Source organism: Primulina eburnea, chromosome 15 (assembly GCF_022965805.1).
Source record: "Primulina eburnea isolate SZY01 chromosome 15, ASM2296580v1, whole genome shotgun sequence".
NCBI classification, from domain to species: Eukaryota; Viridiplantae; Streptophyta; class Magnoliopsida; order Lamiales; family Gesneriaceae; genus Primulina; species Primulina eburnea.
In genome coordinates, this window is record NC_133115.1 from 27,208,547 (window position 1) to 27,280,635 (window position 72,089).

The following is a 72,089-nucleotide window of genomic DNA, read 5'->3' on the forward strand; positions in this document are numbered from 1 at the left end:
AGAATGGTATGTGTTGTACCACTATCCACTAAGCATTCATCCTGATATTTCATCGTTAATCTAAAATAAAAATATAATTCAATAAGCTAAATTCAATAAATAATGTGTAAAGCTTTCAAAGGAAATATTTTATTGAATAATGAAAACATTTTTTGAATAACAAAATAAACCTCCATCACAAATCCTAAACATGAACTGAACATCAAAATAAAAACGAGGCAACGATAACCTAATAAACAATAGAAATTCAAAGTAGGAACAAGACCAATGAAAGTGATTACTTATTATTATCTAACACACCACCACCAATCAAATTATCTATATTTCCATATGGATTAGCAAAGAAATCAGAGACGTCCAAGTGAGTTATATCAACAGGATCATCATTGTCCACAAAATTTATCTCCATATTTCCATTTTCCTTGATTGATTTTTGGTATAGATCCACAAGATGTTTTGCCGTACGACAGGTACGAGACCAATGCCCTTCCATTCCACATCTATAACATTTTTCTTCATATACTTTGGAACTCTTCTCCTTTGCTTCTTCATTATTGGAATTCTACTGCTGGTGGCTTGTTTTATGTTTCTTCCCATTTTGTTGCTGATAGTATCTTCTTTGGCCACGTCCACGCCCACGCCCACGCCCACGTCCACGTCCACGTCCACGTCCACTTTCATTGTTATGATTTTGAGTGGAATTAGCATTCGCTTCAGGAAATGCAATTTCATATTCTTCAGGAAATATAGTTCCATTTGCTTCAGGAAATGGTGTGGATCCAGTTGGGCGCATTTGGTGATTTTTCATGAGCAGCTCATTGTTTTGTTCAGCAACTAGTAAGCATGAGATGAGTTCAGAGTACCTTTGAAATCCACGTTCACGATATTGCTGCTGCAGGAGTAAGTTTGATGCGTGAAAAGTGGAGAATGTTTTTTCTAACATGTCTTGATCAGTGACTTTCTCTCCACAAAGTATCAGTGTGGAACTAGTCTTGAATAATGCAGAGTTATAGTCACTTACGGACTTAAAATCTTGTAACCGTAGGTGCATCCATTCATATCGGGCTCTTGAGAGAATTACAGTTCGTTGATGGTCAAATCTTTCTTTTAGATTTTTCCAAAGCTCTCGTGGCTCTTTCACAGTGAGATATTCGACTTTCAACCCATCATTGAGGTGATGACGGAGAAAAATAAGTGCCTTTTCACGGTCCTGCTGGGACATTTCATTTCCTTCTTTTATTGTATCTCCTAAATTCATAGAGATAAGGTGGACCTCGGCATCCAAAATCCATGATAAATAATTTTTTCCAGTCAAATCAAGTGCTTCAAACTCAAGTTTGGTGATGTTCGCCATTGCAACTTAAAAAAAAATTATATAATTAGAATCATGACATAAATAGAGTAAAATTGCATTACTATTATTGAAACTAAATATTATAACAAATTATGCATGTTACTACTTTTACTATGCAATTTTGAAATTTTGTTATTTTATTTGTTAAACTAACATCGATGCAGGTGTACATTGAGATGTGCTCAATTAATAATTTATGTATCTATTACAAATTGCACTAATTACAAATTGTACCATTATAAACTAAAGAAGAAAAAAAAAAAAAAACCCTTTTATGCACAAATATAAAAATGTTTATTATTTAAGATGACATTTTTATATTTGTAATAAAAATTAATTAGGAAAAGGTAGAGAGATACACTTATTGTTTTAAATAGTTTGAAATCAAAATATTATATATTTTATAATTATTTGGAAGTCAAATAATTTCAAATTACAAATAGATTTGATTTTCTAATTCAAATCTAAAACTCATTTTCCTTGATTTTATGAATCGTGATTCGCGAGAATTCCGAAAGTAAGTGGTTTAAATTTAAAATGTCAAAAACTAGATTTTTGATCAACAATTTTTGAAAGTCGAATATATCCAATTTTGGTGAGATTTGGTTTTATTAATTTGAGAAGATGAAAGTCTCAAGAATCTAAAATATTATGGTTCTGTTGATATCAAACATAGTGTTGTGATTGACTCAAAATTATCATGAAAGTAGTAAATACTAGTATTCACACAATATTTTAGCGACTAGTTAAAACATCAAAATCCAAATAATATAAATCTTAAACAAGCAATCCAAGATATGATAAAAAAAAAAACTTGAATCAAAACAACAATACATTTATAATCAATATTCTTCAAGAATATTGTCGAAACATATGATAGTTATCTAAATTCTTCAAGAATATGATAACATTATATTTTATATCAATATTATTTATAGATATTGATAGATCTTTATGATTTTAGATCAAGATTCTTCGGAAATATTGATAAATCTTATTCATCTATATTTTATTCATAGATCTATCAATATCTTTAACATAAAGTCGTGTTGTGCTACTTCAGGAGCATCAACATAAAATTAAAAGTTGTGCTTCTTCAGGAGCATCAATATAAATCTATAATTTGTGCTACTTCGGGAGCATCAATATTAAATCTAAATATTGTGTTTCTTCAAGGGCATTCATACAAGAATAAGAATAAATTATTTATAAATTTTACCTTGAAGAGCACTCGTGCTGATAACGTGTTGTGAATAGTAGAGAATATAGAGAAGAAAAAATGATTTTTGTGTACTTTATTCATCATTGGAGACCCCTATTTATAGAGTAGATTTACAGAACTTGAATATGTAACAATATCATAATCATCTATAATATCTTTTCTATAATAATGTAAAAATTATTAAGGAAAAAATTTTGTTTTCTTGGGTTCATTGTGGGCTGTTAGGCATTAGTATAGCTGAAAAAAATTTAAAAATTTGGGTCTAAAATTATAAATATATATAAAAAAATTATAAAATATAAATATAAATATATATATATATTATTTATAATTAGATGGCATGACCATTTAAAGTCCAATCAACTCCCTTAACTTATATTTTCATATTAATTGAAAATATTAACATTATCTTCTTTATTAAATTAATTCATAATAGTAGCTTGAACTATGTTGCGTGTTTTTCACGATTGCCAAGTTATAATATATGATGATTAAAGTATCGTTCTCACGAATATTGAAAATTAATATTCACACCAAGTACTTCAAATAAAATAATCTCAACTTTATTTAAAAAATCAAGACGAATAACTCAACAAACTAAATAAATTAAATAATACAAAATTTAAAGGACGACTTTGGATACACGATCTGAGACGGGTTTTACATAAAAATTTCACTTAATGTTTTTAATATAATCATATTAATTGATAATATTACCTATTCCAATTTATAAGCAAAAACTCTTAAGTGTTATTTACTATTTCTCTCGAGTGTCGAGTAAATTTTATTATTCTAATGTCAAACGCCAAAATAATTTAATCAAGTTCTATAATTATCTTTCAATTACGACCTCAAATTTACTTGTAAGCCTCCTGAACTCAACAAAAACCATAGGTTGTATCTTCCTATGGGTCCTATTGAAAATCCATGCTCCCTAGATTTCAAATAAATATAACAATTCAATTAGTGATCAGTTAATTAAACACAAACAATTCAAGAAACGACAAATAAATTGTAAGAACAAATAATAATAGTCAAACTAATATTCAAAATGTAGAATTCAAATCAAGTTACGTCAATCTCTTGAAACAACCAATAATTTTATGATGAAATGATTAAACACATATACATATTAAAAAAATATCATAATAAATCAAGGAAAATAAATAAAAACAAAAAGTAAATTTGATTCTCGGTACCAGATGAATTTCCCTTGTCTTATGATTCAACTATCCCCATTTTGTTCGCTACCACATCTCAAGTTCGTTCTCAAGCCTCGTTGAATTCATAGTTGTATGGTGTTTGTTTGGGAGTTGTGTCGTTGGGTGTTCTAGATGCAATAATAGTGAAAAATTCCCCTTTCAATCTGGGCAAGAACTTGTGTGAAACTGTCTCACGGATTGTATTTGTGAGACGGATCTCTTATTTTGGTCATCAATGAAAAAGTATTATTTTTTTTATGCTAAGAGTATTACTTTTTATTGTGAATATGGGTAGGGTTGACCCGTCTCACGGATTAAGATCCGTGAGGCGGTCGCACACGAGACTCACTATTCAATCTGATGATATCTCCTTTTTAAATCTCTCGATATTGTTTTTTGATGTGTTGAAATTGTAGAGTTGTATCCGTGCAAGATTTCTCGACACCAAGTGAGTGGCGCTCGGGCACCTATTATGCATTATCTGGGTTATTGCAACACGCTTCAGATGCTAAGACTCCGAGCACTTGGCGCCAAGGTGCCTGTTGCTCGTCATTCGGGTTCCACAATTGCACGCCATGAGCGCCGAAGCGCCAATGCAGGCGCCGAGAATCCTACTCGAATACAACTCTAGAGATTCAATACATCAAAAGAAAATTCTGAGAGTTTCAAAAATGAGATATCATCTGATCAAAACGGGACTTTTTCATTTTTCTTGCACTCTAGAACACCCAACAACACAACACCCAAACAAACACCACACAACTACGCATTCAAGGAGGCTTGAGACACGAATTTGAGACCTGAGATCGGAATCGAGGGATAGTCGAATCACAAGACGAAATAAATTCATATAGGGGCAGAGAATCAACTATACTCTTTGATTTTATTTATTTGCCTTAATTATGATGATATTTTTGAATATATCTATGTGTTTAATTATTTTACCATAAAATTATTTGTTGCTTCTAGATATTGACGTAACTTGATTTGAATTTTACATTTTGAGTAGTATTTTTCCTATCATTATTCGTTCTAATAATTTATTTTTTGTTTCTTGAATTGTTTGTGTTTAATTAACTGATAACTAATTGAATCGTTTTATTTATTTGAAATCTGATATTCGGGAGAGGATATTTTTATTTTGAATAGGACCATATGTAGACATAACCTAGGATTTTTGTGCAGTTCGGGAAGCCTGCAAATTCCTTTGAGGTTGTTGAAAGAGAATCATAGAGCTTGATTAAATTATTTTGAATTTTGACGTGTGATAGGATATCGGTATGGGCATTAGAATAATAAAATTTACTCAGTAATCGAGAGAGATAATAAATAAAACTTAAGGGTTCTTGGCATATAAATCGGAATAGATAATATTATCAAAAGTGACTACATAATCATGAAAACCATTAATTTTTTTAAATTCACATAATCATTCTGTATAAGTTGATTTGTTGATTAAAAGTAGTCTAGAACTTGGTTTAGCACTCTTCGAAGCTAAATACGAATAATAAGTGACTTAAGAATGATTTAGGAAAACTTTTGGATCGTTTAAGCCTTTCGAGACTACCTAATGAAACCTCTACTACTTAAAATACTATCTTTATTTTTAGTGAACATATTAAATCTAGTGATAATACTTTAATTCAATATATTTATGTCATGACAGCAAAATGGGAAAAATATTTTTTCAAATCCTGAAATATTTTAATGTGCTTAGATCATAGACTTGAATTAGACGAATTACAAGAAATGTTAACATTATATTATGATTCTTTAGACACTATTACGGAAATGATTCCATATATCTCTTTGATTTTATTTAATATTAAAATTCATATATATTGTATTTATAATGAATATAAACCTAAATATTATGGACAAATTATTCCATATGAACCACAATCTACTACCACTTGTAATATCGCTTCAAAACTCACTAAAACATGACTTTTATTAAGGGAACAAATGTCCACGAAAATTCTCAAGTTCTAGTCAAAAATTTGAGAATTATTTTACCACTATTTTTTATTTTAGTGATGCAGATGAGGAAACTTTTGACATATTACGATGGTGGTCGCAAAAAACACAAGTATATCCAAATTTTTCTAAGATGTCAAAAGAAATTCTAGATTGTCCCAGTTCAATGTTGCAGTGGAGCAAGCTTTTAGTATATGGGAAAATACATTGGATGAGAGAGATATTAACTTAAGGACGAAAAATTTGGAAGCCCAATATTTGCTCAATGATTGGTCAAAAGCCGAAAATCGAAGACACATATTAAAATTAATAAAGAACACCAAGTTGAAACTGAGGGAACATCTGGAACAACGATGGGAGGAAATATGAGCGGTTGAGCAACGTCACTCCTAAAGGTACGTGTGTAAAAATAATAGAACTATGTGACTTTTGATTCATATACATCAAAAGAGGTTACATAGATATCTTATATAGTTATACTATATAGTTACAACTACATAAGTGCAAGCCTTATTTTTTGTATTTTAAATATTTATTTAAATAATAATTTTTTTTTTAGAAAAAAGTTCGAATCAACCTGGAACCGATGGTTAATCAGACCCAGACTGAACCACCGATTCCACGACCTAGGCTGTAACCAGCTCGCCCGACCTGGATGGGCCCGGCCTAGGGTCTGTAGAGACACGAATCTTGATATCAATAAAAAATATTTTTTAAAACATACATCAATCTTAATATCAATAAAAGCAAAGTTGATTCTCCGTCCCATATGAATTTCCTTTGTCTTATGATTCAACTATCTCTTTTTTGTTAGCTCCCATGTCTCAAATTCGTGTCTCAAGCCTCCTTGAATTCATAGTTGTGTGGTGTTTGTTTGGGAGTTGTGTTGTTGGGTGTTCTAGGTTCAATAATAGTGAAAAATTCCCCTTTAAATATGATGATATCTATTTTTTAAATCTATCGATACTGTTTTTGATGTGTTGAAATTGTAGAGTTGTATTCACTCAGGACTCTCGACACTGAGTGACTGGATCCGGGCCCCTCTTATGCACTATCTGGGTTATTGTTAAACGCTTTAGATGCTAAGGCTCCGTGCACTTGGTGCTAAAGCGTCTGTTTCTCGTCATTCGGGTTCCACATCTAAACGTAATGAGTGCCGAAGCGCCAATGCAAGCACTTAGGCGCCACCGCTTTGTTAGGTAAGTAGGCAATTGTATTCAATTGTATGCAATGCATTTTGCCAAAATGCATTTCATCAAAACCGTGTCCAATTGGTTGATGGCTGCAAGAAAAAAGGAATATCGCTTCCTTTGTTCACACGAAAGAATTCACCTATAAATACATGCATAATTTGCATTGTAAGAATTATCCAAAAACAGAAGCAATTACAAAGCTTCGAAAAATATAGAGAGCATTTGAGTATTGAGTGTTCTCTTGTTTGAGTTAGAGAAATTATTTTTCTCGGTTATACTCGGGTTGGGAGTGTGAGATATTTGGTGTATTATTGTATACACTTGTTGTAAAATTTCTCTTGTTATAAAATATTTGCAGTAGCTCTGTGGACGTAGTCTATCTTGGGTGAATCACGTAAATTCTTGTGTTATTGCCGATTATTTTATTCCGCATTTTTCGGTACTATATTATCATCATGATCTCCATCGTTTCGGTGTAGTTTTCCCAACAACTGGTATCAGAGCCTTGTAAAATTTCTTAAGAATTCTGAGTATGTTCTGTGGTTGCAGCTTTGTCCGATCTTTCACATCAAAAAAGTTTTTTTTATAGATTTTTTGACAAGGCTAGAGAAGCGATGGCCGGAGATGATGGATCGGGACCGAGAATCAACAAGTTAGACGGAACAGATTTTTTGTTCTGGCGGTTACAGATTAGAGATTATCTGTATAACAATAAGTTGCATCAACCTCTATTTGGAAAGAAGCCAGAAAAGATGGAGGATGATGATTGGGAGCTCCTTGACCGACATGTGTTAGGTGTTATACGATTGACCCTAACGAAGAATGTGGCACATAACATGGCGGAGGCACAAACCACAGAAGAGATGATGTCTAATTTATCGTACATGTACGAGAAGCCATCAACAAACAACAAAATACATCTCATGAAAAAGTTATTCAACTTGAAAATGAGAGAAGGTGCTTTGATGGCTAAACACATTAATGAGCTCAATACGAATGTTTCTCAATTAACATCGGTTGAAATTAATTTTTATGATGAAATTCGTGTACTTATTCTTTTGGCGTCTTTACCAAATGTTTGGGAACCAATGCGGGCAACGGTTAGCAACTCTGTTTGAAAAATAAAGATACAATTCAATGATGTCAGAGATCGAATTCTAGTTTAAGAAGTTCTCATGATGTATTCTGATGAAGGAACATCATCAAGATCTGCTCTAAATCTCGAGAACAGAGGAAGGGGCATGAGTGGCGAAAAAATTTCTAACTGATAGTGTGGTGGGTCCAAGTCAAGAAATGAAAAAAAGACAAAAACACTTTTGAAAAGAATTTGAAGTGCTGGAGCTGTGGTGAAACTGGTCACTTAAAAAAGAACTGCAAATCAACAAAGAATAATGCAAATGCTGTTACTGAGGAGGTACATGATGCTATATTACTTTCCATGGAAATCCAAGTTGATTTTTGGGTTATGGACTCAGGAGTTTCGTTTCATACCACTGGTAATCGTGATGTATTCGATAATTACATGGTTGGCGATTACGGAAAAGTTTTCTTGGCTGATGGAAAGCCTTTGGAAATAGTTGGTATGGGTGAAGTTCAGATGAAGATGTCAAATGGATCTGTCTGGAAAATCAACAAAGTCAGACATGTACCAAAATTGACATGCAAATTGATCTCAGTGGGACAGCTCGATGACGAAAGGCCATAATGTGACCTTTTGTGATGGTTCCTGGAAAGTAAACAAATGAGCCATGATTGTTGCTCGAGAAAAGAAAACCGGAACACTTTATATGACTTCCAGTTGCAGAGATACATTAGCAGCCGTGGATGCTGGACCAAATTCAAGTCTATGGCATTATAGGATTGGGCATATGAGTGAGAAGAGAATGAAGATGATTGTATCAAACGGGAAGCTACCATAATTAAAGACCGTTGAACACAAGCTATGTGAAATCTGTATCTTTGGAAAGCAGAAAAATGTGAGCTTTTCAAAAAGCGGTAAAGAACCGAAAGCATCAAAATTGGATCTGGTTCATACTGATATATGGGGACCATCTCCTGAGAAATCCCTTGGAGGCTCAAGATATTATGTCACATTTATCGACGATTCGAGCCAGAAAGTTGGGTTTATTTTCTGAAAAATAAATCTGATGTTTATGATACCTTTAAAAGGTGGAAACCGATGGTTGAGAATGAGACCAAGTTGAAGGTGAAGTGCTTACGGTCTGATAACAGAGGTGAATATGAAGATGGTGAGTTCAATAAATATTATGCACAGAACGGGATCAAGATGGAGAAAACCATTTCTGGTACATCTCAACAGAATAGTGTAGCCGAAAGGATGAACAAGACCCTGAATGAACGTGCTAGGAGCATGAGACTGCATTCTGGATTACCAAAATCATTCTGGGCTGATTCTGTTAACATTGCAGCATATCTGATCAACAGAGGACATTCGATACCGCTTGACTGCAGAATACCCGAAGAGGTATGAAGCGGCAAAGAAGTAAACCTTTCTTTCTTGAAAGTGCTTGGATGTTTATCCTATGTTCATATTGACTTAGCTAGCAGAACAAAGCTTGATCCGAAATCAAAGAAGTGTTTCTTTATTGGTTATGGAGATAATAAGTTTGGTTATCGTTTCTGGGATGACCAAAACCTGAAAATAATTCGGAGCATAGATGTAATCTTCAATGAGCAAGTTCTTTACAAGGACAAGTCAGACATTGGAACTGAAGATGAAATTTCTGAAGTCAATAATAAAGATGAAGTGCCATTGACAGATATTCCTGCGAATGAATCAAAAAGGAGTAACCAGGAAGATGAAGAATCAACTGCACAAGATGATGACCCACAAACTCCGGTGATTAAACTCAGGAGATCTTTGAGAACAATTAGACCACCTGAGAGATACTCCCATGCACTTCACTATATTTTACTGACAGAAAAAGGTGAACAAGAGACAGAGGCTATGAAAAATGGCGATTTAATCAAGTGGGAGTTGGTCATAGAATATGAGATGGATTCACTGTCATCCAGCCAGATGTGGGAGTTGACAGAACATCTGCAAGGTAAAAAGACATTGCATAACAAGTGGGTGTATCGGTTAAAAGAAGAACATGATGGTAGCAAGAGGTACAAGGCAAGACTTGTTGTAAAAGGTTTTCAACAAAAGGAATGAATTGATTACACTGAGATTTTCTCTCCAGTGGTTAAGTTAACCACAATTAGGACTGTACTCATATTAGTGGAAAAAGAAGATTTACATCTGGAGCAGTTAGATGTAAAGACAACGTTTCTTCATGGTGTTCTAGATGAAGAAATTTATATGAAGCAGCCACAGGACTTTGAAGTAAGGGGAAAAAAGAAAATGGTATGCAAACTTCTGAAGAGCTTATATGGTCTCAAACAAACTCCAAGATAGTGGTACAAAAAGTTTGATGGATTTATGAGTAATAATGGTTTCCTGAGGTGTCAGGCTGATCACTGTTATTACGTGAAGAAGTTTGATGGTTCTTATAACATTCTACTGCTATATGTAGATGATATGTTGATAGCAGGAGCTTGTCTGGAGGAGATTGATAAACTCAAGAAAGAGTTGTCAAAAAAATTTGTTATGAAGGATTTGGGTGCTGCAAAGCAAATCTTTGGAATGAGGATCTTTAGAGACCGGGTGAACGGAATCTTGAAGTTTTCTCAAGAAGAGTACGTGAAAGAGGTGGTTAGTAGATTTAACATGGATGAAACTAAACATGTGAGTACTCCTTTGACTAGTCATTTTTAAACTAAACAATGCACAATCACCTTCGACGGATCAGGAGCGGGTTTATATGAACAAGGTTCCTTATGCTTCTGCTGTCAGAAGCCTCATGTATACAATGGTGTGTATAAGACTAGACATAGCACATGTAGTGGGAGTTCTGAGCAGGTTTATGAGCAATCCAGGAAAACAACACTGGCAAGCAGTTAAATGGATTCTGAGCTATCTGAAAGGTACTACTAGTTTGTCTTTATGCTTCAGAAGGTGAAATTTGGACTTACAAGGTTTTGTCGATGCCGACATGGGTGGTGACCTAGATGATAGAAAAAGTATTACTGGGTATGTGTTCACATTAGGTGATACGCTCGTAAGCTTGGTGTCTAAACTGCAAAAGATAGTTGCGCTTTCAACTACTGAGGATGAGTACGTTGATGTAACAGAAGCTAGCAAGGAGATGATATGGTTGAAATCCTTCTGGAAGAATTGGGTCAGAAGCTTGAAGATAGCACATTACACAGTGACAGTCAAAGTGTTATTCATTTAGCAAAAAATATTGTTTATCATGCTAGGACAAAGCATATAAAAGTTAGGTACCATTTGATCATATCAGTGCTGGAAGATGGAGTCTTGATGCTTGAGAAGATTCCAGGAAGTAAAAATCCCGCCGATGTGCTCATGAAGACGGTAACCATTGAGAAACTGAAGTTGTGTTCAACTTCAGTTGGACTGCAAGAATAAATGAGGAGATATGAGCTGCTGCATTGATGTTGTGAAGACATGAATGAAATCAAATCTTCAAGTGGGAGAAGTGTTAGGTAAGTAGGCCATTGTATTTGATTGTATGCAATGTATTTTGCCAAATTGCATTTTGTCAAAACCGTGTCCAATTGGTTGATGGCTGCAAGAAAAAAGGAATATTGCTTCCTTTGTTCACACGAAAGAATTCACTCATAAATACATGCATAATTTGCATTGTAAAGATTATGCAAAAAAGAAGTAATTACAAAGCTTCGAAAAATATAGAGAGCATTTGAGTGTTGAATGTTCTCTTGTGTGAGTTAGAGAAATTATTTTTCTCGATTATACTCGGGCTGGGAGAGTGAGATATTTAGTATATTATTGTATACACTTGTTGTAATATTTCTCCTGTTATAAAAGATTTGCAGTAGCTCTGTGGACGTAGCCTATCTTGGGTGAACCACGTAAATTCTTGTGTTCTTGCTGATTATTTTATTCCATATTTTTCGGTATTATATTATCATCATGATCACCATCGTTTCAGTGTAATATTCCCAAACACTCTTTTCATCCTCGGAGCTTAGGCGACATGTTCTCAGCGCAAAAGTGCCACATGCTAGGCATTTCTCTGTTTGTTGTTTTTTTTCCTTTCTATGGACAGGCGCTTAGGCGCCAGGTCTTAGGTGCTTGGGTGCCTGCTACTCGATCCCTCCACAGTTTTGATGCTTGCAAACACCTTCAAGCTCTTCCGATCCTTATCTTTTCAGTCTTTTCCTTCTCCTAAACATCCCAACATCAATTTCTTTTGTCCTGTAGACACAAAACTAAACAATAAAAAAACATAACACTGCTCCAAACTGACATAATCCGAGAAACTTTCTAACACAAATTAAGTGCGGAAATCATACTTATCAAACCCCAAAAACTTCAACTTTGCTAGTCCGAGAAAAACAAATCAAAGACAAACAAAAAACAAAGACCAACCTAATAACAAAGAAGATAATATGAACATAACTTTGCTAGTCCGAGAAAAACAAATCAAAGACAAACAAAAATCAAGACCAACCTAGTAACAGAGAAGATAATATGAACAACAAATTATAAATCGTGAAATTGGTTAATTGAAATTGGCATAAGAGATAAACATTCAGTCTACTATATTTCATGACAACTACAGAGTTCACGTGAGTGTGTGACTTGGAAATCTCATTCAAATTTCTCAATACTCAGATAAATTCATATACTATGTTTACTTCAAAGACTCATGAACCCATCAACTCAGAGTTTCAAGACACTATCTGCCAAAATAAAAATAATTCACTCGTAAAGATCAAAATGATTTTTAGGGTAAACATTTGGTTCAATATATATTCATTAAAAAAGTGTCAAAGTGTAAACATGTGTCATGAGATTAGCATGTGTAAATATTCAACTTCTTGGACAATTTTTTCAAGTTTCCGTAGACTTTTTTGAAACTTCTCTCTACTAGTGTATTGGACAAATATGACTCGATCAACAGGTCTTGTAATCTTGTAAAGTTAGAGTTCGGCTCATGACTACAATAAAGACAGAGAATTCAAATATGTGAGAAAATAAGTGATATAGTCATTTAGCGCACTTTCTCCATCTTAACACATTATCTTTTATTGATTTTTCATCATTATTCTCAACATCCCTTTATTTCTTTATTCTCGTCACCACTTCTTTATCAAACTTCTTCCTCATCTTTTCTTTCAAACCCACCCCCTTATTCATGGGTTTGCTTAACTCCTTCATTTTTCTTATAATATTTTTTCTTTTTGAACACATAGGAGTTATTGAACATTTTTGAAGCGCTAAGAGAGATTATCTCTCTGAATAATTAGGTAGGAATTAATGTGTAAGCTCAAATATTTGGTAGTCAATGCGAGTTTTTTCGAATAAACATGAATGAGGGCTAATTGTGTACATTTGATACACTCCATTTGATTTTTCATTAAGCTCAAAATGGGACATTAGGAAAATTATGATGTATTAGGTAAGCTCGAAAAGCTCAAACGATCCAAAAATTTGCCTAAATAATACTTAAGTCACTTTTTATCCGTATTTCTTCTCGAAGAGTACTGAACCAAGTTCTATAATACTTTTAATCCACAAACCAAATTATATAGAATTATCATGTGAATTTAAAAAAATTAACGGTTTTCAAGAAAAACAAGAATTTACACATCTTGTCATTTGTTTTATATAATTAGGTTCAAGGGGCTTCAAGTGATAACATATAGCAATAAAAACAAGCCCAACTAATACGAATAAATGCCTAAATCACTTCTTTGCGTGCAAAAGTTCATTTCAAACTCAATTGACTATCAACTAAGTTTTAGAATTCAATTATCTATTCTATATCACAAAGAACACAAGTCTTCTCTAAGAATATGTGTCAGATCATGGCAACAATGCATATAAAGATGTGAAGTCAAAAGTCATTATAACATGCACATAGATTCAACAACTTAGTTTTAAAAATTTTTATCGCTACATCTTCATCATTGGCCACAATTTTACTTCTTTTCCATACTCTGACTACCAAAACACTATATATATATATATATATATATATATACACACACAAACACTAAAAATAAACAACCGCATATGGAAATAGATGATTTGAATCCTTGGGTATCCTCTTTTTTTCTCACTTTCAGTGCATGTGGAATAGATGATATATGATTTGAATACTATCAACTTTAAAAACATGAACAGAAACATATTTTCTAAGAAAACGAACGATACATTATCAAACACGAGTACTACAGATTTTTCAATACCTTTCAAAATATACAATGGAAATATTGATACTCTGGAAGGAAACATTATGCCAGAAGCCCCCAAATGCGATGGGATCAATCAAATATGAGTCTTATGACCCATATGTAACCTTAAAACGCTCCTCCAGGTAGTCGCCAGCGCGAATAGGAGGAAATCTGTAGATCGAGAAAATGTTACCTTAGTCTTCAAGTCCCATGGGAACATAAAATCTTGCCTGGACAATCCTACAACGTAAGTAATGAGACCACATAATTTGCTTTGAGGCGAGCTGTTGTTTTTTTCGCGCTCAAGTGTCGGTTTCAAGTCATATATGATGCATGCAACTGTGGAAACGTAGACGTAACAACATCTCAAGCAGATACACTATAGTTTTGGGTTCAATTGATGCCTAATGCACACATGTGTTTCAATAGAAAATAACCTCTCAGCCCCTTCAGAGCATATGCTCATTACATTATTTTCGACACTTCTTATAGTGAATGTTCTAGTGTTGGTCAGAGACAAGGATCCGTATTGCACTCATAAGCTATGCTCTTCAGCAAAGTTTAAAAGTTAGAAGTCAATTAATTATCATGAAAAAGACTCATCCCCAGGTTTCTTATTATAGCTCATTCATGGGAATTTTCAAAGCAAACTTTCAAATGGCCTAAAAGAACAAGGAATCAAAGCAGGTGTGGACATCCTTTTCAAGTAATTTCTAAAGCAAACAAATACCAAAAAATACTTGGATGACAAATTAAACATATGAAAGCAAATGATTTATACAAATATACTCGAAATTAGACTAGCCGTGGAAAAATTAAAAACTTAGATCTCGGTTCTGGGTCGAGTTATGGCCAGTGAGTCAGGTTAGTGAAAAAAATGATCCAGCCAAAGAGAGAGGCAAGGGGTGATAAAAACAAGCTAAAATATGAACACCTAGTTTTGGCTACTACGTTTTCATAATTGGGCAGCCAAGGATACTTCGTATGCTTGTCTATACCTTGGAGGAGCTGATTCATTGCAGCAACTCTTTATGCATTCCACCACACAATCGGGATTTGGATCAAAAAAGAAAGCCACCTAATCCAATATAAAAGTTAGCAGATAAATTTGTTTTGAGAGAAGGATAACATAAGAATATGAAAAACAAGAGCAGTTGGAATCCCCAAAAAAATTACTGACAAACGATGGGTGCAAAGTATGCTACTGACCGTTGATGGTTAGTCATTCTAGAAGGTAATGGTTATCTGATGGGATCTTTGAAGGGTAGATAAAACCACCTTCAACCGATTACCGACTCAAATCTAGAAATAAGATTTGCGATATGTAAAATCATATAAATCAAAGATGACGGTTGAAAACTAAATACCGAATATCGTTCTTGACCAGTTGGCATTACTCGATGCAAGGTCGACCTGCACAATATGGCAGCGCAGAGAAAGAACAATGGAAAGAGGTCTTTTTGATAGATAAGTATGAAAACTGGGAAAGTGATGAATTGTGACAGGTACTTATGATGGGGAATAAAAAGTATGAAAACTGCTAGACCAAATATCCAATGGAAATTAATGAATGTCATCTGGGGAAGAAGTTTAAAAGAATAACTACCGAAACAGACAATTTGTCCACCTCTCCATCATGTCACCGATGTTAACAATGAAAGTCCTGCAGTTCAAATTTCGAAACAATAACCAAGTACGATGAAGTTTTCACTCTACAGTTGCAAAATATAAAGAAACTAATACCATGTTTCCTCATAATAATCAAAGCAACAACAATTTCCATCTAGCATTAAAGTGTTTTGATGTCAATTTATTAGGGATTCAAGTGTCAAAATCATCATGTGCAATAGTTTCGTTTAGCTTACTTCGTTGGAGTAAAAATAAAAACGAACTCCTTTCTGACAAAATTTGGTTCGAACAATCTTTCTAGTCATTTCATGCCCTTTTTGACTATTTTTATTTGAGAGGATACGGAAAAGGGTTTTCTTTCTATTGAGCTAAGCTAAAACAATGATATTATGAAAAGTTAGATATCACTTATGATCCAATTTATTTTCTATCATGAAAAGTTAGATAAGTATGCCACAGAAGAATTGCATGCATGAAGGTGTTATTCATCAATAAAAAAAAGCTAGAACAGTGAACCAACCCGGGGACATGATGCACATTTTCCCACACTCGAGGCTCCTTGAATTTTTCTTTGCAAATCTGCCAGCATCAAATTAGCTAGTTAACACATTGAACATCCACTACTGCACAAAAAGTAACAGCAGCAAAATTAAATGAGCAAGTCAAACATTCCTGGAGTCCACGTATGCCATCTGCTGCCAAAAGAGTTATCATGCCATAATCTGAATGAGCAGAAGCACCATATATTTCTTCATCGGATGATCCTAACTCGCCTGTCAACCAGATAGTAAAGAATAAAGAAACTGCTTCATATTTAGTCGCCCTGGAATATTAATAACATTAGGGCAACTTACCTCATCTGCTATTCAAAGTAATAAGTTCGCAAAGTACTGCTACCTAAAAGTTTGGCCCAAAATCATATATGGAATTCTTATATCAAACCTGGATAACGTAACAAGCGAAGAAAACCATTTGGTGGATTAAATGCCCCCACATCATAGAAGAAGTTTTTGTCTAAGTTCAGTGCCATAGCAAATAATTTGAGAAGCCTTTTCCCAGCATTCCTAACTCAGAGAATCCAGAAAGAGCCATGTCAATGAAATCTAGTATGCCCCATAAAAAAAATTTACCAATGCTGCATCTAAAGTCAGATCAGAAAAGTTAATATATGCAATAGCCAGTAACTTTACATGCATATCCAGCTCATGAGACTTGACAACACCAGAATTAAACTCAAGAACCATGTCTTGGAATGCAGTTATACAAAAAAATTTAATTGGGCAGCAAGCTACAGAACGCAGAACATGTTCATGTCCATTTCAAAATTGCAGACATGGTGTTCTCAAGTATAAAGATCCATTATATAATAATAATGATGGGACAACACTTACATGACCTGTTCATAATAGTCTTCAATGATAGACCTCCAGCCTGGCAAAACCTCTGGAGATCCCAAAAAACAATTATGGTCATAACTGGTTCTATATCATCCCCCATTGTGGAAGAAAACAACAAAACTAATTGGATTTTGGTGAAACTGGAAAACACATACAAGGAAAAGACAGCAAACAATGGGTCTTTTAAAATAATACCATAAATTGATTATTTAGTTGAGGGGATAAAGGTTTAAATGATTGAATTTCAAGAAAGCCAGAGATGATGGGCAAAAAAAATGGCAAATACCATTTGATGGCCACTGGTTCAGGTTCCCATGAGATGGTGTATCTTCAAGAGGACCAATGTAGAAACTTTCTTTTGAGTCACCTGCACAATTATAGGAGTAGAGAGTAGTAGAGAGTCAGTCCAGAGCTTAATAAAACTGTCCACCGTCATATCATTCTACACAAAAGGTATCAAAGTCCCTAGCACCTTCTCTAACTTGCAGAAGCACCAAATTATCAAATGAAAACAGCACTTGTGATTACCATTTTAAAATACATCCCCAGACTAACAGTACCTAACACAACAACAAAAATCAATTGGATAAAATATATCTCTTTACTATCCAAACGAATTGTTTAAATTTTCATGGTTTTCTTCAATTGATCTCAGGTTCAATTTATTCGGAACACCATCCTGCTCAATCTTAGTTGGCTGTACTTGGAAGTAAATTGAAGGATTTTCTCAAAGAAAAGTATGAGTGGGTGTTATAGCATATATAACGGGTATCAAGAGAAGTTTTATGGATGAGGTATCGCGCATAAAAAGCACAAAAATAAATGTAATCCTGATAGCACAAGACTCCATGGCTTCACCTCTCTTTAGGGTCCATTAAAACAAACGTAAGATAGTAGATTCATAAGCATCAAAACCTCTTGAACTGGCAGAAGAGTCCAGCTTTTCAGCGTAGAGTGGCGTGTAACCTCTATGGTTCTTGCGAGCCAGTTTCATCTTCTCTTCAAGGCAAAGGGAAAAAAACATATTGTTTCCTTCGAGCACTTTCTGCAACAAGGATTCCTCGACACCATGATTTATAAGGTAAAAGAAACCGTATTCCGTGCATGCCTGTATCAGCATTCATGGCATGAGAAGGCATCAATAAAAATTCAAGTGGCAAACACGAAAATCTAGCATCTATAGTTTTGTCAATAGGTCATCTAACCACTTTCATATTCTTTTTTCAAGAAAAAAATACAGTAGCACATGCTTCTTTTATGGGGCAAAAAAAAAAACTGAATTTTTTTTCCCTAGTTTTCCGTTTCCTTCTAAATTGTTTTTTGCTGCACATAATTTGTGTAACCACAACGTGGAAAATGTGAAAAAAAATAAATAAATACATATACTAATTGATACGTGTAAACTTACAGGCTACACCCCCTAAACTAGAGGCTGTAACATTTACCAAAGCAGCAGAAGAAACAAAATCTATTAAGTAGCAATCAAAATTATAGCAGAGCATCAAAACCATGTCTAAATGTACAACGTAGGAAGTAAAAGCATTACATCATGAGAACATACGGTAAAAGAAATATTTCTATTAATTTGATACTCCCACATAATAAGATCTCCGTGGCTTTCATTCTTGACTTAGCAATTGAGATTTTCAACACAAATTGTGGCGCCTGCAACCATACCAAGGTTCTTAGCTCTTAGGTAATGGTCGAGATTTTCAATGCAAACCTACGGGTCTTCGGGTTCCATTCCATTTATTTGTTTCAGGTTTCATCACTTGTGAGCGGGTTCATATAAAAAAAACATAATATTTTGAAAAAAAATACTCATGCTCTTAGTTGATGGGGCTTTTCCCAAGTTTCAACTTTCCATGTTACAAGAATCTTATTCTGAATCACCAAAAGTCAAACTTTTCTTTTCTCAAAGAATTTCGCCATCCACTGTCCACACAGAAGCCAAAAAACACGAAGAAATTTTAAGGTTGCACAGCTAAGAACTTATTGTAATTCGAACCTATGTGAAATACAAGAACTATTGACCAGCATAACATACTGATATCAAGATCAATTGGAGAGCTCCGGAAAGTGCTATATCACAGTCAGTTGCATAGCTAAGAACTTAGTGTAATTTGAATCTCACCCAAACTCGCAGCAATCATAAAAAATTGTCAGAAAAAAAAAAAATAGTTGAAACACACTGGAATTAAAGACCTCTCGAATGGAACGAGCTGAGGCGTTGCAGTCGGAACAAGCGAGATCAATTATCGGGAGCTCGACAGCCTCCGCCATTTCTCCCGTCAGTTAGTACCAAACACAGCGTAAGATACCAAACGAACATATTTTATAGCTGAAATGGAAACTTGCTTAAAGTCAGCAATCCACAGCGTATCCAATATAATATTTGGTACCAACAAAAAGTATATACACTGAGCTGACCCGAATTTGAACCGACCTGTGATCCACAATCCAGATAACCAGGACACCGAGTTTGATTGGGAACTGTGATTGGAACCGTTCTAAGAAGGTCAGGTTATGGTTTACATGTTGAAAACTCGTCCACATGTAGGGTTGGACAGGTTCGATCTGACGAGTCAGTTATTTTCAATTTTTTTTCTATTTTGATTTGGTTAGAGATTAAATGTTAATATTGAAACTTAAACTTAACTCAACCCTAAATGCTAGATCAAGGGAATGATTGTCTAAGACTATATATACAATTCTCAGATATTTTATTCAACTGATGTGGGACAACTAACACACCTTCCTCACGCCCAGGAATGAACATCTGGAGCGTGAAGTTTACAAATGACCCAATTATGGGCAGAACATGTGACCCAACTGTGGGCAGTCCAACACATAACGGTGGAACCCGAGTTCTGATACCATGTTCAGATTGGAATTTGGACCTAACTCAACACCAAAAACTAGATCAAGGAGTGAGGATTGTCCAAGATCATATATACAACTCTCAGGTATTTCATCCAACCGATGTGAGACAACTAACGTAACGGTCTCGATTTAGTGACAATTCGTCAAATCGGCTGGTCGTGTCGACCTTTTGATAATTTTTTTTAATTTTTGAATTATTGACTTTGAAATCAACGGTCACGATGACATGGCCGTTGTGCAATGATCGATTCATCGATTCAACCCACACCGGCGAATCCACTGTTGATTTTTTTTTTCCCTGATTTTCTCCTTGTAAATTTTCTCATACCTTTCATTTTTTCACACAAATTTCTCTCAATTTTAATCTCTATTTATCAATTCTTTCCTGATTATCAAAATATCAAGTTATAATTATTGATTTAACGTCAATTGTTGATTTTTTTTAATAATTACTTCAATTTCATATTTATGCATATTGTTAGAGCCGGATCAATTCGTAAGGCGACGGTGATTTAAAGCCAAATACAAATATTGTTCAACAAGTTACAAATTTCAACAAGGAGATGGTTATGGTACCTTAATGAACGTCGAGAAAAATCATCTAGTGGAAATCGGTATTGATCGTTCTCATTTGGCATCCTCTTCTTTATCGAGTAACGATTCTCAACTTTTTAAACTTTTCGAAGCTAAAATTTAGATAAGAGACAAAGAAATTTTGTGCAGCTGAACAATTTTATTCTAGATTTAGTGATAAATAATCTTTTGAAAATTCACTTTTATAAGTGCAAATCCTTCTATTAGATGTATTTCACGAAATACATGTTTAAAAAATTATTCATTGAACAAAAAAAATTAATTAAAGAAATTTAAGATTTAAATAATAAAATTTCCTTGTGTTCGAATATTTAGAGCGATCATTGATGAAATTGTTCATAAATAAGTATTAAATATCATTGGATTGATAGTTTTTGTAAAATTTTAAAAATTTGCTTGCATATAGATGTTATAACGGAAAATATATGACAAAAAATATTTCTCAAATTATAATTTTTTTTAGAAGAATATGTTATCACTTTTCAAGGTTTTTCAATTTCTTTTCATAATGCTAGTACAAATACTTTTAGTATTAGTAACCTTATTCAAATATGTAACAAGTGGTAAATTTTTTATGTTAGGTGCACATATCATATTTTAAATTTGTGGGTTCAAGACGAACTAAAATATTTAGATCACATATTCAACCAATTATGACCGCAATTCATTATTTATAGACATATCCCCAAGTTATCCCCAAGTTATGAAATAATGAGGCAAAATTTGCATCATAAATGGTATAAGGCCTAAACAGTTTGCATGATACGTTCCAACTCGTTGGAATTCAACATATCAATTGTTATTATCGTCTTTTGAATATAATATTTACTATATATATTTTGCATCAAAATGTTCAAACTCGTGATATTTATTTATTTTCAAATCAATGTTCAAGAGAGGTATGGCCACGTTCTACTCTATCGCCGGAGTAGAACGTGAGAATCAACAGTCACTGCCGTGCGTAATAGGTAAGTCACAAACTAACACATAAATACTATCAACTTTAAAAACATGAACACAAACATATTTTCTAAGAAAACGAACGTTGAATTTGCATTCATAAACACATTATCAAACACGATTACTACAGATTTTTCAATACCTTCCAAAATATACAATGGAAATATTGATACTCTGGAAGGAAACATTATGCCAGAAGCCCCCAAATGCGACGGGATCAATCAAAGATGAGTCTTATGACCCATATGTAACCTTAAAACGCTCCTCCAGGTAGTCGCCAGCGCGAATAGGAGGAAATCTGTAGATCGAGAAAATGTTACCTTAGTCTTCAAGTCCCATGGGAACATAAAATCTTGCCTGGACAATCCTACAACGTAAGTAATGAGACCACATAATTTGCTTTGAGGCGAGCTGTTGTTTTTTTCGCGCTCAAGTGTCGGTTTCAAGTTATATATGATGCATGCAACTGTGGAAACGTAGACGTAACAACATACATGTCAAGCAGATACACTATAGTTTTGGGTTCAATTGATGCCTAATGCACACATGTGTTTCAATAGAAAATAACCTCTCAGCCCCTTCAGAGCATATGCTCATTACATTATTTTCGACACTTCTTATAGTGAATGTTCTAGTGTTGGTCAGAGACAAGGATCCGTATTGCACTCATAAGCTATGCTCTTCAGCAAAGTTTAAAAGTTAGAAGTCAGTTAATTAGCATGAAAAAGACTCATCCCCAGGTTTCTTATTATAGCTCATTCATGGGAATTTTCAAAGGCAAACTTTCAAATGGCCTAAAAGAACAAGGAATCAAAGCAGGTGTGGACATCCTTTTCAAGTAATTTCTAAAGCAAACAAATACAAAAAAATACTTGGATGAAAAATTAAACATATGAAAGCAAATGATTTATACAAATAAACTCGAAATTAGACTAGCTGTGGAAAATTAAAAACTTAGATCTCGGTTTTGGGTCGAGTTATGGCCAGTGAGTCAGGTTAGTGAAAAAAATGATCCAGCCAAAGAGAGAGGCGGGGGGTGATAAAAACAAGCTAAATATGAACACCTGGTTTTGGCTACTACTTTTTCATTATTGAGCAGCCAAGGATACTTCGTATGCTTGTCTATACCTTGGAGGAGCTGATTCATTGCAGCAACTCTTTAAGCATTCCACCACACAATCGGGATTTGGTTCAAAAAAGAAAGCCACCTAATCCAATATAAAAGTTAATAGATAAATTTGTTTTGAGAGAAAGATAACATAAGAATACGAAAAACAAGTGCAGTTGGAATCCCCAAAAAAATTACTGACAAATGATGGTGCAAAGTATGCTACTGACCGCTGATGGGCAGTCATTATAGAAGGTAATGGTTATCTGATGGGATCTTTGAAAGGTAAATAAAACCACCTTCAACCGATTACCGACTCAAGTCTAGAAATAAAATTTGCGATATGTAAATCATATAAATCAAAGATGACGGTTGAAAAACTAAATACCGAATATCGCTCTTGACCAGTTGGCATTACTCGATGCAAGGTCGACCTGCACGATATGGCAGCGCAGAGAAAGAACAATGGAAAGAGGTCTTTTTGATAGGTAAGTATGAAAACTGCTAGACCAAATATACAATGGAAATTAATGAATGTCATCTGATGAAGAAGTTTAAGAGAATAACTACCGAAATAGACAATTTGTCCACCTCTCCATCATGTCACCAATGTTAACAATGAAAGTCCTGCAGTTCAAATTTCGAAACAATAACCAAGTACTATGAAGTTTTTACTCTACAGTTGCAAAATATAAAGAAACTAATACCATGTTTTCTCATAATAATCAAAACAACAACAATTTCCATCTAGCATTAAAGTGTTTTGATGTCAATTTATTAGGGATTCAAGTGTCAAAATCATCATGTGCAATAGTTTCGTTTAGCTTACTTCGTTGGAGTAAAATAAAAACGAACTCCTTTCTGACAAAATTTGGTTCTAACAATCTTTCTAGTCATTTCATACCCTTTTTGACTATTTTTATTTGAGAGGATAAGGAAAAGGGTTTTCTTTCTATTGAGCTAAGCTAAAACAATGATATCATGAAAAGTTAGATATCACTTATGATCCAATATTTTCTATTATGAAAAGTTAGATAAGTATGCCACAGAAGAATTGCATGCATGAAGGTGTTATTAATCAATAAAAAAAAGCTAGAACAGTGAACCAACCCGGGGACATGATGCACATTTTCCCACACTCGAGGCTCCTTGAATTTTTCTTTGCAAATCTGCCAGCATCAAATTAGCTAGTTAACACATTGAACATCCACTACTGCACAAAAAGTAACAGCAGCAAAATTAAATGAGCAAGTCAAACATTCCTGGAGTCCACGTATGCCATCTGCTGCCAAAAGAGTTATCATGCCATAATCTGAATGAGCAGAAGCACCATATATTTCTTCATCGGATGATCCTAACTCGCCTGTCAACCAGATAGTAAAGAATAAAGAAACTGCTTCATATTTAGTCGCCCTGGAAAATTAATAACATTAGGGCAACTTACTTCATCTGCTATTCAAAGCAATAAGTTTTCAAAGCAATGCTACGTAAAAGTTCTGCCCAAAATCATATAAGGAATTCTTATATCAAACCTGGATAACGTATCAAGCGAAGAATACCATTTGGCGGATTAAATGCCCCCACATCATAGAAGAAGTTTTTATCTAAGTTCAGTGCCATAGCAAATAATTTGAGAAGCCTTTTCCCAGCATTCCTAACTCAAATCCAGAAAGAGCCATGTCAATGAAATCTAGTATGCCCCATAAAAAAATTACCAATGCTGCATCTAAAGTCAGATCAGAAAAGTTAATATATGAAATAGCCAGCACTTTACATGCATCTCCAGCTCATGAGAGTTGACAACACCGCAATTAAATTCAAGAACCATGTCTTGGAATACAGTTATACAAAGCAAATATACATAAAATCTTCTTTTCATGCAAAAATTATTACAGTTGCATCTAATGCTGCGTGATAAACTAATAATTGGGCAGCAAGCTACACAATGCAGAACATGTTCATGTCCATTTCAAAATTGAAGACATGTTGTTCTCAAGTATGAAGATCAATTATATAATAATAATGATGGGACAACACTTACAGGACCCGTACATAATAGTCTTCCATGATAGACCTCCAGCCTGGCAAAACCTCTGGAGATCCCAAAAAACAATTATGGTCATAACTGGTTCTATATCATCCCCCATTGCGGAAGTAAACAACAAAACTAATTGGAATTTGGTGAAACCGGAAAATGCATACAAGGAAAAGACAGTAAACAGTGGGTCTTTCAAATAAAGCCATAAATGGATTATTTAGTTAAGGGGATAAAGGTTTAAATGATTGAATTTCAAGAAAAACAGAGATGATGGACAAAAAAATGGCAAATACCATCTGATGGCCACTGGTTCAGGTTCCCATGAGATGGCATATCTTCAAGAGGCCCAATGTAGAAACTTTCTTTCGAGTCACCTGCACAATTATAGGAGTATAGAGTAGTAGAGTGTAATAACTCGAATTCTTGTTTTGAATGAAGTATTAATTAAGAGATGATTAAAGAGTTGTCAATTAAGTATTATTAAAGAATTGTTAATTCGGGATCAAGCTGTTGGGATTCACCAAATTTAAACAGGGATAACCCGATCTACTTTAGATTACATTATCTCAAGAAATCCAATTAGACAAATGAGATTCTGACACGTGGCAGATAAAATTGATTCGGATTTTCTGAAATAGTGCAGATGAAGCCTATAAATGGAAGATGATTTCTTTTGTTTCCTAAATTGCATCCTTCAAAGAGAGTTCTAGTCTTATACCTTAGTTTTCTAGCCAGTTTCTAGGGCACTTTGGTGTGGGGAAGTTTCGGATCTAGTGTCGACTCGATGAGGGGTTGGTGAACTAAGATCGAGACATCATCAGCGGGCTGACGACGGACGCCGGTATAATCCTAAAGCCTTAAATAGTGATCTAAGGATCATTAGGGAGAACTTGTAGCATGTTTGATCTGGTTTGATAGTGATTTCATTATGTTAGTATTGTCTAGGTTCAGAGCTTTCTGTCAGATTGTTTTAGTGAGGTACGTGATGTACTGACTAAGATAGCCAAGCGTAATATACACACTTATATGCTGCATATTTATTTGTTGCATGATACATGTCTTACTGCTTTGACATATTATGCATGACATATCATGTTGAGCCTGATATCTTTTGAGATACACCTCATTTGTTGGGGCCGCTCAGCCCTATTTTGTATTGTGGACGATGGGGCATCGAGAGTTACAATGTCCGACGAGACCCGTGGGCTCTGATGACCTGGACATTGTAGGTCCACGTCTTGATGATGAGTGTGGGAGCCAAAACATGCCTAGGGCAGATCAGAGACTACACACTCAGGCGCCTCTAGACTGAGCATGAGATTCTTGACTTGATCCTTGATATTCGAGCATATTGCATTTCGCATGCATCATATCAGTTTGTATACCCGTACATTCTCGTATTGGGCGATTATCGTTCATGTCCTTGTTTTCATCTTGGGCACCCCATTCCACGGGGCAGGTATTATGTTGGACGGTTCGGACGGCCAGGGCAGTGGCCAGAGCAGTTGGGTTTTCGGTGGTAATCGGTAATCCAGTGGAGGTTTTATGTGTTTTATCGTTTTCTCGTTCAGAATTATGTTTTCGTTATGGTTGTATTAATGTATAAGACTGATTTTATTGTTCTATTTTTTTTTTTGATAGGAAACAGATATTTATTATTAATATATGTTAATGTCCGTTACAGTCAGTGGACTAGAAATCCACTACTAATGAAAAGAAACCACAACGTCTAACAATAGATGTAAGACCAATCTCTTAATAAATCAGAAATCGATAAACCGTTGAAGTCTTTGACTGATCGAATCCAGTTAGCTATATTGATCTTGATATTCTCCCAGCAATCTTCTTCATTTTGTTCAATCTCTTGAAAGATTCTTCTATTTCTCTCTAGCCATATCGCCCAACATATTCCGTGCATCACCACTCTCCAAAAGATTTTTCCTTTTTTGCCAAGCAACTGTCCAAGGTCTGTAGCAAACAAGTCCTTTGATGTTTTCGGAGTAACCCAAACCAGTCTCAATTCTTCCAAAGCCCTGGCCCATAGTGCACTACTGAAATTGCAATGAACAAGCAAATGATCTTGTGTTTCCGCATCCTTACGACACAACACACACCAGTTTGGAGAAAGAGCACAAGTAGGCCATCTCGTTTGAATCACCTCGGATGTTGGTAATTTTCCAAGTATTGCCGTCCAAGAGAAGATCTGAATTTTTGTTGGAATAGGTGTTTTCCAAATGATATCGAAGAAGCTGAATTGTGGTGTAGAATTATTAACATTGAAGAGTGAATTGAAGAAAGATTTGACCGAAAACTTCCCCGATGGATCCTCCTCCCATACCCTGAAATCATCAACCCCTTCCACCATAATTACCCTGTCCAAAATACCTAGGAACACAGACAATTGATTGATCTCTTCATCTCGAAGTGATCTACGAAAATGTAGATTCCATGAAAGAGCAGTAGATGAGTTAAAAGAGACGAAATGAGATATGGTTAAGTTACGACCCTGTGAGATGAGATATAATGAAGGAAACAAGTGACGGAAAGATGATTCCCCCCACCAAATGTCTTCCCAAAATCTAATTTTATTTCCCCCTCGAACCTCTAGTCGCACAAATCGGTGATAAATCGGGTAAGCTCTAGAGATGAATTTCCACGGACATCTGAAAGTTACATTTTTCGCCAATCCCGCGTCCCAACCATTTTCTTGTAGGCCATACTTACTCCTGATTATTCTACTCCACAACGTGTCATTTTCAACACTAAACCTCCACCACCATTTTCCCAATAATGCAATGTTTCTCAAGCAGATATTCCCTACACCTAACCCACCACGCTCTTTCGGTCTACTAACCTTCTTCCATCCAACCATATGGCAATGTGTTTCGCCCTCATGTCCATCCCACAAAAAATCACGCATTGTTTTCTCCCATCCCGCTGCCACTCCTTTTGGTACTTTGAAGAGAGACAAGAAATAAATTGGCAAAGCACTTAGTACCGCAGCGATCAAAGTTAATCTCCCTCCCTTGGACAAGAAAGCCTTTTTCCAGGTCGCTAATTTCCGGCTTAATTTAACCGTAATAGGTTCCCAAAAAGATGCTTTAAGTGGATTGCCCCCTAGAGGAACTCCCAAGTATTTCATCGGCCATTGTTCCCTACGACAACCAAACGTGTGTGCTATGTCGATCTCAAGTTCTTCATCTTGGTTTAATCCCAATAAAGCACTCTTTTCCCAATTGATCCTTAAACCTGACATGTCACAGAATAGCTTCACCACTTGCACCAAAAAGCTAATGTGTTCCTCAGTTTTAACAAAAAACAAGGTATCATCCGCAAATTGTATATGTGACACTTCCACCTTTTCTCGTCCCACCTCAATCCCGCTGATTAAATTTGTCTCTTTTGCTTTATCAATCAAACTGCCCAACACATCCACTACCATGTTGAAAAGAAAAGGTGATAAGGGATCTCCCTGTCTAATCCCCCTATATGACTTAAATTTCCCTCTTGGTCTCCCATTGATCATGATGGAGAACGATACATTAGATACACATCCTCTCATCCAACCTCTCCATCTTGTCCCAAAGCCCTTTTTTTCTAATACGAAATCCAAAAAGTTCCAATCGACATTGTCATATGCTTTCTCAAAGTCAATCTTCAATACCCAACCATTTTTATTCGATTTTTTACCATCCTCCACCGCCTCATTCGCAATCAAGCAACAATCCAAAATTTGTCTCCCCTCTATAAATGCATTTTGAGATTCCGATAATGTATGAGACAAAACCTTTTTCATTCTTGTAGCCAACACTTTTGCAATTATCTTATATAAACTCGTGATGAGACTAATTGGTCTAAAATCTTTTACCTTTAATGAATCGTTTTTCTTTGGGATCAAACAAATATACGTTTCATTAGTCAAACCATTTATGATTCCCCCTTCGTAAAATTCCACCAAAACTTTCATCAAATCACCTTTGACAATATCCCAACAATCCTGATAAAGAGCCATAGTGTAACCATCGGGCCCTGGCGCTTTGCATCTATCACATTCAAAAACCGCCTTCTTAACTTCTTCTTCCATGAACGGTTTCTCAAGCTCGACCCTCATGTCATCATCAATAGGTCTCCAATCCACTCCTTCAATCCCGAAGCTCCTCCCATCTCGTTTACTGTACAGTTGCTGGAAATAATCAAGAATTGTTTTGACAATTTCATCCTCATCCTCTACCACCGAACCATCATCACTTTCCAGTTTAGTAATCATTGCTCTGCTTTTTCTGTGATTAAGCAAGGAGTGGAAGAATTTTGTATTTTGATCTCCTTCCTTGAACCATTTTGTTTTCGCTTTTTGAAATAACATCCTTTTTCGTCTACACATCAACTCTTCCAACTCAACTTTTATTTCTTTCTTTTCAGCCGGCCATGATGCATTTCCCCTCCCTTCACTTTCCATTTCGTCCAATCTAACAATTCGGTTTTTTAATTCTCCCTCCCTCAACTCAACCTTCCCAAACTCCTCCTCATTCCATAATTTAATGTCATTCTTAATGAACCTCAATTTTTTCATGAATTTATAACCCTCCCAGCCTTGAAGATGTGATCTATTCCACCAACCTGAAAACATATTCTTAAAATTCTTATGTTGCAGCCACGTGTTCTCAAATCTGAAAGGACAGGGCCCCCATTTACATTTCTGTGTGTCCAACACAATTGGGAAGTGGTCTGATGTAATGCGAGGCAGCACCGATTGCCTGTGATGCGGAAATAATTCCGCCCATCCTCCCAAAAACAAGAATCTGTCTAATCTGCTGCAGATTGGTGTTGTTCTCAAATTAGACCATGTAAATTTCGCATTAAGTAACGGAGGATCGCACAAATCCAATTCCTGAATCAACATATCAAAACAAGCCATACTTATTGTGTTGGAATGGCTATTCATTTTCTCAGTCACGTTTCTCACAACATTAAAATCCCCGCCTAAACACCATCTATCCCCACACAAGACTCTCAAACCAGCCAATTCATCCCAAAAATTATTTCGCAATGAAGCATTGCAAGGCCCGTAGACTGCAGTAAACCACCAGCTTTCTTGTTCGTTGACATTTTCAATACGAACAGAAACTGTAAATTCTCCAATCATATTCTCGTTGATGGACACCACTCTTGGATCCCACATTACCAAAATGCCCCCTGATCTACCGATAGATGGTAAAAAAACCCATTCAACAAACCTTGATTTCCACACTGAGGCTATAAAGCTTCTGTCAACCACTTCTTTTTTTGTTTCTTGTAGAACTACTAAATCAGGTTTCTCCTTCCGTAGCATATCGTGAATGAAACCCCTCCTGGATGATGTTCCTCCTCCTCTTATATTCCAAGAAATGATCTTCATAAAAACACCTTGTCTCCCCTTGCACTGTGTTCTTTCTTTTTCAACACGACCCCCAATTCAACCCTATGTACTCCCATCATCTCCATGCATCCGTTACCACTATGATATTCAGATGATATCCTCTTCCCTTCACAATCCGAATTTTGTTCGTGAATCTTGATCCCAGACTTACCCGACCTATCACCGATCACTGTAACATCCCCCAGCTGAAAAACCCTCCCCTCCCCAGAATTATGATGATCGAAAAGTTTAGGAAAAGATAAAGACGGAGTGGAAGAAAGATTAAATGAATGGGAATTATTCCGGAGTACCTTATCCGAAGGTGAAACAAAGAGAGTACCTAAGTCCTCCAATCCCAAGCTTGTGTGTGTCGTCTCGTCCGAGCTTGCGGAAATATGAGTATCCATGTCGCTGTAATCAGTATCTTCTTGAGAGTCAATATCATTGTTCTCGTTAAAATCTTTGTCCTCCCCCGTGTCATCCTGTACTCTATCCATTGGTCTTCTGTCCAGCCACTGTGTGTTAATGTTTGTTACATCCTCGTCTTGTGTATTTGACCAAACATTGTTTGTCCTTGATCTTCTCCGTGAGTAGACAACCGCAAATTTCTGTTGTTGTGCGGTTGTTTCCTCAATCGAATCTTTACGCTGTAAAGACTTGAGTTCATGTCTGTTCATCGATTGTACTATCCCCTTGTCGAAGTCCCCCACCCCTTTAGGACTGACCCTCTTGAGAATCTGAATCTGTTTGCCCCTTTGCAACTGATTTGGCCCCAATCCTTGAGACCCCTTAGTCCCAATCCTATTCGTTTTGCATCCACGTAGATGTTGTTTGCCCACAAAGACTTCCATCCCCTGAATAATCCGGGTATTGCTGAACTTCCTTTCATTGAGCTTTGGAGCTACATCTTCCCCCCCTACTGACTCTATCTCAGAGGATGTTTGTTTAGCCCCTTCCCCATCAGTTTGTGTCTGTTGTTGTACTGCTGTAGCCACTGGCTCCTTAGCTTTGTATGCTGTTATAGAATTTTCAGTGTGTTCATCAATTGGTCTCTTCACCCTACCCCATCCTGCTACCACTCGAGCACCATCGACCACTACCTGTGCATAGGATCTTTTTTCATAGACTTGATATGCTGATATATTAACCGAGTCTACGTAAATGCGAACATTTAGAGGGCCACTTGGTGTCTGTATTTCCATCGAACTGTTAATGAATCCCCCTTCTAAACCCACCACTTTGATTTTAGCAGCTGATAAATCCTTAAGGAGAATCGTGTCTTGGCTAATGTCTACCAACCCTCCGCATCTGTCTCCTACTCTTTGAAGCATGTCTGTCGTCCACATATCCCATGGTAATCCCACAATTCTGATCCAACTGTTGCAGCATTCGAAGACTTCCTCTCCCAAGTTGATGTCACTTCTCCATTGCTCAAAACTCAAACTAATTCTCTTTTCGAAGAAGCATCGATTAATTTTCAGGTAGAATTCGTACTCCTCTTCATTATTTGGCCACCACATTGCTTTATGTGCCTTGAACGGGAAAAGTTCAATCTTCTTCTTGACCGCCTTGCCAATGACTGTTTTAACCATATCCCACGAGATGTTAACACACTCCTTCGTGACAATCAATGCTTTGTTCCACTGTTTGCTCAGACAATGTCGAAAATCTGTATGTGCATCAATGTCCCCATTCCTTGTGGGTTTTGTGACAATCTTACCACTAAACACTGCTTGCGTAGGTTGCTGTTTCCTTTCCAAAGGGAATTCTCCTTTTAATAATCTGCTATGCAGAATTTTGTCTACGAAAAAAACCAAGCATTTCCAGCCTTCTGCATATCTTCCACCTGGGATTATAATTCGCTGTCTCTTATTGGATCTCATAAATTTCGACACTTCAATGTAGCTTCCTCGACGATTAACAAACTTTTGCACGGATACAACCACTTCCCCACTTCGCATTCTGTAGAAATTTATATAAGATTTAGGATTGGTAATGTAGCCCCACATAATTTTCCTCAGCCAGTAAGCAATTTGACGATCCACTTCCAGTCTATAGCTCGCATTCCGGGTTCTTTCTGTTACACAGATAGATTCACCCCTTTGTCCCATTGAAATCAGAAATAATTTTTGCTCTATCCTGACCTCCTCAACTGCTTCATTATACAGATGCTTGCGAAATTCCCTTGTTGACATATCTGATGAAGACGATGTCTGAAGTGATGATTTTAGGTTGAAGGTTTGGTCGGAGAAAAAAGACGCTGCAGCAGCGAGGATGGGCAGAAATGTTGAAAGTTGGTCGGAAAATAACGACGGAGGTCACCAATTTATCACGTTAAAGGAAGGTTTGTACGGCATTTTCGAGGGATGAACTGAGGAATTTGAAAAAAGTGATGGCGACGGCCGACGGCCGTCGCCGGAGAAGGATAAAGATTTCGGTCGGCAAGAATCAGTGGTTGGGGATTTTGGATGAAAAAAGGAAGAACCCGGTAGTTTGAACGATGGAGAGAGAAGAGAGCATATTCAAATTTTTTAAAACAAGACCAAAGGAAGTGTGAGACATGGTCGTTATGGTGACGATGAGGCTGGCCGAGAACATCGTCGTAGAGATCGTGACGGAAGGCGTCACCGAGATCATGCTGAAAGGATACGTAGGAACCGTGTCAACATTATGGATTTCATGAAGATTGGACCTCCACCGTTGACCAGAGATGAGAATGCAGATGTTGCTGAAGCTTGGATCGATATCATGGAGAAGTGTTTTCGAGTGCTGCACTATGACGAGGATGAGAAGATGGAGGTAGCCAATTTCATGAACCAAGGAAAAGCTCGGAAATGGTGGAAACCTGTTTCTGCCATTCTGGTTCAGCAGCATGGGCGGATTCGTTGGGAACATTTCCATCAGGCCTTCATCAATCATCACTTTCCGCTAGCTCTTTGCTAGGCGAAGGAGATGGCAATGTTGACCATTAAGCAAGAAGATTCGAGCATTGAGGATTATCAAAAGCATTTTACGGATCTGTTGTCGTACGCTCCTTACATCAGTGAGAATTCTGCAGCAAAATATTCTCACTTTTTGAATGGTTTGAACCAGGAGATTTTTTATCGGGTTTCTGTTTGTGACGATCCTACTTCGTACGAAGGATTAGTGAATCGTTGTCGTCAAGCCAAGATCAGTATTGCTTGGAGGAAGGCTATGCAAGCTAGCAAAAGTTATAGTTCGTTGGGACCAAGGGGTCAGTCTTTCAAGAAGTCTATATCTTCTTCTTCTTCCGGTTCTGGAGGGGTGCACAACTTTGGTAGGAAAAAGCTGCAATGTGGCCACTGTGGAGGCAATCACCAGGCAGAGAATTTTCGAAGAGTAACATGTGCTTGTTTCAATTGTGGCGGTTTTGGTCATATGAAGAGGGATTGCCCTAATTTGGAGAATCAGAGTGGAGGCGGAGGTTCTATGACAGGGTCTTACAGTGGAAAACAGTCTAAGGCCACTGTGCAACAGAAAGTTTTGCTGCTCAAGGTTCTCGTCATGGTGAAATATTACAAGGATCTCAGCAACGCCCAGGAGTTCAGGGGCAAGTGTTTGCCCTAAACGAAGAACAAACTGAGGAGCAAACAAGAGAGTCATTGCAGGTAATTTTCTTTTATGTGGTATTCCTGCTTATGTATTAATTGACACCGGGGCATCCCATTCATTCATAGAATCAATGTTTGTTAAGAAGCATAAACTACCCTACGTGTCATTAGATGTTTTGTTGTCGGTGTCTACACCGATTGGACAAGAGGTTTTAGCTAAGCGACTTGTAGTAGACTGTTTGTTAGAGTTTGAGGGAAAATACTTGTCAGCCAATTTGATGATATTGGCTATGGAAGATTTTGATTGTATTATGAGAATCGACCTATTGACTATGTATAGAGCGACTGTAGATTGTTATCAACGTTTCGTTCAGTTTCAATTAAAACTGCACAAGATCGTCAATCTAGTTACGCGAATACCAAACGTAGACCTCTACAGTTTCAGTCAAGGAAAAAATTTTTCCTTAAAGTTTCACCATTCCGCTGGGTGATGAGATTTGGACTCAAGGGAAAATTAGCCCCAACATTCCACTTGTTCTAGTGCAATGGCAACGCCGAGGTACTGTAGAAGCGACTTGGGAGTTAGAGAGTCGTATGCGCTCAGAGTATCCACATTTGTTTTGAGTTGTAACTTTGTAATCATGAGTTGTATTTTATTCAGTTGTATTGTACTTCAGTTCTGACTTCGAGGACGAAATCTTTGTAAGGAGAGGAGGATGTAATGACCCGAGTCCTTGAAATCCAACTAGACAAATGAGATTCTGACACGTGGTAGATAAAATTGATTCGGATTTTCTGAAATAGTCCGGATGAAGCCTATAAATGGAAGATGATTTCTTTTGTTTCCTACACCGCATCCTTCAGAGAGATTTCTAGTCTTATACCTTAGTTGTCTAGCCAGTTTCTAGGACACTTTGTTGTCGGGAAGTTTCGGAGCTAGTGTCGACTCGAGGAGGGTCGGTGAACTGAGATCAAGACATCATCAGCGGGCTGGCGATGGACGCAGGTATAATCCTAAAGCCTTAAATAGTGATTTAAGGATCATTAGGGAGAACTTGTAGCATGTTTGATCTGCTTTTTGATTTCATTATGTTGGCATTGTCTAGGTTCAGAGCTTTCAGTCAGATTGTTTTAGTGAGGTACGTGATATACTGACTGAGATATCCAAGCGTAGTACACACACTTATATGTTGTATATTTATCTGTTACATGATACATGTCTTACTGCTTTGACATATTATGCATGACATATCATGTTGAGCCTGATATCTTTTGAGATATACCTCGTTTGTTGGGACCGCTCCGCCCTATTCTGTATTGTGGACGATGGGGCATCGAGAGCTACGGTGTCTGAGGGGACCCGCGGGCTCTGATGACCTGAACATTGTAGGTTCACGTCTTGATGATGAGTGTAGGAGCCAAAACATGTCTAGGGCAGATCAGAGACTATACATTCAGGCGCCTCTAGACTGAGCATGAGATTTTGACTTGATCCTTGATATCCGAGCATATTGCATTTCGCATGCATCATATCAGTTTGTATACTCATACATTCTCGTATCGTTCACGTCCTTGTTTTCATCTTGGGCACCCCATTCCACGGGGCAGGTCTTAGGTTGGACGGTTCGGACGGCCAGGGCAGTGGCTACAGCAGTTGGGTTTTCGGTGGTGATCCAGTGGAGGTTTTATGTGATTTATCGTTTTCTCGTTCGGAATTATGTTTTCGTTATGGTTGTATGAACGTATAAGACTGATGTTATTGTTCTGTTTTCGTTTGGGTAGTAAGATGATTAAGTATTTGGTTTCCACTGTTTAATTGTTGTTATTAAGTTTAATGTTGCATGTTTATTATTCTGTTTAGTAGTGGCTCGGGTAAGGGCGCTACATAGAGAGTCAGTCCAGAGCTTAATAAAACTGTCCACTGTCATATCATTCTACACAAAAGGTATCAAAGTCCCTAGCACCTTCTCTAACTTGCAGAAGCACCAAAATATCAAATGAAAACACCACTTGTGATTACCATTTTAAAATACATCCCCAGAGTAACAGCACCTAACACAACAACAAAAATCAATTGCATAAAACATATGTATTTACTATCCAAATGAATTGTTTAGATTTTCATGGTTTTCTTCAATTGATCTCATACTCATTTTATTTGGAACACCATCCTGCTCAATCTTAGTTGGCTGTACTTGGAAGTAAATTGAAGGATTTTCTCAAAAAAAAGTATGAGTGGGTGTTATAGCATGTATAACAGGTATCAAGAGAAGTTTTATGGATGAGGTATCGCACATGAAAAGCACAAAAACAAATGTAATCCTGATAGCACAAGACTCCATGGCTTCACCTCTCTTTAGGGTCCATTAAAACAAACATAAGATAGTAGATTCATAAGCATCAAAACCTCTTGAACTGGCAGAAGAAGAGTCCAGCTTTTCAGCGTAGAGTGGCGTGTAACCTCTATAGTTCTTGCGAGCCAGTTTCATCTTCTCTTCAAGGCAAAGGGAAAAAAACATTTTGTTTCCTTCGAGCACTTTCTGCAACAAGGATTCCTCGACACCGTGATTTATAAGGTAAAAGAAACCGTACTCCGTGCATGCCTGTATCAGCATTCATGGCATGAGAAGGTATTAATAAAAATTCAAGTGGCAAACACGAAAATCTAGCATCTATAGTATAGTCAATAGGTCTCTAACCACTTTATGATTTTCATATTCTTTTTTCAAGAGAAAAATACAGTAGCACATGCTTCTTTTATGCTTTTTTTTTTCTAGTTTTCCGTTTCATTCTAAATTGAGATTTTCAACACAAATTGTGGCGCCTGCAACCATACCAAGGTTCTTAGCTCTTAGGTAATGGTCGAGATTTTCAATGCAAACCTATGGGTCTTCGGGTTCCATTCCATTTATTTGTTTCAGGTTTCATCACTTGTGAGCGGGTTCATATAAAAAAAAACATAATATTTTGAAAAAAAAAATACTCATGCTCTTAGTTGATGGGGCTTTTCCCAAGTTTCAACTTTCCATGTGACAAGAATCTTATTCTGTTGCACAGCTAAGAACTTACTGTATATCAAGATCAATTGGAGAGCTCCGGAAAGTGCTATATCACATCAGTTGCATAGCTAAGAACTTGATGTAATTTGAATCTCACCCAAACTCGCAGCAATCAAAAAAAAAAAAATAGTTGAAACGCACTGGAATTAAAGACCTTTCGAATGGAACGAGCGGAGTCGTTGCAGTCGGAACAAGCGAGGTCAATTATCGGAAGCTCAACAGTCTCCCCCATTTCCATCTTCAGGTAGATACCAAACACAGCGTAAGAGGGAAAATGAGGAAAACGGGAGTGATGTATTTATTAAGAAAAAGGGATTGAATGTAATTTTACTTTTTTATCCTTTATTTTAAATTTGTTTAAAAACTAATTTTGTGATTAGAATATTTAAATATTTATTTTATTTTTTTATATAATATAATTTAATTTATAATTTAATTAAATAAAAATAATTTATAATCCCATCCTTTTTCCGCGACCCACTCTTTCTCATCTCAACCCAAGATTTTTTTTTTCCTCATCTGCTGTTGCTGCACACTCAAACCATCTTCCATCTTGCATCATTGTTCTGGTTTTTTGCTAAGAATTAACGATGAGTCTAAAAAATATTCATCTGCAAGAAATCCAACGAGAAAATCACGTATTAATAAGAAATTTATTTTGAAATTTGAATTTGTTATCGAAGTTAGATTTGGGTCGAGCCCTGGGTCGAGCTCTTCGTGAAGAGGAAGAGCTCGACCGTGAGCAGCAGCTTAGCTGCTGCTCTCGGGAAAGCTCTTCCCCAAGAGCACGACCCAAACCCAATTGGGTTGTGCTTGGGTCGTGCTGACCCAAGAAGAGCACGACCCAATAACTAGGCCAAATAATTTTTTTACTAAAAAAATCAGGTTAATTTTCTTAAAAAATTATTATTTCATTATTGTTTAATGTATATCAATGTATAATTTATGTTTGTTTTTTCATTGCAGCGGTGAATGTGAAGTTTACTGTTTAGCGACATCAAGTTATACCATGTTTAGGGAAAATGCCTATCAATTGAACGATCAGAAGATTGAAGAATCTAGGCATTATTGTTGTTGTTGTATTTGTGATAAATTATGGTCGTTGGATTAAAACATTTATATGATAGTTGGATTAAAACATTTATATGATATTTTACATTGATTTTTAGTTAATTTATGTGATATTTTTTTACTACATTCAATCTAATAACGATCTCATACAAAAAATATATTTAGAGAATGATTCATGAATTGATCAATTATATAACATCATAAAAAATGAAAGCAAGTTGTGATTTGAATTGTATTAGGATTATTGTTTCTAATCACACAAATTGTAGCTCTTTGACTCGACCCACTCAACCCAAAATTGGGTTGAGTGAGTTGCGCCACACAATCCACACATATAGACGCAACCCACTCAACCCAAAATTGTGTTGAGTGGGTTGCATTTTGGGTTGAGTGGGTTGCGCCACACATATAGGCGCAACCCACTCAACCCAAAATTGTGTTGAGTGGGTGGCGCCACACAATATATGTGTGGCACGACCCACTCAACCCAAAATTGGGTTGAGTGGGTCGCGCCACACAATATACTCAATTTTTGGGTAGAGTAGTTTAATTTGAATCGAGTCTTACATGTTATGAGTTTTTTAGGTTCTATTATTATGAAATTTGTTAAAAATTTTATTGGAATTAAAAATTTGTTAAGAATTTTAGTCGAGCATAAATTCAACCCGATAAGAGATACATTCGTCTAATATTGTTATGAAATTTTAACCAACACACTTAAATTATAATATATAACTCATATTAAAATGTTTACACAAATAAATTTTTTATATATATTTACGTTCTAATCATATATAGAATGACTTATGTATTATGAAATGATCAAAATTCAAAATCTCTCTACCACTCGACCCAAACTCGACCCAAACCCTAAACCCTAAACCAAACCCCAAACACCACCACTCGACCCACTCGACCCAACAATTTACCACCCACTCGACCCAAACTTAAAATTTAAAGAACAATCTTGTCCACTCCACCCACTCACCATCCCCTCGACCCAAAATTAAAAATTCAACTCAAACACATTACATATTAGTAAAATCAATCGATAGCCTTTAAATTCAAACAAATTACATTTAATTCAAATGATTTTTTACGTCAGGAACACAAAAATAACTTAAACCTGAATCGATTATTTTGCTGGGAAGAATATATAAATGAAACATGAAATCGCCGATATCAATAAAAAAATATTTTTAAAAAAATAAAATATAAATAACTAATTAATTAATGAACTAATAAATGATCTCACTTAACTTAATAAATGAACTCACCTAACTAACAACAGTCAACTCCCTTTCTTTGATTTAAAGAAGTCAAAATCCCTTTTATTTAATTAAATTTAAAAAGAGTCATATATTTTTATTGTCTCCAGCGTAAGATACCAAATGAAGATATTTTATAGCTGAAATGGAAACTTGCTTAAAGTCAGCCATACACAGCGTATCCAATATAGATGTTATAACGGAAAATATACGACACAAAATATTTCTCAAATTATACTTTTTTTTAGAAGAATATGTTATAACTTCTCAAGTTTTTTTCAATTTCTTTTCATAATACTAGTGCAAATACTTTTAATATTAGTAATCTTATTCAAATATGTAACAAATAACTAGGTGGTAAATTTTTTTTATATTAGGTGCACATATCATATTTTAAATTTGTGGGTTCAAGACGAACTAAATATTTAGAATCACATGTTCAACCAACTATGACCGCAATTCATTATCTATAGACATCTCCCCAAGTTATGAAATAATGAGGCAAAATTTGCATCATAAATGGTATAAGGCCTAAACAGTTTGTTCCAACTCGTTGGAATTCGACATATGAATTGTTATTATCGTCTTTTGAATATAAATATTTATTGTGTATACTTTGCATCAAAAAGTTCAAACTCGTGATATTTATTTATTTTCAAATCAATGTTCAAGAGAGGTATGACCATGTTCTACTCCATCGCCCGAGCGATCTGTATAGAAGCGGGTGCACTCCTCTGCAGACAGGTAGATTTGCGACGCACCGACAGATTCCCTTTCCTGATATCAGTCATATTAAATCCAATTGGGATGTAAATCGGTGAGAGAGATTGAATAGTTGAGAGAGAAATGGGTTGAGCTGGAATCGGGTGCCTTGAGTCGGCGTGGCTCGGTTGACTCTTTCTGCACCTTGGACGAAGCTCATTATTCTAAATAAATAAAATAAATGTGGATTCGGACAATTTTCACTTAATTCTGAAGCATATTATGTTATTCACAAAAATTAATGTGAGATTGTTTTTAAGTTAATTTTATGAGATAAATTTTTGATCCGATTCAATTTATAAAAAAAATATTACCTTTAATGATAATTATGGATCGGAATAATCCGTCTCATGGACAAAAAATGATAAAATCATGGCAAAAACTTGTGTGAAACGGTCTCACGGATCGTATTTTGAAAGACAATATATTACTTGGGTAAATAATTCGAAATTTGATTTCAGAAAATCGTCGAATATGATTATTTTATATATATATATATATATATAATTACGATAATGCATAATATGTATTCTCTTTTGCGCCACAACATTCTTATCATCCAAAAACAAATCATGACTTTTATATCAATTCAATGTAATAAATATATCTGGGCAAAATTTTTCCTACAAATTAGCCTTCACAGAGTTTTGTCTTCTGATCAATCAAAATTTGTCTTAATATGATATATGTCATCCGATTTTTATTAAAGTTTTGATATGATATCGAACATATATATATATATATATATATATATATATATATGTAAGTCGATTTATGCTATCAATTTTAGAATTGGAAAAACCTTCAAGTTTTATAATTTATATTTGTAAAATATGTTTAATTTACTTAGCTGGAGAAGCCGAGGAGCTGTTAGTTGATTGTGCCAAACTAAGAGAACAACTTTCCAACGGGAAGGAGTAATTTTGATTTGACCATAATATTTCCCGAAACAACGGAATATTCCCTCGGATAGTAACGGTTCCCCTATTTACGTCCTTACAAGCATCCGTTGGATAACGTCGGTTCACCTTTATATTATATTAGCCACCGAAGCACACATGTTGTGTGTGTCATAAATATATTGAGCTAATATATTAAACATTTATGATATTACAACAACATGACACCGAAATATTTTGTACGTGAATCGTGAAAGACAATAGATTCCAAAGCTTAAATAAATCTGTCAAACTCAATTTGTTACCTTACATGATATATGCTTTGATAATTAAAAAAACAATATTTTTTAGAAGCCGCGATATATTCTCATGTGAAATATTGATAAGCTTCAACGTAAAAGAACTAAACAAATAGTCAAATGATTTTCCAAAAAATATCATAATATCATCGAACTAAAATTTATTAAACGTAAAAGAACTAAACAAATAGTCAAATGATTTTCCAAACAATATCATAATATCATCGAACTAAAATTTATTAAATATAAAAACCTCAAACTCGTTGGAATTCAACATATGAATTGTTATTATCGTCTTTTGAATATAAATATTTTTTACGTATATTTTGCATCAAAATGTTCAAACTCGTGATATTTATTTATTTTCAAATCGATGAAACGTATGAACTATTCTGTATGAAATTTTAAAAAATTTTAATGATATAGTGATCAATTATCCATATATCTCATTGATTTTATTTAATATTAAAATTTACATATATTATATTTATAATAAATATAACCCTAAATATTATGGACAAATCATTCCACATGAACCACGATCCACTATCACTTGTAATATCACTTCTAAACTTACTAAACCACGACTTTTATTAAGGGAACAGATGAAACGTCGACGAAAATTCTCAAGTTCCAATCAATAGCTTGAGAATTATTTTACCACTACTTTTTATTTTAATGTTGCAAATGAGGAAACTTTCGGCATATTACGATAGTTGTCGCAAAAAACAAAAGTATATCCAACTTTGTGTATGATGACAAAAGAAATTCTAGCTTGTCCCATTTCAACTGTTGCAATGGAATACGTTTTTAGTATCCGGGAAAATACATTGGATGTGAGACGTTTTAACTTAAGGCCGAAAAATTTTGAAGCCCAATATTTGCTCAATGATTGGTCAAGAGCTGAAAGTTGAAGACAACATATTAAAATTAATAAAGAAGACCAAGATGAAACTGAAGGAACATCCGGAACAAAGATGAGAGGAAATGCGAGTGGTTAAGCAAAGTCACTCCTAAAGGTACGTATGTAAAGGTAAACTACGTGGGCTTTGATTCCTCAACATCAAAAGAGGTTACGTAGGTATCTTATATATTATACTATATAAGTGCAAGCCTTATTTTTTGTATTTTAAATATTTATTTAAATAATATTTTTTAAAAAAAAGTCGAATCGACCCAAAACTGATGGTTAACCGGACCCAGACTGAACCGCCAGTTCCATGATCTGGACTGTAACGGGCCACAACCGGGCTGGTTGTGGGTCGTGATTTTTCCGACTCGAACCTGGACGGAGCCCTGCCAGTGGCCAGGTCTAATGATGTGTTGGTAGAGACTCTAATCTTGATATCAATAAAAAATATTTTTTAAAACATACACCAATCTTGATATCAATATTTTTTTTAAAAATACACATAACAAAGGAACGGAGTCAGGATTTTGGTTAAGTGTAACAATATACTATAATTAATAAAGTATAAAAAAGGACATCCGTTAATCGGTGACCAATAATAATGTGTCTTAAGGTTTTAGCACAAGCTACACAAGGTCAAAAGCACATGTTATTTGATGGGAAAATGCCAGAAAATGACGAAGAACAACTCGTACAAAATCTGCAATCAAGACAAAATCTGATAAAAAAATATAAAATCTACAGTTGAAAAAAAAAACATGAATTCTTTAGCGTGATAAAAATTGCGACCATGCAGGTTTATTCATAAAAATCATTTATCATGCAAACTTAAACATAAATATCATTTAACTTCAAAATTTGTTTAAACATCTAGCTTTATCATATAAACCATGTAAACATACATGTGATAACATTAAAAAAATTTAAACTTACAGATTTGAGGCTTGACGACTGATCTTTCCGGAACTGGCGGTGGCACAAACTTTTGTAGGAACATTGCTCTGATACTAACTAAAACGTCTACTACTCGTTTTTTTAGGATCGGTTAGGGGGATCATCGTTGAGCTACAATAGCTTGGTTCTTGAAATATTGAACACCGATGAATTAAATCGAGTTTGGTGTTCAAACTAAGCGGAAAATACTCGAAATAATCCTTCGTAGAAACCGAATAAATTTTTTGTAAACCATTTAAAATATATGCATGTTCAATGAGTTAAAATATTCAGTTGAAGCATTTTATCAAACACTTGGTATACAATATTTTGGTATTTGAAGAAGACATAAAATGCTTCAATAATGCATCTTTAAAACTATGGAAATGATAAGTAAATGCAATAAACAAATAGACACAAATTTGTTTATGGATGTTCGGAGATTTCAAACACTCCTACGTCACCCCTTCTTCCCCTTGGGAAGGATTCACTAGAAGACTTTGATTTATACAACACCTTGTACAAACCCATTCGGCTAGGACTTACTCCACTGCCTAAACTGAACTCCTAGCACTCACGATTGTAGGCAGCACCTCACAATCAGCATATTGTTTAATGTCTCATATGCAAAGACTACATACACAAGTTTTACGTCTTTGTGCAAGACTCACTCAACTAATCTTTGAACTTCAACTCTCTGTATATGTGTGAGTGATCGTGTGTGAGGAATATATCAGTTACAGTGGACATCTCAAATGTATCCTCACACAAGAGCTTGTGCTCTCAACTAGCTGATTTCTTCATGCTAACTGCCCATGCTTTGAATCCTCTTCAAAAGCTCTTGTTTGATCTTCAATATGTTGTATTTATAGGCTCCAACACTGATATATACGTTAGACACAAGAATATGACCGTTTGAAAAGTTTCTGTACTGTTTCCGAGATTGCAACGGTCAAATTCAGCTTGCTGGGCATTTTCCCGACTGGTCAACTGGTCAACTCTGATCATTCAATTGGACTGGTTCAGTTTCAGTTGGTCAGCAGCTGGTTCAGTTCAGTTGGTCAGCAGTTAGTTGAGTTGGTTCAGTTTCAGCAGGTGTGCTGAAATCAGTCTAGCTGATTTCAGTTTGTGCAGAACCAGTAGATTCATCGTCATTTATCAGCATCGTAAGCTTCGATTCAGACTTCGACTTCTGAGAATGATTTGTAGATCTTTGTCTTATCTTTCTAACGCATACTTAATCGCTTCGTTTCGTTAACCGAGCTGAGAGATATGACCAAAATACGGCAGCTGCTCAAACACAACTGATTGCTTGTTTTCGTGTGATCAGTTCGGTAATTGAGCGATCAGTTCGACCATGATAACATCCGATTTTGCCCAACTGACGTGAAATACAACTTGTTCCAAATTGAGTTTTCTGATCAGTCCAATTGGCGGATTGTCATTTGAATCATCCAGTTGAGAGATATCTTCAAAACACCAAAGCTTGCCAGAAATTCAGTTTGTGCAGAATTCAGTTTCAGCTTGCTTCTTGTGTTTGCAACTTCACACTTGAGTAAATATGTTAGAAACACAATAACAAGTTTTGTTAACATCAAAATCAAGATTGCGAACATGAAATATTCCAACACATTTTTTTAAGAAGTGCTAGAATTTTTTTTAAAAGCATCAGCCATATACACATAACTTAAGACATGTATTTTAAGATAATTTTGCACCATTTTAAAAACAAAACAACCATCTATATTGGAAAATCCAAAGTAAGTAATTTAAAACATAAAATCGTATTTGTTTGCCCTTCTGACTAACAATATTTCAAAATCAACCTAACTTGAACATCCTCTCAAAAACCTCTCAGAAACAGGTACTGATTAGCGATGACACGCTGCTCTTCGGGGACCAAGGGGCAGCCAAGATAAAGGTCAAAGGAACAAAGGATGTATTTATAAAGAATAGAATGTCGATAATTTTAAATGGGGATAGCACGGAGCTCACAATCTCAGTTGAATCATTTGATCTCAAGGCGTATGAGACGTATGCAAAACAAACATACGCTCAAGTTGTTGTTAATGGCAAGCGGGTTGTGGCAGGGTGGGGTAACTCCAATATTCTAAGGAACACTGGAGAAAATGGGAACTTTGCAGGTGGCCAAAAGGACAAGACAGTTGAAGAACAGGTAACCACAACTATGACTACAGCAATGGAAGGTATATCAGAAAAGAACATGCCGACAACACAGCAGATGGGAAGAAAGTTGGAAAAAATATTAACAAGAATTGTACCAAAAGCAATGGAGGATTTCAGACGATCCCCAGTTCACTCTATTCCAAACAAAGAAATTCGGTTAGGGATGTGCAAAAGGCGGACAATAATCCTAACAACCTACTGCCTTCTTATGGGAACACTTACTGCAGAAGACTTAACAGATCCTCTAAGGTGGTTGCAGATTTTCAAGAAGACAAAGGAGGGTTGAAGGCCGAGAGACTGATCAACAAGGACTTAAGCGAAATAGGGGAAATTGATTTGGATGACCAAGATGAACTCAACTTCGAGGATCCGCAAGATGACTTCACGGATGACATATTCGATTCCTCAGAGTCTAGTAGCCAAATCTCGGCCCGGTCAGAGGATGTGGCAAATAATGATACAGATGAAGTGGACATTCAGGGGTTGTTCTCACAGGAGGAAGAAAATTCTATCAACTCAGATCCATCTTTCCTTGAATACACCAAACCTTTAGTGGGTAAGGTACTCTTTTGTTTCCATCAATCGAGTCTTAATCATTCATTCACACTTCACTCTATCCTACCTGCATCTTTCTGTGCTCTGGGGTTGTCTTTTTGGGTTTTTAGGGGGGATGCAATCCAGTATATATGACATGATAAGTTCCGAGAGATATGCTTCTAGAGGGAATAAAGGGGAGGTTAACTTTGATGCCTCAAGGAAATTACAGGAGGTGGACTATGAGTATACATCGAAAGGGAAAAACAAAAAATCAATGAGCAGTGTAAGTAAAGAATTAAGTAGGCTAAAGTGGGGAATCAACTACCAGAAAGGATCGAGTTCGAAGGGATCAAAGGAGTTGTTATGAAGATTTGATCGTGGAACATTAGGGGGGAGGGTCTTCGAGAAGAAGGGAGCTCGTGCGAATGCGAATGATTATTCGTAAGGAAAAACCGGACATTGTTGTGGTATTAGAGACTAAGAAAAATGTGGTGGATCGTCGATTCGTACAAGTTTATGGAAGTCTAGATTCGTGGATTGGGTATGTTTACCAGTGGAAGGAAGATCGGGAGGTATTCTAGTGATGTGGGATCCTAGAGTTGTTTTGGTAAGAGACAATTTGGTCGGAAATTTTACAGTGTCTATTGAAATCAAGGGGAATGAAGAGATACATTGGTGGCTCACAGCAGTATACGAGCCATGTAAGCCCAGACAGAGAGATATCTTTTGGGATGAACTATCGGGCTTAAATTCGATTTGTGGGGACAAGTGGTGTATGGGGGGTGACTTTAATGTGGTCCGAAATTTGGGAGAAAAATTGAACAACAACTCAAATACAACAAGTATGCTTTGTTTTGACAGTCTGATCGAGGAATTACGCTTACACGATCCACCACTACTTAATGCAAAGTTTACTTGGTCAAACTTCAGGGCAAACCCAATATGCTGCAGACTAGACAGGTTCCTCATTTCAGATGGTTGGAAAGATATTTCCCACTTTTAGACAGAAGGTGTTGCCAAGAATCACGTCGGATCATCACCCAATCTTGTTGGACACTACGAAGTTGCGGTGGGGTCTGACATCATTCAGATTCGAAATTGTTTGGATGACCCACAATAAGTTTAAACAGTCGGTTGCGGCATGGTGGAATTTAGGCTATACTCAGGGGAGGGGAGGATATAGGTTAATGAGCAAACTTAAAGAGCTCAAAAAAGATATTAAAAAATGGAACGTCGAGGTCTTTGGAGAAGTTAATGTCAGAATATCAGAATTGAAATCTAAAATCCAACAGCTGGACGCAAGGGAGGGGAGGGGAATTGGTCTCAAAACTTACAAGAGGAGCGAGGTGAGGAACGATGTGAGCTGGAAGTTTTGTCAATAAAAGACTACAAATTGAGAGGCAAAAAGCGAAGGTGAAATGGCTCAATGATGGGGATCAAAACTCTAAGTTTTTTCACTCCTTACTGAATAATCGAAGGAACAAGGATTTGATAGACAAGATAGAATTGGAGGATGGGTCATTGATTTAAGAGGAAGCAGAGATTGAGAATAAAATCATTGGATTCTACAAGAACTTGTACGAGAAATCGGAAGGGGAAGGAACGAGTCTCGAAGGGTTAGAATGGAGCCCAATAGATTCGGTAGAGGATGAACATTTGGAATCGCATTTCTGGAGGAGGAGATCAAAGGAGCTGTGTTTGATTGTGATGGATGCAAAGCTCCGGGACCGGATGGTTTTACATTGGCTTTCTATCAAAAAAATTGGGACACAATCAAAACGGATCGTATGAAAGTGTTTGATGAATTTTTTGAGGGGGGAGTTGTCAATGGAATTACGAATAAAAATTATATTTGCCTAGTACCCAAGAAACAAGATGCAATGATGATTAAAGATTTTAGACCGATCAGTCTGACAGCAAGCCTGTACAAAATCTTGGCAAAAGTTCTCACAAATAGACTGAAAGTGTGATGAGTCAAACCATAGCTGAGAATCAATTTGCATTCATTAAAGGAAGACAAATAACAGACTGTTGCTCATTGCAAATGAGTTTGTCGAAGAATATAGAAGAAAAAAGAAAAAAGGTTGGATACTAAAAGTTGACTTGGAAAATGCCTACGACAATGTCGACTGGAGATTCTTAGATTTTGTGCTACATAAGAAAGGGTTTGGGGAGAAATGGAGGAAGTGGATTAAGGGATGCGTCTCAAATGTCTCGTTCTCGATTTTCATATATGTAAGACCTCGGGGGAAGTTCACAGGGGAAAGAGGCCTCAGACAAGGAGACCATCTCTCCCCCTTCCTCTTTAATTTAGTGATTGATGGTTTGGGCCGGTTGATAGACAAAGCAAGGTCGGCAAATGATGTGAGAAGACTTGTGGTTGGAAGGGACAAAATAGAAATTACACATATTTAGTTTGCGGACGACACCTAGTTTCTAGTTCAATCTGAGAGGCATATGATAGAGGTGGTGAAGCTTTTAAAATTGTTTTGTCTTCGTGCGGGATTGAAAATTAACTTTGAAAAAAGTGTTGTTTTGGGATTGAATCATTCGGAAGAGGAGGTTGATGGGATGGCGTAACAATTGGATGTAAGAAAGAGCAGTTGCCTATAAAGTACCTAGGGGCACCGCTGGGAGGGAATCCGAGGAAACGGGAATTTTGGGAACCTGTGGCTTCGAAAATGTCGAAAAAGTTGGCGAGTTGGAAAAAAGGCGTACTTATCAAGAGGGGGTTGTTTGACATTGATTACATTGGTCCTTAGCGCATTGCCCACTTACTTTATGTCTCTTTTCAAAGTACCGATTCAAATTGCAAAGAATATGGAAAAATTGATGAGGGATTTTCTGTGGGACGGAGCCGACGAGGAGACGCATTGCCATGTTGTCAGTTGGGACCAAGTGTGTAATCCGAGAGATAGGGGTGGACTAGGACTAGGTAACATACGGTTGAGAAATAAGCCCCTTTTGGGTAAATGGTCGTGGAGAAGCGCAGTAGGAAAAAAATCTCTTTGGAAGAAAGTTGTGGGAAGCATATATGGATTTCAGGAAAATGGGTGGAATTTAAAGTTGACAAGAAATTCGACATTGAGAAGTCCCTGGAAGTTCATCTCTCGTTCTTAGTTGTCTTGTCATCAGTTGATTGGCACAGTGCTCAAGGGGGGGGGGGGGAACTTATTTCGATTCTGGGAAGATATGTGGGTGGGGGAAAGTCCTTTCAAAGAGTGTTTTCTGCATCTCTTTCTTATTTCTTCGTCTACTAACAAACTAATTAACCATTTCTATTCTATTAATGATAGTCAAGGTTCTTCCAATTTTCGGTGGGAGGTTAGGTTTAAAAGAGGGTTAAACAATATTGAGGTGGGTGAGTTCAGTAATCTTTTAGGTATCTTAGATTCAGTGAGGTTGTGTGTGGGTACCGAGGATATAAGGGTTTGGCTAGGGGACCCTTCGAGTGTTTTTTCTGTTAAATCCTTATACTCCTCATTCTTTTCGGTCGATAATTTTCCATCCTTCCATTATCACCATAACATTTGGGAAGTACCGATACCACTTAAGGTAAAGGTGTTTTCTTGGATTGTGGCTTTGGGAAAACTGCAGACTTGCGACGATCTACAGAGAAGAAGGCCGAGCACAGTACTACGTCCACAATGGTGCACTCTATGTAAGAAAAGTGAGGAAAACCAAGATCATCTTTTGGTGCATTGTTCTTTTACGACTCGCATATGGATCAGAGTTATGCAATATTTGGGCTTCGAGTGGACCTTTCCGTGCAGATCAAAAGATATGTTTATATTGGAGCCGGGACTTGTCAAAGGGAAGGGCCTCAAGATTTTTTGGTACTTAGTTGTCCACTATATTTTTTGGTATATTTGGTTGGAGCGCAACAACAGAATTTTCAGGAATAGAGAGGAATCGTGGGAACTGTGGGAAAAGATCAAATTTAGGATGGCGACCTGGACAGTCAACATCCCGCAATTTCAGCATATGCTCTTAGCAGATTTAGCTAGGGATTGGACTTTTATTTGTCGCTAAGGCTTTTGTTGTCTTACATTATTATGACTACTCGTGGGATCGCTCATCCACTAACTTTGTAATTTCTACCAACATTATAATAACAAATAGTATTCTATCAAAAAAACAATATGATTAGAATTTGCATATACATACAATGATACAAACATATCAGTTAAAAAAGATTATAGGAATGAAATTAATTGAATTTTAAGTTTAATCTATAATAAATTTGAATTTTAATAATTTGTGAAATAATTTAGATGTTGTAAATAAAATGGTAGAAAATATTGGAGGATATTATTTATCGAATTGAGATTAGAATTGATATGTCGAAGCTGTTTTTAGATTTCTTACATAAATTACGTTAAATTAAAGTTAATGTTACACTAAAATAAAATATATGAATCGAAGATGACCAAAGTTGGATCCATCGAATTTGGAAAATACAATCAACTTATCGAGCATTTAGGAATTTCACTGAAAAAAACAAAGCAAACAAAAATAATCAATTGACTGATGGTTGAATACGATTTCTCGTACAAACACTTTTTCCGATGAGTCTATCTATCTACCCTGCTTACCGAAAAGTAACGCCTGCAAATTCCACGGTAATAGAAAAATGAAAGATTTGAGCATTGATGAAGATAAATGAGATGATATCAGGGGACCAGGCGAGTCAATATAGTTTGGATGTTATTAAACGCTCACAAACTCGAGCCAAAATTCTGAGAATTTTCTTATGGAGTTCAATATTAAATTTGAACAAAATGAATCAATCTTGAATTAGAACTTTAAAATGATTAAAGGTTGCCTTTGGATTCCAAATCCACGAAATCCAAAAACTTTTATTGTGTTTCATGTTAATTAAGATGTATTTCAAATTCATCAGATAAATGATTGTCATTTAAAATTCGCGAACCATGAGTTGGGCCGAGTTCATGAATTCGCCAAAAAGTTTTTGGTGTCACCCATGGAGACATAGAGGGGTAAACTCGATGATATCATCCAACGAAGGGACGATTTGCTCCTGCTCGCTCAGCTGCTGATGGGGGAACACAACCAGTATTCAAGCAATTAAACACATGTATACCACAATGAACAGTATTTAACTCATTTCTATGTTACAAAAGGAAAAAAAAAAAAGATTGTGAAACAAGTTTCAAAGAAAAAAGACAGAAGACAACATTAACCATATGCAAAATCGAAAAGAAGATGACAAATTTACTCCCCATTCTTATATAACAAATCTCACCGTATTATATTTCTTGACAGAGCTTTTAAGATGTTTACCTTGTAACAGAATATAGCACCAAACAAGGTGTAAATTCGACCGAAGATGCAAGAAAGCCATCCTCATCCACAGAGATTCATCAAATCTTTCGACTGTCATTTTCACCTCTTTCAGATCAACATGAAATCGACAATGTAAAAGAAAAACATAACATGGAGGTATGTTGATTACAAGCAGAATTTATGGTACCTAATTGGCCTTGCAAGATTAAAAACTCAGGCTAATAGAAGGGTCCTCAGTGTTTAGCAGGAATGTGAACATAAACCGTAAATATGGACCATGAAAGCTTATTGAAATCCTGCCATTATTGAAATAACTAAGAAAACTCAATAAGATCTTTCACTATCGGTTGGTGTTCTCGGTTACAATCTTTAACTATGCGAATTGTTGTGAAGATTGGTGAGACGCGAGAAAGTGCCGGAGTAACATACAACCACAGAATTCGGAATAAAACAGCATATTTTATTGTATTGTATGAACTTCTGCTAGTGGACAGGTTGGAGAAAAGTATATCCTCAGACAACAAGGAGTAGAAAAAGTTCAATGGTGTTTCCCCGACTGAGTTTAATATAAATGCACTAGATCGTCTCCCAGAGTCCCAAGCCGAGTTTGGAGGGTTTTGAAGCACATCACATACTCAAGATTGAACTTCTCAAAACAAAAACACAGCCACCTAAATAAGATGCTGCATTTCAATAAAGGTTATTGAACTCATTCATGCATGAAAAAACATCCAAAATTACACATACTTTTTGCACCAATATAAGAGAAGTCTATATTAAGGCCCTAAATTCTAGATAATGCTCTGAACTATGCAACGTAAAGATATTTCCGGTTACTATCAACCTATACTACTAGCTCTATGTCCCCTACCTTTGCCCACAAAATGTACCTCCTCCGGGTTACGTCACAGTGAATCACATGCTTCACAACCTCCATAATTTTTGGCACCGAATCCAACTCTACATGAGACAATGTCAACACTCAACTTCGTATGGATTAACATCCAATATAAGTTACAACATTTCGAATGAACAAAATTTAACAGAATCCCAAAATTCACTGTAAAAATCATATAAAATAAGAACCATCATGCACACCAATCCACGCATGGATCCACACATTTGATGGATGAAAGTCTACCATTTTGCCATTGCATCAAATGTCTAAATTTATCTGCCACGCTGCATTTATTTCTGCAAGTAAGACAATATCACGTTATCATCTTCCAAATTTACCCCAAATAAATCCATATCTCTCAAAATAATCCTAAACATAAAGATTGACCCACAAATTATGAACTCAAAAAATGCTCAATCATGGACAAAAACAACTCATTCTCACGTAACAGAAACAAATAAAAATGAAATCAGACGGTTCATACCGAAGCATCATGAATCCTATATGAGTCCGCTGCAACTCCCACCAAATATAGTCCAGGGTACAGGTTCTGTAAAAAGAAATCAACAGATATCACATATAAACATCCGGTATAGCAAATTTCCACTTTCTACATCATATACAAAAATAAATTTAGTACACTCGTACATCGAGCTGTTTCTGAACATTCTTAGGCCATTTTCTTGGCCTGCGGGCGGGCCTCGACCCCGTTAAAGCATAAACATCCTCCTCGATTTCTTCCCTCGACAGCGAAATCCAGAGCTTCATCGTCTTCTCCTTCCTCTCCAGACCACCACCACCCTGCTGCCCTCCATCCATTAAACCCCTCACCCTCTGCAAATTCACGCTGTTACCAACCCCTTCGTTCCTCAAATCACCAAAATTACCAAAGTCCCCGGCACAAATTTCTTTCTTCTGAAAAGGCACAGCTTTCACGACTCCCTTTCGCGGCCTCAAGTTCCAGGGCTTGCCCTCCTCCCCATTCTGCTCGTCCGAGTCGTTCCGAGTCGGTGTCATGGAAACAGAGGGGCGCTGATCGGGAGAGTCGCGGCGCCGGTATGAGGACGAAGTTTTCTGAGCCCATTTGAGTTGCGGCATGGAGAAGTTGCGCAGTGGCTGTGATTTTGACGGTGCCGTAGCCATTAGCCGCGCAATCGCATGAAAAAATTTACCCTTTCTCAGTTTTTCGTACACTTCTTGCTCAAAAGGACATGGAGACCAAAACAAAGTGTGAGAGGAGAGCAATGGAAACAGAGGTATTGAAATAGTTTGTGAAAGCCACAAACGGCACAGGTATCCACATTTTTCTGGAATATGGTAGAAATAATAACTGTTTTTTTTTTAAAAAAAATTAACAATCAAGAGTTAAAGTTTTTGGATGGCTTTTAACCATTTTTCTCCTAATAATTATGTTTATTTCAAATTCATGATATCCATACATATGAAATTGATTTTGATACATATTGTGATATCAAACGTTCGTCGTTTTACCAAAAATAGAGTAAACGGTAATGATGTTCAATATTGATATTATCCTATATTTTATCGGGTTCAATCTGGTGAGCCTAGTCTTCAAATCTTCAACGCTCGGGCCGGCAGTTAGGAATGAGTATGCACACACAAACAAAAATTTAAGGGTGTTGCTGGAAGTGTTTCTGACGCGACCTCTAATGTTTAAGCTAGTGTCCGTTGATGCGATCCGGTTGATCAGATTCGAGGCGATCCACCTGATCTAATTTGTGTTTTGTTTAAGGAAATGGGCGAGGAGATGAATCTGTGAGCTATAGCTTCCACTGTGACCTGCAGACAAGGAGATGAACTCGTGAATGGGCGTGGCCACTCCAATGCTTAAGTCAGCAGGTGAAGATGATAACCAGTGTAGCTTTTATAGAAATAAAAACTACTGGTGTAAATATGTGTGTTAACATATGTGTGAGGGTAAATTCTCCAGAAAACCAGAGAGGGGTCCAGAATCCAACCCCTTAAATAAGAAGTATACCTGATATATATAGAAGAAAATGTGGTATGTACCTTGTTTTCAGTGTCTACTTGTCACTTGATCATTCTAGATGTTGACGTCATGTTATGGCACCCTACTCTTACATCATGTCATATCAATAGGATCCTGTAAGGTACGTTTCTCGAGACAATATCTTGTCTTCTGAATCACTCGAGTGCGGTACTATTATTGAGGTAGCCCAGGTAGAAATCATCTGGGAGTTTACATGAGAGCTCGGGCTTCTGGTTGCCCGGGGAGTAGAGCCCGGGCATCTCCCTGCCCGGCTTCTGAAGAAAGCACTCTGCGTATTGACCATATTTTGGGATCCATTTAATATTTCGGGTCATCCATGACCCAGGCGCTACTCCCCGGACAACCAAAAGCTCGGGCTCTCATGTAAACTCTCGGATGATTTCTACCCGGGCTACCTCGAGAAGCGCACCATACTCGAGTGTGATTGGTATGAGTTGTCTAATCTGTCAGAGCAGCATAGGTTTGGCGTGTTTTAGAAATCATCAGACAAGTATGGACAACCGACTTGCCATACTTAGCAAGTAGGCACTTAAAACAAGGTATCTACCACATTTTCCTTCCTATAAATAGCAGGTATGCATCTCATTTAAAAGATTCCGAATTTTTGAAATCTCAAGCACACATATATAGCTTGTGTTCTTTGTCTTCAACCTGCTGAATTTAGCATCGGAGTGGCCATGTCGGACACCCCTCCGACGCCCATTCACGAGTTCCTTTCTTGTTTGCAGGTATTATCAAAGCCATTATCCTTACTCAAATTTCCTTAACATTTAATCATCATCATTATCAAGTGGATTGCCCACGTACACCACACCCGATTCGCCAGGATATCATCATCCGTATAAGAAAAACATGAGCAAAAGTGTACTAGAGTATTGATGAGCGAAAATGGTGTGTGAATGAATAGAACCATAAAACATATTTAGGTATTTATAGATGTTGGAGGTCAGTTATTATGGGAGAATGACTCCAATTAGGAAAGTTTAATTGGAGTGATGATTTGTTGTTGAATTTATGTGGATCTATATCAAATATTAAGAGATTTGTTTTTATCATGAAATTTTCCTATTTAAGTGAGATTTGCATGCATATTCCGAGATTATAAGGATTCCAAATATTTGCTTCCGAGCATTGTGGAATTTCTTTCTACGCTGCTTAGATAAGGACAACGGGTCATGAATACCAAACACTTGGGTCTACCTATCTACGCCCTAATCCGAGCATGAAATATTCCCTAGCCGGGAGCTGGGAATAATTTCCAACTCTTTATAGAGGAAGAACGATGGTGGTTAATGCTCTTACTTGCTCAAGAATTTCAATAGCTTAGGAAATAGGGCTGGTCGGACTTCAACTAGGGTCTATGGCTATATCAGGTTTAGTGTCATGATCCGTGACCGGAGCACATAACAACAACGTTGTTTAAAATATTAACTTTAAAACAATAAGCCTAATATTACAGTATACACTCAAACCTATTTTTTCATAAATGAGCATTGTCTTTACCAAGGGCGTAACCATAGTATGGGTTTGTCTAATGTAGTCCAATTATTTCCTTAAGTCCATCCATTACAAAAATAAAATGAAAAGAAAAAAAAAAGAGAAATTAAAAACCTATAGAAAAAAATCTCATCTCTCACAGCTTCAGGAGCGCCTGGAAATTGGAATTATCATCTCAATAGAGCTTCTCACTCTCTGTGAAGCCTTGAATCCCAGTTATGACTTCAAATCATTCTCTGAAAGTGCTATCTATTCTTTGATTGATAAATTTTATCTTGATGATTTTTCCAAAGATGACATGAAATATTTGAAGACTCAATTGGATCATTATAAGTTTGATGTATTTGTGGATCCAAGGTTTAAAGATGTTGATTCTCTTCCTAAATTATGCAGACTACTAGTTGAAACAAAGAAGTCGAGGATTTATTTCATTATTGACAGACTGATTCGTTTGGTCTTGACTCGTCCAGTTTTCACTGCTACAACTGAGCGAGCATTTTCAAGGATAAAACTTCTCAAGACACCACTTCACAACAAAATGGAGCATGAATATTTAAACAATGCAATGGTTTTGTATATTGAGAGAGAGATTGCTCATGACATTGATATAGATTACATAATTGATAGATTTAATCTTTTGAAAAATCGAAGTTGCGACTAAAGTAGTGTTTATTTAAGTTATCATCTTTCGCGTAAGTTTTTATTTTATTATGCGTACTCTTTCATATGATTAATGTTTGAACTTTTGGAAAATATTTATCCAAATTTGATGATTATATTATGAAAATCGTGGATTGCACTTAATCTTTATGTCATGTGGAAAATGTTTTATTGATTTCTAGATTAATATTTTTTCAATTTTCTAGCCTATCATATTTTGAAATTTTGGCTACGCCCTGGTCTTTACAATGAAACAAATGAGAAATGTGTAAAGTGAAGAAGCAATTACAATTGAACTAAAAGAAGAACTAAACAAATTCGTGATTATTTTGCTTGATCCTTATCATCAGCTACAAAACATTTCTTGTTCTTACTCGCTTAATTGTTCTTCCTTCTTATCTAGGGAATGAGAGTAAATGAGGTTGATCGAGTACATATAACAAATACATATGAAATTTTTGTACCCAAATTTTGAAAAAGCTCATCAACAGCAAAGCCCATAAGATGTGAAAACCCAAATTCTGTCAAAGTTCATTAGAGCTTCAGTTGGTTCGAGAAGGCCACATTCACGAATGAGAAGTTGATTTACGATCTATAATTGACGATTGTGAAAGATGACCAAACCTCTTGGAATAATGGAACAAAAATGGACAAAAGTCATTACAAGACTCTCTCGACAAATTCATCAAAAAACAACATCAAAAAAAGCTTATGTAAATTTCATCAAATCAAGTTCATCTTAGTCCTTTTTTTCTAGTAATCATTAGCATATTGTCGTTTGTTTCATCTTATTCCTCCATCTTTTCGTTTGTTTCATCTTATTCCTCCATCTTTTCAAATCATCTTATTCCTCCATCTTTTCAATTCTAATTGTGAAAATATTATTCTAGTTCATGATTTTATATTTTTTTATTAGTTGATATTCATAAATTTCTTCTACAAGTTCTCCCAAATTCATCAATTAAATTATCAGCTTTGTGGTTTACCGATAGAATTAGAACTAACAATCGAATTTGGATCCGCGTCTCTTGATAATAGAAGTCAGATTATTAAATTTTTCATGATCTCATGCCTGAAATGCATGTGCAATTTTATGTGCAAACAAATTTTGGCACACGCAGTGGGACAAAGATGCCTCCAAATCATATTGAGAAAAATGAAAGAATTCTTCAACCACAAAGGAAATACCATCATTCAGGGGGGAGGAGACTGATGCTGTGAAAGATCTGTCGAACAACTTCTATGCAAGTTCAAAGAAGATGATGTGGAAGAGGGATTTGCATTCTATTTTTGTTAAGAGGTTCCAGTGAACATCATGATGTATGAGTTATGAGTTAACGAGCCGTGAAAAATATAAGTAATGAACTCGTTAAAATTACCAATGTCTTTATTACTACCATGATGAAATTTTATGGTAGAAATGAGAGAGTTGAGGAGATCTTCGAAAGAGTTGAATAAATAATCAGTGGATGGAAAACTCAAATATATTGAAACTAAGCAGTTTGTGGATCAAGGCCAAGAGTCGAGAAGTTTTAAAGCATACGAAGCTTGCCGCTGGGAGGAATCGCCTATTTTTTGTGTCTACTGTGGAAGGCAAAATAATCCTCTAGACAAGAGGGAGGATGAAATGCCAAATTCTAGTATCAATGCCCATGGGGCAGGGTATCCTTCAAACATTAAAAGGAAAATTCCGATCGTAGATTTTGAAACTATGCCTAATGTTAGTCTGGAGTTGTATGGTGTAAGGGTGAGGCTAATCAACTGACAAGAGTTTCAAAAATCATATCCCTGATATTGTTGATCGGGACAATCCTTATCCACGAGGATATCACATCCCAGACTTTACTTTGTATTCAAGGGATGATGGTTAGTCTAGTTTGGAGCATATGGTGAGGTTAACAATCCAATGCGGTGAGTCAGCAAATTTGGATAATTTTTCTAATTACAAGCTGCAATTGTTCCCTAATTCCTGACTAGCACAAGTTTTCACATTATATAAAACTGTTACCCGAAATTCCATCATGACTTGGCATGACAAGGAGCACCACTTTCATACTTAGTTTTGTAGGTCTGTCTCTTAAAAACGACATATCATAATTTTCAAGGGTGGTCCAAAAGTCTAGCGAATTTAACAATGAGTTCAAATGCAGATTTAAAAAGGTAAGGAGTAGGTGCATTGTATTTCTTCCTAAGTAAGTATATAAAATGACACATCGAGGACTTGATTTTGAACTTAAAAAAAATTTCAAAGGATGAAATTTTGCGATTTTTATGAACTCGATGCCAAAGTGTCAGAATATGAGGATTTGTTTCCTGAAGAAAAGCATGAAAAGAAAACTACTATAAGGTTTTACTCCAAGAGGTTGAAGGGGTTGCCTTAACAGAAGTAGCAAATTACGGATCTCGTGTGGTTCCGTTACTGAAGCACAAGAGTGAGAAATATTCCAAAAAAAATCCTCCAGTCCAAGTGACATATACATTCGAAGCCTAAAAAATGAAGAAAATCTTTGACTACTTAGTGAAGAAGAAATTTATAACATTTTCCTCATATGACAAGTTACCCACGAAAGAAGAAGCAAAGATAGATATTATTGTAAGTATCACAACTCTTTCAGTCATAACATCAATGCTTATTGGGCTTTTAAGAATTTCATGCAAGAAAGGATTAACAAGGAGATTTTAAAATTCCTTTTTTAAAAAAAAGCAATGACAATATATGAAGATAATTTTAATCAAGCAGCCAATGTGAATGTGAAAAAAAAAACTAATTTACATGTTTTAATCAATGAAAGGATGAGTAATTCAATTGGAGACAAATTTGTCAGGCCAAGAGGTATTATAATAAAGTTTTGGGTGCCCAATAAGATGATATTTGAAGTTAAAGAAAAAATAATATAAAGTTTCTAGAGAAATAATCATCATTAAGTAAAGGGAATTCTAGAGAAATAATCATCATTAAGTAAAAGGAATTTAAGGCACGATGGGATCTTAGGCCAAGAGGCCGATGAACCAGTACCTTGTAGAGGTCCATTTACTAGGCCAATGAATGATGGAAAGAGAGCTGACGCATATACATTCAAGAGGGCACCTTGGAAAAAGACATCCCCAGTTATCCATCAAAGAGATGAGAGGAAGTCTTTTTTTTGTTCCCCCCATGACAGTCCTTGGTGGACATTGCCAGCTTGTGTAATATCCAAAATTTCCAAAGACTCTCTCCCAGATACAAAAGCGAAAGGTGTTAAGGGAGAGGGCTGATGAACATAGGATGGAGGTGGAAGAGTTGGAAAATAGAGGAAGAAGTTTGAGAGAAAGGCTATGGAATATAATGAGGAAGATGAGGATGATTTGTTATCTCAGAAAGACACTAGACTTGGAAAATCCACCTTCAAAGTATGACAAATTCTTGTCTTATTTGATTGTTCCATGGGTTCATTGATGATACCTGATGAGTTTAAAGACAAGAAGATGTGTGAATCCAATGTTTGTATAGAGGTTGGAATTAGTACATAAACCATTAAAGTAATACAATGAAAGATTGTGCACGGATTCTTGTTGATGAGGGAAAAATAATATTTATCAAGAGACCTACAACCGAGATGATTAAACATATTAAGCCAATTTACATCCCATCACACGCTAATGGGAAGCCGGTGTCCATAGTACTGATAGATAATGGATCCGTTATTAATATTATGCCTTGTGGGATGCTTCAAATGTTGAGGAAGAGTGTGGAAGACTTTATCCCTACATAAGTCTTTGTTTCAGCTTTTAATGGAGATTCCATAAATACTTCTAAAGTTTTTCCGTGAATATCATTGTGGGATCTTAATCATCCTTTTCAGCTTTCTTCTTGGTTAATTCTAGTGCTGGCTTTCATAATATTTTTAGGAAGAGATTGGATTCCTACCAATCACTATGTGCCACCATCCATACACCACTTATTGTTAATGTAGAGATGAGATAATGTAGAAGTGCTACAAGATGATTCTCTAACTCCAATGACGTAGAGGTTAGATATTATGATGGAGATTTTATTTCTATTAAATTTCCTAACTTCAAAGTGAATGGACAACCAGAAACAATGTACATGGATACTCAGAAGGTTAAGGAAGCAGTTTAGAAGGTCCTCGGACCCACAACCATGGTATCTCCTAGATCAATGGTTCAACCCATTATTGGGGGTCGATGATTAAATATAACAAATAATAAATAGAAATGGCTGCAACTTCTGCATGGAAAACAACCTTGCAGCATCTGGTAAATGAAGTGCAATCTCAAGAGTTATGGGAAATTGATGAGACATAATAATATATGAAGAAGAATGCGGGACTATGAGAAAATAGAATTACAGTTAGATGATTTAATCTTGTCTCCGACTCAAATAGAAGTTCGATAGCGAAGTGAAATTCGGGACTACGGAGTGTCCTAAACTGACTTATATCAATATTTTTTAGATGAGGTATGAAGAAAGAAATAGTAGAGCTATTGAAAGAGTTCAAAGATTGTTTCTCTTGGGAGTATGATGATATGCCAAGCTTGGAAAGTAAGTTGGTAGAACATCTATTACCAATTGAAAAAGGTTTCAAACCACACCAACAGCCGCCCAAAAGAATGTTCAAGGTGATTGAGTCGAGAGTCAAGGAAGAAATTGGAAAATTACTCAAGGCTAGGTTTTTTCGTCTAGTAACGTACACAGAATGGCTTGCAAACAGTCCTTGTCATGAAAAAAATGGGAAACTTTGGGTGCATATAGATCTTATGCATTTGAATTGTGTCACTCCAAAAGACGTTTATGCTATGCTAGTAGCTGATATGCTTGTAGATGCAGTGGTAAAAAACGATGAGTTGTCATTTATGGACAGATTTTCGAGGTACAGTCAGATAAAAATTATAGAAGAAGATGTATTCAAGACGACTTTTAGAATTCATGGGGCAATCGGCATATGCGAATGACTTGTCACGACATTTGGGTTAAAAAAATACAGGGGCAACCTATCACTGCAATGATGGATACAGTGTTCTCTCCAATATCGACCAACCGAAATTGGAAAGCGATGAAGAGATTGAACCGGAACCAGGGATTAGCAATAATGCTATATTTTCATAGATGGAGTGTGGAGACCCGAACGCTAATTCATTATTAATCATCTTTGGGAATAATTAGTTCAATTTAAATAAACAGGGTCTAATTTTTTTTAAAATACAAGAGTACACAACATATGAAATAAATCTTATTTCACTTACAAGATCACTATCCTGATCTAAATACAAGTCCGGTACAAAGTAAATCATAATAACTACTGTTAATTCACTACACGTCAGGTGATGAAACAGATCAACTTCTACGTCCGGATCACCACGCTAACTTGTCTTCTCATTCTCTTATTGACCATGATCCTGACCCACCTGTTGTCATGCACACATACAAACAAGACAACAGCCGGATAACTCCGGTGAGAATATAATCCTAGTATAAACAATGTAAACATGCAATCATATAAAACATATATAAAAGCATATAACAGTTATCACTAATATATATCAAATCGGAAAACATGAATGATATAAATCTGTAAATCAACTCTGGACTTGTCATCTCCGACTCGACTCATCTCTATCTAGGGATCCCGGTCTAGACATTGTCTCATATATCGAATCTCCGCGATAGAATCCGATCCGCTCCTAAGCAAACATCGATATAAATCAAATATCCAGTGTCTTGGCATATCCGCCAATGACTTAGCATATCCTACCGACTTGGCATATCCTGCCAATGACTAGGCATCTCCGCCCATGACTCAATACACACTTTACTATAACTCAATAGACTAAGAATATCAATTTCATTCAGTTGCAAACATCAATGCAATAAAGTAAAGTATGTGATTTAGGGAAACTCAAGTCAAATCCAACTCGAATTGTGCAATCTCGAATCAACATTGATTTATACCTTTCTTTCTGTCAATCTGGCTCTGTCGAAGTCTCGAATCCAGAGCCTTTCAATACTCAATCTGACAATGACAATATTAAGGAGTATAATATCAATACCACACTCAATCAATACTGGATATAATCAGAACTGAATCAAATTCTGTTTCAACGGCATAACGGTACAATCTCAATCAAATCCACTCTGAAAATCATAACAATTTCATACGATATCTATTCTTCACTCCGGTTTCAATTATCTGATGTCTAACATGTCACGAACACCATATATGAATCATATCCGATTCTGGCAATATCATAATTTCAAAACATATCAAAACGTAGTAAAACTTACGTCCCTGTGAAGCCGTTGTCATGGGGATCACAGTACTGAAGTCAGATTCAAAATCGAACGGACGGATTTTGAACAAATCGAATTCTAGTATAGAAAGATTGGAAGTTTTCCCTGGCTCTCGGTTCCTTCCTTTTTCCTTTCTGAAGAATTGTAGTATATATATATATATATATATATATATATATATATATATATATATATACACGTTTCATGATGAACCAAGTGTCGATTTCTCGCGCATATGCACGAGACCTACTGTTTCGACATGTAACTTCCTCGGCAGTTAGTGCATATGCGCGCACTATCGCCGTGCATATGCGCGAGGTTCTCTTGAACTGGCCCTTGGCTTCCCGTATGACTCGCGCAGATGCGCGAGGTCTTCTGCCCATGTCGTGCATGTGCGCGCATCTTGTCGCGCATGTGCACGAGAGGTACTGTCCTCGCACATCAATTATTTTCATGCTTTCTCATTTCAAGTCTCGGAGTGATCCTTCATAATCATATTGATTCAAAATCAATCATTTCGAAGATTAACAGATAAAAATCCCGGGCATTACATTTCTCCCTCCCAAGATATGATTTCGTCCTCGAAATCACATGCAATCAAATCATATCTATAAGAAGGTATAACAGAAGCTGAATAAAAAAAACTTACTTCAGTGAAATAACTCTGGGAATTTCTGTCTCATGTCTAACTCAGTCTCCCAGGTAGCCTCTTTGATGCCATGACGACTCCACTGAACTTTCACAAGCGGAATTGTCTTTGTTCTGAGCTGCTTTTCCTTCCGATCGAGAATCTGAATCGGCTTTTCGAAATAGCTCAATGTTTCATCCAATTCGACCTCGTCTGGCTGAATAATATATGAAGCGTCAGGAAGATATTTCCTCAATAACGATACATGAAAGACATCATGTATCCCAGACAATGAAGGCGGTAAGGCGAGTCGATAGGCACGATCTACTATCTTCTCGAGAATCTTGTACGGCCCAATATATCGTGGAGACAACTTTCCTTTCTTGCCAAATCTGACAACTCCTCAGAAAGGTGAAATCTTCAAGAATACTCGGTCTCATGTCTCAAATATCAATGGTCTACGTCGAACATTGGCATATTTAGCCTGTCTGTTTTGAGCTGCCTTCATTCTCTTATGAATCATCATCACTTTTTCTATCATATCTCTGATCATATCAGGTCCAATCTCAGGAACCTCAGAGATATCATCCCAATAAAGAGGGGATCTGCACTTCTTACCGTACGACGCCTCAAAAAGAGCCATCTCAATACTCGTCTGATAGCTGTTGTTGTACGAAAACTCACAAAGATGCAATGAATCCTACCAATTAGTGCTAAAATCAAGCACTACAGCTCTAAGCATATCCTCCAGTGTCTGGATAGTCCGCTCTGACTGTCCGTCTGTCTATGTATGATATACGGTACTCAGATGTAACTTCGTACATAGAGCCTGCTGTAAACTCTGCCAGAAGTGCGAAGTAAACCGATGATCACGGTCTGAAACAATCGATTTCGGCACTCCATGTAATCTGACCACCTCTCTGACATAGATCTATGTCATCTGGTCATGTCGATACGTCATCTTGTACGGAATGAAGAATGCAGATTTGGTCAATCTGTCAATCACGACCCAAATCGCATCACAACCTCGGGAGGAACGTGGTAGCTTCGTCACAAAATCCATGGGAATGTGATCTCATTTCCATTCAGGAATAGATAAGCTCTGTAATAGTCCTCCTGGTTTCTTTCTTTCTTTCCGCTTTCATATGTTGGTAATTCATACATTTGGCTACAAATTCAGCAATATTCGCTTTCATCTGTTTCCACCAAAACTGTCGTTTCAAATCATTGTACATCTTTCTGCCACCAGAATGAATATTGAATCGACTGTTGTGTGCTTCTGACAAGATATGTCGTTTAAACTCTGAAACATTCGGCACAACAAGACGATTATTCACATACAGTACACTGTCACGTACCTGATATTCTGATCGATGCCCTGCTCTGACCATCGATATAGAATTCTGCACATTCTGATCAAATTTTTGAGCCGCGTTAATTCTCAAAATCAGCTCTGGTTCGACTTGAACAACATATAATTTTTGAGCATTCGACTTGAACAACATCAACTCAATGCTGAAATCTATCTCTCGAATCGGAGGCAAACCCGGAATCTCATCTGGGAAGACATCAGCAAACTCACACACCACTGGCAGTCAGCCAATGATAGAATCGATTTCAGTAAATCAACTGAATAGATAAGGAATCCCTCCGCTCATTCATGTAACAATCGAGTCATAGACAATACGGATATCAAAAGAATTCTAGATCTAGAACCATTACCGTAGAATTTCCACTCATCAGCCATATCCGGTCTGAATCTCACAATCTTGTGGAAACAATCAACGATAGCTCTGTACTTGGTCAGGATATCGATACCAATAATATAGTCAAAATCAGACAACCCAAGCACAATATAATTTAACTCAATCTCATGCCCAACATACTGTAGCATACAATGTTTCACAGAATTCACTGATATCAAACATGTCCCCAAAGGAGAAGAGACAGACACTACAGCAGATAAGGACTCAACAGCCAAATCATGTATCCCAGCAAATCGATCAGATATAAATGTATGATAAGCACCCGTATCTATCAATACGTAAGCAGAGTAACCACATAAAGAACAGTTACATGCAACGACATCGTCTGGTGCTTCCTGAGCCTACCCCTCTGTGAAAGCAAATACTCTGACCTGCTGTCTAGGAGGATGGCTAACTGACTGGTTTCCTCCTAGCCTCTGCTGTGACTGAGGAGTCGTCGGTGCTGGCTGGAAGAAGTGAACTGCAGATGATCGTCTATCTGTCTTAGCCACTAATCCAAACGACTCTGCTCCCTGGGATCCCTGGGAACCTCTTTGTGGACAGACTCTCGCAAAGTGTCCATGCTGTCTGCAGATACGACAACTACCAATCACTCATTGGTATTGCTCGGTCGGATGTCTCCCTCCGCAAGTTCTGCAATAAGCCCCGCTATAACTCTGGCTCTGTTGGGAACCACTAGAGCTCGAAGAACTGCTGCCAAATTTCTTAAACTGTCTTCCTCTGGCTTTCAGAAAATCTTTCTTTCCACCACTGCTGCTGCCACTCTCAAATCTGGGAGGTGGTTGATGTGGTTTCGGTGCTGGAGGAACATAGGAAGCTCATTTATGTCTCATCAGACCGGCTTCAGCTCCCTTGGCTCTGTTTAGGGCATCCACAAAGTTATTCAGTCGCCCTGTGTTCACCAATGTAAATATTTCAGGATTCAAGCCATTGTTGAACTGATCAGCAACAGCTTCATCGTTCTCAGCCACGTGTGGAGCAAATCTCAATAAGATAGAGAACATGGCCACATACTCTTCGATTTTCAACTGGCCATGTCTCAAGTTTGCAAACCTAGCTCCCTTGTCTTTCTTGTACGACACTGGGAAGAATCTCTGATAGAACTCAGCTTTAAAGACATTCCAAGTGATATTCGTACCTGTAGTGACCCGTTCCAGAATCACCTACTAATCAAGAACTAAGCATGCAATTAACTTAATTAATAATAATCAGAGATAACAGCGGAAATATGGCCAACGACAATAGTTATACAACCCAATCGAAATCAGAACAACTCACCAATATTCGGTACAACCATATCGAATCAAAGAGATACCGAAATACTAAACCAACCAGCTACTCAACGTCCTCCTCCTCCTCCTGAGCCATCCAACCTGAGGCCTGCCCCGTGGGAATGGGGTGTCCAAGATAAACAAAACCGAGGACGTGAGCGATAAGAACGCCCAGTACAAAAGCATGAGTATACAAGCCTATATGAAATGCACATGCTATGATATGATACCAGGGTAGTCAAGAAACAGGAGTAACAAAGGATCTCAAAATGCTCAGTCTAGAGGCGCCAAGTGGATAGTGCCGCGCGGTACTCCTCTGGGTCACTGCATCCACTACAAGAACAGACGTGGACCAAAAATGTCCCGGATCACCGAAGCCCTCCCGACCCGTCGGCCACTGTGTACTCTCGGTGTCCATGCGTCCACAAGACAAGACAGGGCTGAGCGGCCCCACAAGATATAGCTTATCTCGAAAGAGATACAGCTCAACAGTAAAGGCTATCTCGAAGGAGATACGGCTCAACATGAAATGCAACGTGACATAATAGCATGCATCATATGACATATATCAATGCACCACATAATCATGCAACACATATAAGGATGTATACTCAACCAGGATATCTCGGATAGTACTTTCGTACCTCTATCACAGCAAGCCTAGCCTTACGCAACACCGCTAATCAGGTCTAGAACAAGCCTACGCATCAAAAGCATACCCAATGAACAATACTACCATGCTCAACTAGCAAAACCAGTACTACCAAAGGTTTAGGGTTTACCTTCGTCCGTCGACAGCCCTTTGATGTCGATTGCCTCGTACCTCAGGCGTCGCTACACTACCAATCCTGGCAGCTCTTGGCTATCGCTCGACCGACAACTAACCCTAGAAACCTTCCAAACCTCTCAAAATGAGACACAACTTCAAGAACTTGCCATCCAAAATGAGGAATTCCGAGCACTATTTATAGGCTATGTTCGGATCCACCGAACCCACTTCGGAACGTCCGAACTCCCACGTGTCCATCAGCTCTTGACACCTCATGATCGGATCCACCGAACCTACACTTCGGAACGTCCGAACTCCCACGTGTCCATCAGCTCTTGACACCTCATGATCGGATCCACCGAACCTACACTTCGGAACGTCCGAACTCCCACGTGTCCATCGGCTCTTGACACCTCATGATCGGATCCACCGAACTCACTTCGGATCGTCCGAACTCTTCGGTGCTACCGAACCATCTTCGGTCCGTCCGATCATGACCACGGTCAAAATTACACATTAAACCTTCTTAATCACCATTAATCCGTTAATTACCCAATTTGGAATTCGGGCTACTACATTCTCCCCCCCTTAAAAAGATTTCGTCCTCGAAATCAGGCTTAGAGGATGAACAAAACGAAATAACAACATCGTTATTACATCTCAATTGTTGTTGAACACAACTGATCTAGAAAATCCCGAAAGACTCGATTCATCAGATCCATGAACACTGCTGGCGCATTCGTCAATCCAAATGGCATAACTAGAAACTCGTAATGCCCATATCGAGTACGAAATGCAGTCTTGGAAATATCATCATCCCTAACTCTCATCTGATGATAACCCGATCGCAAGTCAATCTTGGAGTAAACAGAGGTACCCTGAAGCTGATCGAACAAATCAACGATACGAGGTAATGGATACTTGTTTTTGATCGTCACACGATTCAGCTGGCGATAATCAATGCACAATCGCATAGATCCATCTTTCTTCTTGACAAACAAGACTGGGGCTCCCCAAGGTGAAACACTCGGGCGAATATAACCTTTATCAAGAAGGTCCTGCAATTGCTGCTTCAATTCTCTCATCTCTGACGGAGCAAGACGATAGGGGCACGAGAAATCGGTGCAGTCCCTGGCATTAACTCAATGCCAAATTCCACCTCTCTAACTGGAGGAAAACCAGGAATCTTATCTGGAAAAACATCAGGAAATTCACAAACCACTAGAATATCATCTATACCAACACTACCTGTGGAGGAATCAATCGCATAGATGAGGTAGCCTTCCCCGCCCGCCTCTAAAGCACGACAGGCTTTCAGAGCAGATACCACTGGCATCGGAGGTCACGCTCCCTCACCATAGAAAAACCAACTAGAGCTCTCAGTCGTACGAAACTGAACAAGCTTCTGGTAACAATCCACGGTAGCTCGGTAGGTAGTCAATAGGTCTATACCTAGAATACAGTCAAAATCTTCCATCTCCAAGATCATAAGATTCGCAATCAATTCGTTACCCTCAAAATCTAAGGGACAACCCATCACTAGACGCTTTGCTAACACCGAATGACCCATCGGGGTAGAAACGGAAAGAATGACGTCTAGAGAAACATACAGTAACTTATGACGCTTACAAATCGTGCAAATCAAAACGCCTAGGACCATCCCGACGATGACGATGTTCACGATGACGCCTACGATCGTCCTGGTCACCCCAACGACCTACACTTCCCTGACTACTCTCATTACCAAAGTGGTCAGCCATCGCTACAAGATAGAATGGGGAAAATGGTAAAATGGTCCACGAAAATCCCAAAACAGAATCTATATCCCAAAATCGTAAGCATGCTCTGATACCATAAATGTAGTGACCCGTTCCAGAATCACCTACTAATCAAGAACTAAGCATGCAATTAACTTAATTAATAATAATCAGAGATAACAGCGGAAATATGGCCAACGACAATAGTTATACAACCCAATCGAAATCAGAACAACTCACCAATATTCGGTACAACCATATCGAATCAAAGAGATACCGAAATACTAAACCAACCAGCTACTCAACGTCCTCCTCCTCCTCCTGAGCCATCCAACCTGAGGCCTGCCCCGTGGGAATGGGGTGTCCAAGATAAACAAAACCGAGGACGTGAGCGATAAGAACGCCCAGTACAAAAGCATGAGTATACAAGCCTATATGAAATGCACATGCTATGATATGATACCAGGGTAGTCAAGAAACAGGAGTAACAAAAGATCTCAAAATGCTCAGTCTAGAGGCGCCAAGTGGATAGTGCCGCGCGGTACTCCTCTGGGTCACTGCATCCACTACAAGAACAGACGTGGACCAAAAATGTCCCGGATCACCGAAGCCCTCCCGACCCGTCGGCCACTGTGTACTCTCGGTGTCCATGCGTCCACAAGACAAGACAGGGCTGAGCGGCCCCACAAGATATAGCTTATCTCGAAAGAGATACAGCTCAACAGTAAAGGCTATCTCGAAGGAGATACGACTCAACATGAAATGCAACGTGACATAATAGCATGCATCATATGACATATATCAATGCACCACATAATCATGCAACACATATAAGGATGTATACTCAACCAGGATATCTCGGATAGTACTTTCGTACCTCTATCACAGCAAGCCTAGCCTTACGCAACACCGCTAATCAGGTCTAGAACAAGCCTACGCATCAAAAGCATACCCAATGAACAATACTACCATGCTCAACTAGCAAAACCAGTACTACCAAAGGTTTAGGGTTTACCTTCGTCCGTCGACAGCCCTTTGATGTCGATTGCCTCGTACCTCAGGCGTCGCTACACTACCAATCCTGGCAGCTCTTGGCTATCGCTCGACCGACAACTAACCCTAGAAACCTTCCAAACCTCTCAAAATGAGACACAACTTCAAGAACTTGCCATCCAAAATGAGGAATTCCGAGCACTATTTATAGGCTATGTTCGGATCCACCGAACCCACTTCGGAACGTCCGAACTCCCACGTGTCCATCAGCTCTTGACACCTCATGATCGGATCCACCGAACCTACACTTCGGAACGTCCGAACTCCCACGTGTCCATCAGCTCTTGACACCTCATGATCGGATCCACCGAACCTACACTTCGGAACGTCCGAACTCCCACGTGTCCATCGGCTCTTGATACCTCATGATCGGATCCACCGAACTCACTTCGGATCGTCCGAACTCTTCGGTGCTACCGAACCATCTTCGGTCCGTCCGATCATGACCACGGTCAAAATTACACATTAAACTTTCTTAATCACCATTAATCCGTTAATTACCCAATTTGGAATTCGGGCTACTACAGTACCTCGATGCTCCAATGCTCTTTTTGTCGTGATCCACCAGTTCTTTTCAACGTCATGCAACTGGTGCCCAATCAAACGAACTCTGCGCTTATCTGTGTCAACCAACGAATCAAACAGCATCTCAATGTCATCTAGCCAACACTCACAGTCAACTGAAGTCTCAGTACCTTTCAAAGTCGGCGGTTTGAACGACTGAAACCTCTTCAGTAAAGTTTCCATCGGAGTTGCTGTCACATCCAACGGATTAGCAGAAGTACTACCATGTTCCGGAATTCTTCGAGGAGGCATATCTGATTACGAAAATGGTTAGTAACCAAATACAACAAACCTGTTTCAGTTCTCCTCTGATCATCTTACTACTGATCAAGAATCGGTTCTGATTCATTTTCAATAATACATTTTACCAATTTAAATCAAATAATCAGGTAACATGTATTATAAAAAGCAGTAGCACATGCTAGCATTCAAAAGCAAGGAAAGAAAACTCATTCTACCCCGCTCACTAAATCCTATCTCAGTCTAAAGAACCTACTGCTCTGATACCACCTGCTGTGGGGACCCGAATGCTAATTCATTATCAATTATCTTTGGGAATAATTAGATCAATTTAAATAAACATGGTCTAAATTTTTTTTTTTAAATACAAGAGTACGCGACATATGAAATAAATCTTATTTCACTTACAAGATCACTATCTTGATCTAAATACAAGTCCGGTACAAAGTAAATCATAATAACTACTGTTCATTCACTACACATCAGGTGATGAAACATATCTACTTCTACGTCCGGATCACCACGCTAACTTGTCCTCTCATTCTCTTCTTGACCCTGATCCTGTCCCACCTGTTGTCATGCACACATACAAACAAGACAACAGCCGAAACTCCGGTGAGAATATAATCCCAGTATAAACAATGTAAAGATGCAATCATATAAAACATATATAAAAGCATATAACAGTTATCATGAACATGTATCAAATCAGAAAACATGAATGATATAAATCTGTAAATCAACTCTGGACTCGTCATCTCCGACTCGACTCATCTCTAATCTAGGGATCCCGTTTCTGGACATTGTCTCATATATCGAATCTCCGCGATAGAAGCCGATCCGCTCTTAAGCAAACATCGATATAAATCAAATGTCCAGTGTCTTGGCATATCCTGCCGACTTGGCATATCCTGCCAATGGGCATCTCTGCCCATGACTCCATACACGCTTTACTATAACTCAATAGACTAAGCATATCAATTTCATTCAATTGCAAACATCTATGCAATAAAGTAAACTATGTGATTTAGGAAAATTCAAGTCAAATTCAACTCGAGTTGTGCAATCCCGAATCAACATTGATTTATACCTTTCTTTCCGTCAATCTGGCTCTGTCGAAGTCTCGAATCCCAAGCCTGTCAATACTCAATCTGGCAATGACAATATTAAGGAGTATAATTTCAATACCCCACTCAATCAATACTGGATATAATCAGAACTCAATCAAGTTCTGTTTCAACGGCATAACGGTACAATCTCAATCAAATCCATTCTGAAAATCATAACAATTTCATACTATATCTGTTCTTCAATCCAGTTTCAATTATCTGATGTCTAACATGTCAAGAACACCATATATGAATCATATCCGATTCTGGCAATATCATAATTTCAAATCATATCAAAACGTAGTAAACTTACGTCCCTGTGAAGCCGTTGTCACGGGGATCACAGTACTGAAGTCAGATTCAAAATCGAACGGACGGATTTTGAACAAATCGAATTCTATTATAGAAAGATTGGAAGTTTTCCTTGGCTCTCGGTTCCTTCCTTTTTCCTTTCTGAAGAATTGTAGTGTATATATATATATATATATATATATATATATATATATATAT

General features: G+C 37.0%; 3 protein-coding genes across 4 annotated transcripts; all 3 read right to left on the reverse strand.

Annotated features, from left to right (window-relative positions):
• Positions 1-14,171: 14,171 nt before the first annotated feature.
• Positions 14,172-19,675, reverse strand: LOC140813520 (azadirone synthase LFS-like). Its single transcript, XM_073172026.1, has 11 exons — positions 19,470-19,675; positions 18,180-18,372; positions 17,551-17,631; positions 17,259-17,310; positions 16,810-16,931; positions 16,539-16,640; positions 16,388-16,445; positions 15,845-15,901; positions 15,606-15,651; positions 15,237-15,316; positions 14,172-14,409 (listed from the first exon to the last, which is right to left on the reverse strand). The coding sequence occupies exons 1-11, from the start codon at positions 19,545-19,547 to the stop codon at positions 14,346-14,348; spliced, it is 933 nt and encodes a 310-aa protein (XP_073028127.1). The 5' UTR covers positions 19,548-19,675; the 3' UTR covers positions 14,172-14,345.
• Positions 19,676-21,753: 2,078 nt separating this feature from the next.
• On the reverse strand, positions 21,754-39,396 carry LOC140813517 (azadirone synthase LFS-like). Of its 2 annotated transcripts, XM_073172024.1 has the most exons (12): positions 39,320-39,396; positions 37,028-37,131; positions 36,222-36,417; positions 25,141-25,221; positions 24,851-24,902; positions 24,342-24,463; positions 24,071-24,172; positions 23,920-23,977; positions 23,380-23,436; positions 23,198-23,243; positions 22,830-22,909; positions 21,754-21,999 (listed from the first exon to the last, which is right to left on the reverse strand). In XM_073172024.1, the coding sequence occupies exons 1-12, from the start codon at positions 39,381-39,383 to the stop codon at positions 21,936-21,938; spliced, it is 1,026 nt and encodes a 341-aa protein (XP_073028125.1). In that variant the 5' UTR covers positions 39,384-39,396; the 3' UTR covers positions 21,754-21,935. The 2 variants fall into 2 exon arrangements, 1 of the variants encoding a protein (XP_073028125.1); XR_012113969.1 differs by having other exon boundaries at positions 21,929-22,068; positions 23,920-24,172; positions 24,342-24,467; positions 24,851-24,940.
• A 12,301-nt stretch (positions 39,397-51,697) lies between these two features.
• On the reverse strand, positions 51,698-53,234 carry LOC140814106 (uncharacterized). Its single transcript, XM_073172980.1, has 4 exons — positions 52,593-53,234; positions 52,429-52,494; positions 52,188-52,240; positions 51,698-52,006 (listed from the first exon to the last, which is right to left on the reverse strand). The coding sequence occupies exons 1-3, from the start codon at positions 53,085-53,087 to the stop codon at positions 52,235-52,237; spliced, it is 567 nt and encodes a 188-aa protein (XP_073029081.1). The 5' UTR covers positions 53,088-53,234; the 3' UTR covers positions 51,698-52,006; positions 52,188-52,234.
• Positions 53,235-72,089: the final 18,855 nt, after the last annotated feature.

What these genes read in the sequence shown, in the direction of transcription:
- LOC140813520 (XM_073172026.1), bottom strand. Translation starts at nt 19,547, where the DNA reads ATGGCGGAGGCTGTCGAGCTCCCGATAATTGATCTCGCTTGTTCCGAC. An exon ending in TGGCATACGTGGACTCCAGG is followed by an intron (nt 16,446 to 16,538) that starts AATGTTTGACTT and finishes GATGCTGGCAGA; the next exon opens with TTTGCAAAGAAAAATTCAAG. An exon ending in AATGTGCATCATGTCCCCGG is followed by an intron (nt 15,902 to 16,387) that starts GTTGGTTCACTG and finishes TTTGAACTGCAG; the next exon opens with GACTTTCATTGTTAACATCG.
- LOC140813517 (XM_073172024.1), bottom strand. Translation starts at nt 39,383, where the DNA reads ATGGCTGACTTTAAGCAAGTTTCCATTTCAGCTATAAAATATCTTCAT. An exon ending in TTCTTCTGCCAGTTCAAGAG is followed by an intron (nt 25,222 to 36,221) that starts GTTTTGATGCTT and finishes ATAATTGTGCAG; the next exon opens with GTGACTCGAAAGAAAGTTTC. An exon ending in CTGGTCAAGAGCGATATTCG is followed by an intron (nt 22,910 to 23,197) that starts GTATTTAGTTTT and finishes ATATTGGATTAG; the next exon opens with GTGGCTTTCTTTTTTGAACC.
- LOC140814106 (XM_073172980.1), bottom strand. Translation starts at nt 53,087, where the DNA reads ATGGCTACGGCACCGTCAAAATCACAGCCACTGCGCAACTTCTCCATG. An exon ending in ATGTTCAGAAACAGCTCGAT is followed by an intron (nt 52,495 to 52,592) that starts GTACGAGTGTAC and finishes TTCTTTTTACAG; the next exon opens with AACCTGTACCCTGGACTATA.